Source organism: Momordica charantia, assembly GCF_013281855.1.
Source record: "Momordica charantia cultivar OHB3-1 chromosome 9 unlocalized genomic scaffold, Mcharantia_2.0 BLBB01000009.1, whole genome shotgun sequence".
Classification (NCBI taxonomy): Eukaryota; Viridiplantae; Streptophyta; class Magnoliopsida; order Cucurbitales; family Cucurbitaceae; genus Momordica; species Momordica charantia.
In genome coordinates, this window is record NW_028275167.1 from 25542252 (window position 1) to 25603109 (window position 60858).

Here is a 60858-nt window from a genome sequence, read left to right on the forward strand (position 1 = left end):
TATGTTTTGGAGATGATCGGATGATCTTCTATCCTGGGGATCTTGGTTATTTATCTTTTGTTAATGATGTTTTGACATCTTTTGGAGAGTTGGCAGGGCTTGTGGTGAATACTCACAAGAGCTCATTTTTTGGGGCTGGTTTTCCTGATGTTGAGGTGGAGCAGTTGGCGGCTTTCTTAGGTTTTTCGATGGGTTCTATTCCTGTGCGTTATCTCGGGGTCTCGCCCCTTTCGCGCCAGTTCTCTGATCGTGATTGTCAACCTCTGCTTGAGCGAAGTGTCTCTCGTGTTCGGAGTTAGTCGGCTCTAGTGCTTTCTTTTGCTGGCCGGTTGCAGCTTATTCGGTCGGTTTTACAGAATTTTCAGGTTTATTAGGTTAGTGTGTTTCTTCTTCCAGCTCGGGTTGTTCATGATGTTGAGCAGATTCTGCGTTCTTTCTTGTAGAAGGATCGTGAGAGCGGGCGATCAGGGGCTAAGGTGGCATGGTCTGAGGTGTGTATTCCTTTGTGGGGAGGTGGTTTGGGCGTGCGTCACTTGGCTTCTTAGAATTCGGCTGCTTTAATGAAGCTGCTCTGGCTGCTCTTTACGCTGGTTGGCTCTCTATGGATGGCTTGGGTGGAGGCCTAGATTCTTCGAGGGGAATGTATTTGGACTATTCATGTTTCACCTCGCTTCTCTTGGTGTTGGCGGGATATTCTTTCTGTCTGGGATGCTTTTCGGCCTTTGGTTCAGTTTGCGATTGGAGTTGGTCACCGTTGTTTTGTTTGGCATGATGCTTGGCTTCCGGGGGTCCGATTTATCTGAGGTTTGGTGATCGGATTATCAACGATGCTGCAAGCTTGTCCCGAACAAAGGTTTCTTATTTTCTTTTTCCCGATCGTTCGTGGCGCTGGCCTCATGGGTCGCCCGATCTTCGTCAGTTGGTCTCTGAGGTTTCATCTGTGCCGGTTTTGGTTGGGAAGGAAGATATACCCATTTGGATTCCAGCGTCGTCGGGTCTTCTTTTAGTGTTGAGTGCGTGGGACGATGTGTTGTGGTCAGCTCAGCCTCCTGTTCCTTGGTTCTCTTTGCTTTGATTCGATGGGAACATTCCGAAGCATTCTTTCATTGCTTGGTTGGCGGTGCGTTATTGACTTACTATGCGGGATCGCTTATGTCGTTGGGATTCTTCAGTTCCTGTTTCTTATGTGTTTTGTGCTGGCTTTGAGTCCCGTGATCATCTGTTCTTTGAGTGTCCTTTTAGTTGGAAGGTCTGGTCTGTAATGATTGCCTGGGTTGGTTCTTCTTACCGGATTTCATATTGGTATACTGAGCTTGTTGGATTTGTCACATTAGTGCTGAGAAGTCTGCTCGTCGTCGTGTGTGGCATTTGACATGGACTTCAACTATTTCCTTTATTTGGAGGGAGCGTAATGCTAGAGTTCATGGGTGGGGGTGGGGTGGGACGGTCGCCTTCTGCCCTCTTGTGCACTTTGAAAACTGAGGTCTATTTTCGTTATACTACTTTTGGCTTAGGAGTTGCTGCTTGAGCTCTGATCCTATGCTTATCTCGACCTGAAATTTGTTTTCTTGTCTTGTGTCTGCCCGATGGGTGTTGTGCCTTGATCTCGAGTTGTGAGATCCTCCACTTTGTTTGTTTAACATATTTACCTTTGAAAAAAAAATCAATCATTGAATATCCTTTCAAACTCACAAATTTCAACCTAAAAACCCAATTCTGTTGTTGTTTTTTCCGTTTTCCTTTTTGTGTGTGTGTTTTTTTTAAATACCATTATTCAACATAAATGAGAGTCTTTCCGAAAAAAATCATAAATGAGAGTACCTTTTTTAGCATTATTTTTTTTTCGTGACGTATCATTTGGTAGCGTGTTTTAAGGATCTCCCTGATACTGACATTCCTACTTTTTAAATATTTGTTTTCTTTTTAAAATTTTCCTTATTTATTTAACAAAAATTCAAAGTAATTAAATACAAAATTTATTAAAATTTTGTTTTGAAGTTATTAGGCCGTAAAGATTTGTCTTTTTTTTTAAGACTCATTACGAATGTGGTGAGAAAATTTGAATTTTGAAAGGGGCATTCTGAATATGTTGATTATTTAACAAATATCTTGAATTTAATAGTAGGCTTTAAACATTTCCTCAAATAGATATCTACTCACCGATAAATCAATAAAAGACATAATTACATCAAATCAGGTTTGTATGAAAATTTTGAAGACTAAAACTTTATAAATTTAGAGATGAATGGAGAATAAATATGACAATAGAACCAAAATTTACATTGTATATATATATTTTGTGAATTTAAGAAGAAGCGGTAGTATGAATTTAAATTTTTAACTTTTAAGTGAGGCAACTAATACTTTAATTATTTAACCATACGTAAGTTGACGTCAAAGTTCCCATTGTAAATATTTACACCAATAGACAAGACTTTATAACAGATAACATTAAATTATGTAAAATTTTAGTAAGACATTACATCATTAAAGGAAAAGTTGGAGCGTATAGGAAAGGTAGATTTGAGAAAGAGATGGATATCCAAAATGGGAGAGAGTGGCTAGCATGGGAAGTATTTGAAATTTTTAATTTATTCTTGCTACTTAAGGAATTGCTAGATTTATTATTATGTTTTCGAGGATGATATCGACGAAGGGAGTGGAGATTCGAACTCATGACCTTTTGGTTAGAGATAGATGTCTTAACCATTTGAGCTATGTTCGATTTGACAAAAAAATAATTAAGCTGATGGTTGTAGAGATGTGGGAAATTAAGGATGAGTCTTGTCACATCATGAAAACAAATGCAAGTAATTTTTCTTGATTAAAAAAAAGTTGTTAGATTATTCGGATTGGTTCTTATGAGCAGACATGGCATACGTATAAAATTTATGCATCTACCATTGACGTAAAAGCACTTAGTAAACTCAAGTGCACCATTGTAAAAAAGGAGATATTTGTGACACGTTTCGAGTGTGATTGGCCATCCAGTTAAAAGAAATTAAAGAAATTTGGCTATGTATAAGGGGATGTATTAGCAACTACAACCCGGGTAAAAATTGTTACTATTTTATTTTTTATTATCCAATTTATTAAATTATTGAAAGTCCAAAGTTTTTTTTTTATAATTATTTTTAAATGTTTTAAGTTTATTACATTTTAGAAATAAGATAGGGATTAATGATTATGGGCGGTATAAATGTCATTTTAAATATTGAAATTTATCTTTTGAGAGAAATTTGAGAAATTTCATGTATTTAAGAAATTTAATAATCTCAAAAAAGATACTCAATTTCACTTGTTGTATTTGTTGAAAATTTGTTATTGTTTTTTTAAAATTTATTTTTAATTATTTTATAAAAATTGTTTTGAATTATATTGAAATTTAATTTAAAACGAAAATTTCAACTCTAAATGGAATTTTTCCATAAAAGAAAAACACTATTTTTTTCTCAAAATTGATGAAAATGGACCTTTTTTTTGTTATCTTGCATGAGATTTTCTTTTATTTTTGAATTTGGAAAAATCCAAAAAAAAAAAAAGAATACAACTAATTCTCAGACTGATTTTGTAAACAAAACGATAAAAATAATGGGAATTTTGTACAATTAGTTCACATGGAATTTCGTAACAATTAATTTTAAGGAACACTACTCATTTGTTGGATTTAGAGAGTTCGCAGACGTAGATAAGATAATATCATGATTTGCAATCCTAATTTTCTCCAATTTATTTGAGTACAACATGTGGGGTGGGAGATCGAACTCTTAACCATACATGTCAATAACCGATGAACTACGCACGGTTTGACTCTCCAATTTATTTTTTAAATTTGAAAGTATTGCAGTTGATTTTTAATCTTTCGATGCAAGAGATTTTGTTTGATTTAAAAATTTGCAGAATATGAAAGATAAAAATATACTTAGATAAGATAATGTTATGATTTGAAATCCTAAAATTAACCCGAAGAATATTTCATGCAAATTACAATGGACTAACATTTAAGTCGATAAATATCTGCATATCATATATCATTTGTCAAAAGAAAAAAAATCTACGTTTCTCTCAATGCATTTAATTTAAATGGGTTTCAAGCATTTCAATTTTCAAAGAATGTAACTAGCTTATGAAATTAATCAAGCATGTCCTTTAAAGATTAAGTAAAATAAATGAAATAAAAGAAAAGTGAAAAGAGAATAGGAAAAAATACATGTTCCACACAATCAAATCATATTCATCTCGTGGAATTCCTCCATAATTAATCTCTCCTATTCAAATCACATCATACATTTTGACAATTTGAATAGAGCCTGAAATATATATAAGATTTCAAACCTTTTAATGATGATTTTAATCGGATTTATGGATTAGGAGTGAGGAGAAATATCTGAATCAATTAGAGGAGATGAAGAAATAATATTTCATATACGTGTTTCTTTTCGTGCCCTTTATAAGAAAAATCCATCCCCCATCCATTTATAAAGACAAAAGAAACGTGGAGTAGTCCCTAACTGCGAGGGGGAGAGGGACATTGAGACATTTGTGGGAATGAGGCTGAACAAAATTTTTAAAAGGACATGGAAGAAAATTGAAGAATTGGGAAGAGGGAGAATGTGAGAGAGAAGTAGATAATTGTTAGGGTGAAGGAGAAGTAGGTGAATATGAAATATTGAGAGAAACTTAGAAGAGATATTTTATATATTTTTAAAAACTAATTTTCAATCTTTTCAATTCTCCTTTCTAAATTCACAATTTCAAATAATTTGTTACTGTTTTTTTAATTTTGGTTAATTATATATATTTTGTATTACAAATATCAATTAAAATTTAGAAATGACAAATATGGTATCCACACTCCTCATTTCTAAAATAATTATTAATTTAGTCCTATGATTTAAGCTTAATTTCAATTTTGTCTCTAAAGTTTTAAAAGTTTTAATTTAATCTATATAGTCTAGGTTGGGTCTCGATTTGGTCTCTATAGTTTTTAAAATTTTAATTTAATCCAATATTTATCTTTTCCTATTCTTATCCAATCCTCCGCCCACATCCCACATTAGTTCACGATGACCAAAAAGCTATCATAACGAAGACAAATTAGACCATTGTCTAACAAAACTATATATAGAGCAAATTGAAACTTCTAAAATTAGAATATTAAATTAAAACTAAACCAAAACCAAAATCAAAATCAAAATCAGAATCAGAATGATATTGAAATTGTGTCCAAATTTAGAGACAGAAATTCAAAATTTAACACCTAATTTTAGTAAAAGGAGGATAAAAAAAAGTCAAAAGTAGGTGTTCAATGGATGAGACCTCAAACTTGAGAAAGAAATCTCTCACTCCTACAACATCAGATGGGAGAGAGTCATCTTATAATTTCATTTTCGAAGATCTTATTATGTTTTAAATTTAAATATTATTTTACTGTAATTTCAATTATCTTATTTCCATTTACAAAATTTTAATATAAATTATATTTCAATAAATTTAATGAGTAAAATGACATATTAAAAATATGATAAAATGAAATGACTTGACCAAAACAATCACTTTTTGTAAGTATAATGACAAAAAAAAATTCAAAAATATAAAAACTAAAGGTCGAAATAATAAAATGAAGGTTTTGACAATATGGAAAATAAAATCAACAAAAAAATATACGGTGAAAAATAGAATTTAAATATTTCTTTAATCTATTTTTTAGCTCGGTCCTCTCCTATGAATGAGTGACAGGCGTCTCGGGGGATGTGGGTGTTGTCGGCCGGTTACCTTCCAACCTTCTTCTTTCTTTACACACCAACCAATACTAAAATTATATATTTTATATAATTGTACTATCTTTTTATTTTATGGTCTAATTTTTAATCTAGGCAAAATACACACATGAGTCCCTAATCTTTTGGGCAATTTTCAATTTCATCTTTAAAAAAAAAGTTAAAATGATGGTTAAATTATTTGAATACATAAGTATGTTAATAGAATGATATTTGATGTCTAAATTCAACCGGTGAAACAATCACTTTTATTTTTATTTTTATTTTTCTAGATGACATGTCTCATGTGTCCAAATATGGTAATAATCCATCATTTAATGAGATTTGAGATTTTTGTTACCTGATTTTAAATAAAATTTTTTTAGAAGAAATTAATTGAGAAATTAATACATTAAAGATTGAATTGAGATTTTTTAAAAGATCAGGACCAAATTGAAAATAAACTATTTGATATATTTAGTCTTGAATCTAGTTCTTATTTGTTTTAAAACTTTTATGGAAATTTGAAATAAATTCAAATTTTTACTACTAATGACTAAAAATGATGTAGGATGATATTTAAAATTTTAAGAAACTAAAATAAAACATTTAAAAGTTGTAAAAAAAATTATAATAATTTAAGGATGAAAACAGAAAGGAAATATAAAACTTTTTAAAAATAAGGACACTCTTTAATGAAAAATCAAACATAGTACTCTTTTTAGGATGTTAAACACCTTAGACAATATTTTATTAAGTGATCAATTATAATTTGATATGTAGTATCTACCAAAACAGACCCTTTAACTTGAATTGGTTGGCTATAATTAGAAGAAATATTGTGTAATTTGATAATCTACTTTGTATTTATGGGACATATTATTGATAAGATATTTGAGATGTTTGTTTACTTGTCAAGAAATCAAAATGGAAATGAATCGAAATGATAATCAATCAGAATGGAAATGTTATTCCTTTGATGTTGTTTACCATGAATTTTCTACAATTGAAATAAGAATTTATTTGATGTTGTTTACTAAAATTGTATGAAATCGGAGTCAGGATTAGATATGTAACTGTTCTTACCGAAAAATTGAATATCCGATAATCACAATAAGTCTTCGAGAACACTCAAAGAATTATACCTACAACCAAAGTTAGCACTCCGAAGCTTTTGTTAGCATAAGTCCAGAGTAAGATAAAATTAGAGAAAATATAATTCGCGTACCTCTTGAACACACTCACAGTAGTTATTTATAAGGATCATCCATAACCGTTCCTACGGAAGAAGTTTGAATTTTGAATACACGGTTACCTCCATAATTTCGGCAAACTGCATACTAAAAATTCGGGAAGGGAGTAGTTATGCCCCCAACCACTATGTGTCAAAAAGCGTACTGATCTGCACTCCGAACTCGTCATCACGACACGTGTTTGTTTATTTAATACACCAAGGGTGCTAAGTTTGGGAACATACTCCCTTCTTGCCTTAACGAGTAATAGTTATTAGTATACCAATTTTTTCTTCCTAGCTACATTATTGTGCTAATTTTTTAAAATAAGATAGTAACAAATTTTATTTTATTTTATTGCTATATTATTGATAGTATATTTTTTTTATTATAACCATTTATTTAATGATATAGTAAAATCTATAACCTTATAAAAGATAACAAGTGCTTTCTGTCTTTGTCATGTTGGTTAAAGGATTATTTGATTGTGTTGGACAGTGGACTTTGTGTTATTAGTTTTTAATAAAATTTTTAATCAGTAATTAATTATTGGAAGGAAAAATGAAAAAAAAAAAAACCCAATTTAGGGAAAATGATGGAATAACGAGGAGGGAGATTTTGAGTGGAATTCCCGCGTGCATAAATTCGAAATTGGCGCCGAAAGGATATGGTTACGTCCCCATCACAATGACCTGGACACACAATAAATCTTTAATATATAATTATAATTATAATTATTTTTCAAGATTTCTTAAAAAAAAAAATTACTTTTTAAGAATCATGTTGAAATAGGATGATAGGTTGCCTTTTTTCGAATTTTGAACCAAACGATAGATTAGATCTCCACCCTACAATTTCAAAAAGCAAGTTACGAAAAATTCAATAAATACTTTTTAAAATTCGAGTTTTATTTTTCAAAAAAGTAAGAAAGTAGTTTTTCAAATTTTTTTTTCTACACTATAATTTAGTTATAAAATTTACTCGCATTCATTCAATTTTAATCTTTTAAATTTTGAAATTTATTCCATTTTAGTCCATATATAGAAAAGACGTTTTTGTCTTAATTTATATAAAAACATTTATTTTAGCTCTTTACGATTAATTTTTTTTATTAAAATAGAAAAAAGAGTTAATGTTAAATAATTTATTAAAATAAAGGATAATAATTAAAATGAATCTTTATCTAAAATTTTAGGCATCCAATCAAAACCTAAACTTTAATTAATATTTCAAATAGAAAATTAAAAAAAAAAGTTACTGGAGGGAGTCTTAAACTTTAAACTCTTTTTCTTTGATTTTAAAATCCAAATTCTCGCACCCCGTGCATTCACCAAGTGTCATGCATTGGATAAAGTTTTTAAAAATAACTGAATCACTAAATATAAAAATATACAGCATTTCTTATTATTTTATTCATGATTTTTAAAAGTTTAAATTTTGCACTCAATATTAACAAAAAAAAAAAAATAAAAAAAAGAGACAGTCGAATCTCTATTCAATAATGTTGTTGAAATTGAAGTAGAAAATGGTGATTTTGTATTTCAAAATATTATTTTCAATATGCTAGCAGCTTTTAATGTTTAATATCTCCATAATCCTACTCAAACCTTATCCAAATAAAAAAAAAAAAAGCCTAATCCAATTATGAATACTACGCATGTATAAGAATTGCATATCGCCTCAGTTTAGTAACAAGGATATAAGGTTCGGTTGGTATCACTAAAATAAAAATAAAAATAAAAAATAAGAAACAAAAATAATTATCAAATAGTTACGTATCTAAAAATGAAAAGGTTATAAAAAACTATTAATATTTTAATCACTTTTAATTATTTCATTTAAGGAAGAAAATGAGAAGTGATACAGACTCTCGGCCCTCGGATCAACTAAATAAAGATAAAAATAATTAAATGGAAAATGAAGTGATAATGTTCTTGTTTTTGTTTTTTTTTTCCAAATAGTTTTAATGAAGCACATCGGGTTAAAAAAAAAAAACAGAGAAAGCAAGCCGTTTATGTTGAAAATAAATAAATAAAAATTGTTTGGCCACATAAGCCTAATCTTTAAATCTACTCTTCTTCGTCAACTAAAAAAAAAAAAGAAACAGAAATTTGAACATGTCACAGAAAAAAAAGAGAGAGAGATTTGAAAATGTCAAGAATGGTAGGTGGCCAAATTGCAAATTATCGCCTGAAATTACTAATGAAATTGATGGATATTATTATTTTGATGGAATCCATATCCAAGTGGGTTTATTTTCAATAATATTTATTATTCAATCCCACCTTGGATTTACCATGAACTCAATCAGGATTGATTTTGCTTAAGCTTAATTACCTTCATTTCAACTTATTCTATTTGACATTTTTTTTTGTGATTTATATTGATTTTAATTTCAACTTGTTTATTTTAACTACTGCATATTTAAACATTAAGTTTTTTTTTGTATTAATTAATTACACAAACAATTATTTTGATGCTTCATTCTTAAATTTACTCAAAATCGATTTGTTCCATTTAACAACTCATACAAGTAAAATAAAGGTTAATATATTATTTGGTCATTGAAATATACACAATTTTTTTAATTTTGGTTAACTTTTAAAAAGATTCACTTTGGCTATTTAGTTTTTCATACTTTTTAAACCAAATTCCTATTTAGAGATACTCTGCCATTCAATTTTATGATTTTGTTAATTGTTTTTCTTAATATCGAATATGAGATTTTAAAATAATTCGTTATCAGTGTCAGTTAAATCTCTAAACCTTAGAAAATTAATGTTTTTATCAATTCTTAAACATTTAGTACGACGTGGCAACATGTATCAAAGGGAGTAGGTGATCAATTAGATAAAATAAGGACAATAGACAAGAAAATATAGTTTAAAAGATATTATGCGCCCGCCTATCAAGTCTTTTAAGCTTTCTAGCTAAATTGTCACTCAAATTTTAGAGACAAAATGAAAATTTTTGTAGTTTAACAAATACAATTTAGGTTAAAAAACGCATCTGGTCTCTGTACTTTCACTAAAAGTATCGGTTTATTCTCTAAACTTTAATTTGTAACGATTTAGTCCCTATACTTTTAAATTGGTAACAATTTAGTTCCAAAACTTTATTATGTAACGATTTAGTCCCTACCGTGAAAAATTCATCAAAATTAAGTGTTGATTTTTTATCATACGACCATTTAGTTTCTATAAAGTATAAATACATTTGGTACCTCATTGGTTTATTGATCTATATATATAAAAAACGTAACAAAAGTTTTCATGATAGGAATTAAATCGTTACAATCTTTAAACTAAATGGACTAAATTGTTACATACGAAAGTACTTTAGAAACTAAATTGTTATCGATTCGAAAGTATATAGACTAAATCGTTACAAACCAAATTCAAAGATTAAATGGTTACTTTAACAAAAATACATGCATCAAATGTGTTTTTTGATCGAAGACGGAGACGAAAGGAAAAAAGGAGTGGTAAGTTAGAATGTCAGATGTGGTGAGGGTATTGAGGTGGAAAGCAGAAGAAATGAGTAATCAACCACAACCACAAAGGTTGAAGAAGTTGAATTATCCTACAAGTTCAGAAACAGAAGAAAAGCACTCTGATTTTGTAAGACCCACATACCTAATTCTTCCTCCCCACAACAAAACCACACACCTTTAACTTTTCAAACATATCTATCTACTGCCAACAACAAAATCACTTCATATGTAATAATAAACCAAAAATAAAAAATATGATATTGTCTACTTCATATCTCAATTTCTTGATATTTTTATTTATGTTAATCCGTGACTTCGATTTTGAATTGATCGAAGAATTGAACCAATGTTTAGTAAAAAATAATCATTGACAACATCTGAACTGATCACTAGGTTTGGTTTGTATTGGACTTGCAGTACCCGACATCTCTTATAATATGTGCTTGATTTAAACTGTTTGTGAGAGTAAAGGTTGTTCCAACAAACAATACATGTATCTTTTTAGTATATTTTATGCTCACAAAAAAAGTGTGTAATGGAAAACAGTACATTTACCACTAAGGGCTACGTCCAGTATTCCATTCAGACGTGGGTAATTCACTAATATTGTTTAGGATTGGATACAAAAACACTCCCCAAAATATTTCCTAGAGGTCTCAACAAAAGCCCCCTAACTTATAAGTATTTTACATAATTAATACTTAGTAACATGAATGAAAAACTCACAGAATCAAGATACAATTACCCGATAATATCGATCTTGATCAACCCCAAAGCTTCTACCAATGCCCGAGCCGCTGCCACTGATTTGCTGCCAAAACCCGCTCAAAATCGATTGCAAATAATCCCTTTTTCGACTAGTAAAACCCTAAAACCCGAGGCTGCGTATTTTTAAACATCGAAACTGCGCCATGGCGCTACAGACGGAAATCGCTCGCTTCCCCCATCTGGCCAGCACCGCGGCGCTGCCTCCGCGGCCTAACTGGCCATCAGCGTCCCACTTCTCTGTTTTTCATCCTATTTTGATCCCAACTCTTCTCTAGCTCAATCAACTTTCGTTTTGACTCCACCAATCCCAACAAGATTTACTGTAAGGTCCAAAGAGGACTAAGTCCCCTGAAAATTGCCACATATACATTATTAGTTACAATTTTACTGAAAGTTTCCTTCATCATAATAGCAATTGCACTTCTAGCCCCCACGGCGTCTTGTGTTCGAGTCTCCCAATTTGTCATTCCCTTGTAACTTTTATATAACTCTAGTGATTGTCAATTCTTTTGTTATTTTTAAATAATTCGTGATTTCTCATTCTTTTGTGTTATTTTTATTATAATTCGTGAATTTTATATGAGGTAGATCCAATACCTCCTAAATTTGTGAAAAAAAAAACTCATGAAAAAGTCATGTACTTCGGGAAATTTTATGTTTTTTCTTCATAGCCAAAATTGAAGATATTCTTTATATAAATTTTCAATTTAAAAAAATTCCTTTTAAATTATACATATATATTATCATCTCTTTGATGTAATTACTACAGATACTTTAAACGCTTATTTTTCTTTTCAATTTATATATTTTTATTATATATTGATAGCGTTTTTTTCATAAATTATTGTACCACTATATACTTTTTTATTCTCTATAAATCATCAAAATTTTTTAATTCAATTATTGTTATATTATATAATTTTTAATTTGATTTTCCTGATATGAAAATTTGTAAAGAACCATTATGGTATATTAAATTAATAATTTAATTCATTCGTGAATTTCAAGATTATATGGTTGAATCTCTCTTGCTTTTTTGTGTTTTACCCCTCATATTGTTCATAAAGAAAATGCTAGAAGTACCTTCATATATTTGAAAATGTTTTTGTTTTCTGCAAACTAGACAAGAGCCAACGTGTCCATTTTTTTAATATATAAAATTGAACCGGATTCTTTTTTTTCTTCCCCTTCTTATCACTCATACTTGTGACTAATGTTGGATTTGAATTTAGATCTTGTTTCTAAAATCATATGATCTGAAGCAAAAGAAATTGTAGGGACTCGCCAATAGCTTTTTATTATTAGATCAATGTCGAGATCCAGTAATAATATTAAAATATTTTGAAATATTAAATATAATTTTTCTTTTTATTAAAAGCTATATATGCTTTTCATAAATCAAAAAACATATTATTCGCATGCATAACCTGTTTCCATTTGTATTTTTCTTTTAAACAAGATAATTTCAAATCTAGGAACATTTTGAAACAGTGATAATTTAATTTTAGAAAAAAATATTATGTCTGACACATGAAAATAATTGGAAGCGAATATATTAAATGGAATCTTTAAGAAAAAAAAAATAATAAACGAAATGAGCTCAATATCAAGACATTCGGATCCCATATCGTCCAAAATATTGAGTTTCTGACTTTCTGTTGCCTTTACAAATCCCAATAATTCAGCTGTATTATATATGGTTCTATGGATATGGATGCAAGAGGTTCATTTTCCTTTTTTCTTATTAATTTTTTAAATCTAATTTGATTGTTTTTTTTTAATTTTTAAATAAGATATTGTTTTCTGCCCTGGCCAGGGATCCGGTGCCACTCACTCACTACCAGCTTTTGTCTAGTAGATAGAGTTTAAATAATTAAGTTTTTATTCTTATTATTATTATTGTTTAATAATACGTGTGGTTGGATTCAAACCTTCAAGCTCAATCTCCACCCAATCCCATAAGGATTGGTGAACTAAAAAATAATTTAAAAAGAAAGGTGAAATGATCATGGTTTTATTAGAATATTTAAATTTATGTGTGGTCGAAATTGAGAATTTTAAATTTGTTTTATGTTCAAATCTATAGGGAATTAAGTTTGAAGAACTGAAATTTTATATATAACTTGATGAGTGTGTATAGTCCCTAATGAGTTATAAAATATCATTCTTATATGTAGTTAAATCGGTAAGCCAAATCAGTGAGACTAACATACCCTACACAAGGAACGTCATCCCGACACCACAATTGTCTAAACTATTTAAACCCTAACGAGGAGCCAAACCATAGGTTAAATTAAGGGCCTAGAGGGCACATTGTGGGGTAATCTGTCCTTGAGTTTGATGGAATTGTACATTGTACACCCACTAGAAAAGTCCACATGCCCATTTTAAGTTATGGATATGGGTTACACAAGTTGAGCCAAAATGCAATACAAATTCTTCCCTTTGCATTTACATGGGAAATGGCACCAAAAAGCCATAGCCACTCAAAATGGCTTCCAACCCCAAAAATATATTCCACATATATATGTAAATGTATATCTTATTGTGAAATAATGCTTTATTTGTTGTTGATGCAATTTGGCTGAAAATTGGAGGCATCATAAAAAAAGAGCCCTCAAAACCAACCACCCACTTGCCTCCTCTCTAAGCCCATATTGGGTGTTGATAATTTCAACAATTTTGCCAAATAATTCATAGACAAAACAATCCTCGCCCACGTGCTTGGATGACGAGTTCCCTTATTTTTAAAGTATATGCCAATTCCAATAGGAGACACCAAGTGGGGTCAAAGTACATTGCATGGTTTAAACTACATATTCTCAATCCCTATTCTTTAGTTCTTGCTATTGGTAAAGTTTTAGCAATCTAATAATAACCACCTAACCAATTTTCCTTTGGTAGGACGAAGCAGATCCTCTCAGTTAAACAATAATAGAAGTAGAAGGAAAGACAAAATAAAACAAAAAAAAAAAAAGACAAAATTAGCACCAGAGTTTATACTAGTCTATCTTAAGCTTGGAACTACGTCCAACCTTGTTCAACAACAAATTCTACTATCATATTAAAATTATAATTGGATCTTTCAACGCACCACAAAGCTCTCTCAAGATACCACAAAAATGACTATACCTGACTCTCCAAGGAACCATAAAAATAGTTATACGGCGAACTCTCTACTGTGTATCTCCCTGATATGCCTCAGAGAATAATTGTTGTCTTACTTTTCTCTCTCTCACTTCTAAGTGGTTATCGGTAGCTGATCATAGTGGCTCATGTCTAAAGAAAGGAAAAACATCATTTAAATAAGAAGCTCCCAGGAGTATTTTTCTAGCGGCAGGAACCATACTGTTGTGACCCTATAAATGGCCCCATTGGTGCTTTGGAATTAGTAGATGCTTCAAGTTGTAGTGCTACAGTGCTGTAAGATAATGTTGTGGCATTGTGGGCAGCACCTAAGCACCCAAATATAACACCGAGGCATTGTCTCTCAACTTCTTGGCCCGGTCACGTGCTGCTGCTTTCCAGCAAGTCTTCTGGATGATTTGAGCTCCGTAAAATCTAATCATCCTTTCAATTTCATCTTCATATCGTGGAAAGTTTGCATTATTTAATCCCCATCTTCTGATCAAAGTTTAATCATTGTCTTTAACCAGCTATTACCGAAGAATAATCAAAATCAAATATAACAAGTTATTTGAATACAATAGTTCGTCTGATGAACTTTCTGAATGTGAGATATTTTTATAATATTTTAATGATGGAGCAGTTTGACAAGTCACTTTAGTTGAGAAACATGGGTTTTGGTCTGAGTTTTAAGGTATTATTACGATTGAAAATCAAATTTAATTATGATAAGTGTTATGTTACTCTTAATTTGCAACCATATTATTCAACCTATTGCATTTTATAGGTCAAAACAGATATTTTTAGTCCATATAATTTACCTCTTATAATGTTTTAATTAATTTCATAATTTTATTTGTAACGTTAAGCTATTTTCACTACAGAAAAAGAAAGGGATAAAATAAACAACCTACGTTTAGAAATCTAAACAACTTAAGAAGCAAATGAATTTCTAAGGTTTGTTTTAACGATTTGGTTTTTAATTTTTTGTTTTTATAAATTATGTAGGTTTTCTAATTACTTTTTCATTATGTTTTTTATTTTATACCAAACATATTTTAATTCTTAGCCAAATTTTAAAAATAAAAACTACTTTTTTTAAAAAATTAATTAACTTAAAGTTTAGAAACATTTTAACACCCAGACTCAGTTACACTTCTCACAGTACATAAACAAAATTAAATATTAAATGTTGATGGTAAGTTATAATCGATTTGTGAACTATAAAAATACCAAATATGTTACTAAACTTTCAATTCTATGTTTGAATAGATAACATTGAGCTTTTTTTAAAAAGGAAATAGATGATTAACCTATTCAACATTTATTCAACATTTTTTAAAAATTTACAAAAAGATTAAACATAAAATTGAAGTTTGTGTCTAATAATACCATAACCTTTCCCTTTCGATTTTATATCTAATAAGTTCGTCAATTCTTTTTGTCAAAAAAAAGTTTCGTAAATTTCAATAAATGTATGATAGATAAGAGATATATCAAACACAAAATTGAAAATTTAAATACTTAGTTAATACTTTTAAGAAAAATATTAAAATAAAAATTCAAAGTCTAAAGTCTCATCGATATATTAGACACAATTCAAAGATTAAATTTGGGATTTAACCTTCTTTTTCTTTCTCGGAGGCAGTGGCGGTTGTTTTTTTCGAAATTTTTTTTTTTTGGTTTGAAAAAGTTGATAAGACATTTATTAGTGTTTAGTCAAATGTGGCATTGCGTGTTTGCATTGAAGCTCAAGTTTCTCCCTACTTAGGAATATCGCTTTTCTTCACTTTGCATTTTCTTTTAATAGATTGAGAGATATGGTAACCCAATTGATATAACAAGCAACTCAAATAATTGCTCAAATTCATCCTTATTTCTTTTCAATATTTTCAAATACTATACAATCTAGACTTTTTAAAATCTTATTTTTAGTTTTTAAGGGTCTAATATTCTCTTTTTCTTGACAGTAATACTTTCATTTTTTTTATTTATTCTTTTAATAAAAAGAAATAAGATATGAAAAACGTCACCAAACGAGGCCTAAACATTTTACCAAAAGTAATGATTAGGGCAAAATTTTATTTTTGTTTTTGTTTTCCTTTTCATTATTAAGTTTGAGATTAAAGTAGAATGTTGGTATGTTTTAGAACAAAATAAAATAAATAAGATATATTGATATACTTGTAACTGTTACCGTGTTACAAAATGAAAAGAATGTAATATCGATATTGTTTCCTTTTAAACTTAAATGTTAAAATCTGAAATTTTAGTCTCTAAATTTTTAAGGCAATTCTATCTTAGTCTCTAAATTTTCAAAATATTTGTTTTGGTCCTTAAACTTTCATGTTTATTATACTTTAATTTTTTTTTTAAAGATTCTATTGATTCTTACTTTTAAAAAATAATTTTGTTGATTTAACTTTGAACATGTGTATTAATTAATGTGTTGACATGAACATGTATTTATTTAGAGCATACAAATTGACTTAGGAGGATACTGGTTGGACAAATATTATGTGACAGAATAATATTTTTGACCAAAATTATAATTTTATTAAATTTCACAGGTCAAATAGTACCATTTGAAAGTTCATAGATAAAAAATAAAATAAAATAAATTTAAAAATTTGGAGAATAAAATGATATTTAAAATCTAGATATAGAAGTAGTTATTTAAACCTTTCAATTCTAGCTTACAATTAGTACTATTATTATAATCTTTTAAATGATTGAGAAATAAAGATTTAATAAAAAAAATTCGTAATATCTATAATTGAGAAATCACTTTTAATAAATAAAAGAAGCCGGAAATTGGGAATGGTACGTGTTTTCAATTTCACGTAGCGTGTACTTTAAGCAACATTTGTAAGAAATTGGAAACTATAATTGAGAATCACTTTTAATTTCTTCCTTTTCTAAAGTAGATATAATAATAATAATAATAATTAAAAGACAACTTTTATGCCATTTATCTCAAGATTTTAAATTTTTCTTTGAGGAAAAATCTTCATGCACTATTAGTGGAATTTTTTTTTTGAAGTTGCTTCAAAATTAAGATATGTTAACCATGATTTAAAGTTAATAAATGACTTATTGAAAAAAAAATTAATAAATGATTCATTATTTTATTGAAAAATATTTTAGTCCAAATTTGATTTTTAGTTTTTCTGTTTTTTAAAAATTAAACTTAGAATTAAAATATTTTAAAAATCTTAGCTAAATTTTGAAAACTGAAAAATATATCCAAAAAATTTGTAAAAATCAAACATAAATCTTTAAACAAAAAATCAAGAAATGAAATAGTTATTAAATGGGCCCTCAGTACTCCTTTATTTATTTCAAAGAAAAAATGCAGAATTTGAGCATACCTCGAGTAATTAAACATTAATGCGTGCTTCTATGATTCGTAGGTTAAAATTATCTCATCCTCGTTTGTAATGCAATGTCATAACATTTGAAGTTGCCCAAAAAGTTAAGTCCCTAATGTTTGAGTATTTTTTTTCCTTAATTTGGTCCATATTTAGTTCCTAATCGTTAGTAAATATTAAAATTAGCTAATGATAAACTTATATGGGATAACACTCAGTGAATTGACGAAAATTTAGAAAACAAAAAGGGTCATCGGAAAAGTTTCTAATTCATCATCTAATTTTCTAATAAAATGGTAAAATTTTTTAGTTTTATTCCCTGATCTTTTATCTCTTCTAAATTTCTGCCACTTCACATTTCACATAATATTACGTCATGTAAGTTTATTATTAACTAATTTTAACATTTACAAATGGTGAGAGACTTAATTAAAAAAATATTAAAAAATTAATAACTTAATTAAGCAATAGAGACTAAATAAAGAAAGACTCAAACATTATAGACTAAAACATATGCTTAGCCGAACTGAAATCCGACCTAAGCGGCACGGCATTGCAATTGAGGAACTTGATATTGTCAAAAAAAAAAAAAACTTTGAGGAACTTGATTTCCATGCATGATCTGGGTTGGGCTCTAATGGCCTTTTTTGGGAGGATCAAATGTGGATTGGATATCTAGTTAACTTCATTTTTAGTGTACATTCACTTCAATTTTCAAATGAGCAATTCAATTATTTATTTATTTTTTTTTTAAAAAAGTACTCGACAGATTATATGTTGACTAAAAAGTTCAAATGGGCAGTTCCCTTGTTTCACTATAAAACCCATCTGAAAGAAAGATGTTTCATCATCCCATTGAAGATATATTATGGAAGATTCTCACAAGATCATCAGTTTTCTGGCAATCTTTTTAATTGTGGCGAATGCTTTATGTTCATAGAGTGTATGGGGAAGGCTAGTGTGGGAACCATACGGCATACGACCTCCCAAAATTGACTAAATGGAACAAAATGAACCATACAGCTTCATTCTTTGACCATAACCTTGCAGACCTCTTCAAACTCTACTTTTTATTACTATGGTAGCTTAACTTGTTCCTGATAATGTAATGTAGATTATACTGTCACCAGATCCTGAAACACAATCAAATAACTGAATGTCAGTCAACTGGATGATGGGCCAAGGACAGCAAAAGCACTTCTTCAGATTTCATCCATAAAATGATCTGAAATATATCTAAACGGAGGAAAACATTCGTGGAAAACACGAGATGGACGGGTTCCACCGAGGAGTTACCAAGAGGATATTTCGGAATTACCTATGCAAAATGGGAGGGGAACCCCATTATAATTGGAGTGTTAGTAATAAAGAGAACCTGAAAAAACAGAGATTGCAAGTTAAATATTCGTCTTAAACACCATCATCTCTTTGTCTTTCAACAGTAAATCCATGGAAGTTGTCATACCCTCCCACCAGTTTCCTCTTGAAGCAGAGTTAGGATTGCCTCCGTTTACTTCGTCGTCTTTCCCTTCTTTTTTAAACTGATCAAGTATCGAGATCATAACATCAGTATGTAGCAATCAAGTAATCAATAAATCAGTTACAGTTTCCAAAGCAATGTCACTCGTTATCAAATCTATTTGTCTGTGAAGATCCAAACAGAGCCTTCTAGTTTTACCCAAACACTCCCGAAAACATAAAATACCAAAAAGATGACATAATGATCATCTAGTAATGCTTACATTATGGTGGGATTCTGAGGCCTTGGTTCTTGGGGAGTAATTTTCTTGGCCACCATAAAGGATGGAGGAACTAAAGTAACTTGGTCCCATAGTTTCATTCTGATACATGGAGCTTGCATCTTTCCCAGTTGCACCACCGGTTCCATTTTTGCCATTTAAAGAAGCATTATCTGAGAGGAACAAAAGCCAGTAGAACATGGAGTTAATTACATTTGCAAAGCTAGTCAACAGAGAGAACTGTGGGAGATTGCTCAGGTAAACATAGACATAGGCTTCTTAATCCATTGATGAGGGAATTTTGTTAATATTCTAGTTTTTGAAGGGAAAAAAACCTGGATTCCCAACATTGCAAGTGCCAACTCGATTTCCAACATCCTGTTTTCTCTCCCTCTCCACCACCTAAAACCAGAGAAGAAAAGTTCAAAGCTTGCTTTATAAATACCAAGAAAATTATATTTGAACACAACGGATCAGAATAGGACCACTTTGGCTTCCATTTTAACAAGTATTTTTTTCTGCATTAGAAGGAAACTAAGCTTACATTACTTCGCTTCCTTACTAGAACGCTTTCTTATTTCTGTTCAACCTAGTTTTAAGCTGTCATATCATCAACTTGAAACATGCAAAATCAACAAGCAAATGCTGAAAGTGACCCAGTTCAGGAAATCCACATCTTAATAGAGAGAGGAGTATGAAAGATAGATTAAAAAATAAAATAGAATAAAACTAGTAGTTGAAATTGAAGTACCGGTGGTGGGAAAATAGAGCCAAAATATCCAGCTGTGGATGTTGAAGAAGCAGAATTTGAGTCCATGGGACCAAAAAGATGATCCAAACTTGAAGATGAAGAGGCAGCCACTTGCTTCTTTTTCTCCATAGTACATAAAACTTGGAGCTTTCTCTGTCAGCCAACGAACAAAACTACTGCCTTAACTTGATAGTTATCTCTTAACGGCCAACAGCCATATACAGAAAAGAGAAAAGGGGAGGGAACTCGATAAGATTTTCCAGTTAGACAAACAAACAAACAGATAATATGAAGCAGAAACAGAGAGCGATGGAGCAGAGACCCGCGTGAAGATATCAGACACAAGAATTGAAACAGCTCAAGCCAATTTATAAGCCCCAAAAATGACGGTGCAAATCAATGATTCTCCATCTCCATGTGCCCACATTTAGTTCTCTCCCCCTCTTTTCTCTTTCAATATGGGTGCATCTCCCCTGGTTCTAAGTGGTCCTTCTGCAACTCCCAAATTGATCCGCCACATGTCCCATAACGACCTCTTTGACCTGTGTTTTCACTGTCTGATGGGCAAGCTTCATTGTCCCATCCAAATCCATCTGTGTTTTCACAAATCCCATTTCTTTCCCCGCTCTCTTCTGCCTTTCAAATGTCCTCACAAAATCTGCCTTTGTGACTCCCGAACCATAGGTAAATAAACTCACGCCGCATCTAAATAAGAGGGATCTTGAGATTATATAAAACATGGCTAAGAAATAATTAAAAGAATTGACAGTTAATACCATATAATGCACTTCTTTTTGGTGTTTAATTTATAGAAACTCCAAAGTTTATGCTCTATTTATAGAAACTCCAAAAACTTCAAAATTATGCATGTTTGACTTAGAGTTGGTTCGTAGGAACAAGCAACACAAGTCAATGAGGCATTATAGCCTTATTGATCCTTGAGAGAGAGAAAGGGCGTTGGCTCCAGAAGGATTGGATAAGGGGTTGAGGTCAATTTGAAGGATTCCCCATTTCTGATATGCTAAATTCTTCAATAAATCGAATATACTCCCCCCAAGAGGAAGAGGCTGGGATTGCATCTCCTTCTAATATCTCTAGAGGCAAATATTCTAAGAATCTGGAAATGTAATACATGGTCTAGATACCGATGAGAAAGAGATGGTTCCCTGAAGGAATCTGCCATCCTCAATGAATTATTGTTTTCAGTATCTGTAAGTTCTGTGAATGGAAAACGTTGTGACGAATTGGGTAGCACCGTGGCAGGCAATTGTAATCGGATGAAGATGAAGCGATTCAGATTCACGGATAAGATTCTAAGTTTTAAAGTCAATAATGAGAACTGAACAAAGATGTGGAACAAATCCAGGAGAATAATATAGGAAAGGATACTTTATCCTATTCAAGAAGGAAGATTTCTCATTTTTGTTATCCAGAGGGCATTTGATATATGGTGATGAAAATGTGAAATTTAGAACTTGAAGATGATTTTGTGTGATACATGAAAAATGAAGTTTGTTCAAATCACAAGTAGTAATAACTGAAACTGAAGGACACAATAATATATAGTCATACAATAGATAGTAATAGACTAAATTAAAATTTATAATTTAAACTCATGCCACTGGGGCTAGTTCTCATTCCACCTTAGAGGAAATTCTCATATCAAATCATTAATTTTCAGTTCTCACCCTTATTTTTTTTGTTTCTCTATGATTAGTATCCCGTTTTCAATATCTTTAACAATCATAACAAATATCAAATATCCTTCAAATTTTCAAATGATTCATAAAGAAGAATTTATTCATATAATCATCAAATTCCTTATGCATGTTCTAAACAAAAGGAAAAGGGTACTTCCCAACAATAATAAACAAGCACGTGAACCTCTCATAATGGATTAACAAATGTAACAATGGGGCTCCTCACCAGATGCACTCCATCATCCCAGGTTAAGCTACCAGAAATCAGCTTCCCAGCAGTTTTTGCTTTAATCCTTACAGTGAAAGATATCTTTTGTCCAAGAGAACTGAAAGAAAGAGTAGCGGGTCGTACTGTAACTTTGAGCCCGGGGGCAGCTTGAATAATCGCTTTATAGGTCGACACTGGCAACCCGACGTTCGTGACGGTCCTGTGGAAGACACGACTAACCAATCTTCGAGTTTTGATTGATAGAGCAAAAGATGGATAGTTTAGATCTGACGCAGCTGTTTTTCTAACATCTGAACAGTTGCTTTGGTCACCGGTGACAAGACTAAGATTATTGGTACTAAATCCTTGCCCACATAAGAACTTTATGTAATCAATCTCTGTGGCATCATATACCAAACCAGGATTAATGGCATTTACTGGATTTAGGTGACCTGCTCCATATGCAAACTCAGCATCTGCGTTTAACTTTGGAGTCATGGGAAAGGCTGTAAAAGATTGAAGATTAAGGTTAGGCAAGTGCATGTTGGGAACAATATTTACAGCACTACTATTCACACAGTGGCATATATAAGTTCCCTAAATGAGTGCCTAGACATGTCGTACACTTAATGTTATATTAACATTAAAATTCCAAGACAATCTTATTTGACTCAAATCTTGTTCCAATTTCTAATGGTCCGAACAAGGGATTTAATAAAAAAATATAGTAGCAAATTTGAAAATTAAATCTCAATTTAAAAATGGTTGGTGTGTTCAATAATATATTTGTAAACTAGTGTAGTTACCAACTAAATATTTAGTTCAATATAAAATATTATTAATTTATTTCTTAACATAAATGTTATAAATTTTGTATAATTATTATTTTACAATATTATATAATTTATGATATATTATCTTTTACATATTTTAATTTTAACAAAAATACAATGAGTTTATATCATAAAATAGCATATTTTTCAAAGTTTTTATAATTTTAAATGTAATTTTGCATATATTAAAGTTTGAAATTTAAATTCTGAAACATATCTCCCAAACATAAAATTGTTGTTTTTAGAATTTCCATTGTTTGGATCACAAAATCTAAAAGAAGTTTAAAAAACATATTTCCCAAACAAATATTCACTCAATCTATTTGAAAACAAAAAATAGAATTTGTATTGCATACGGCATACCAAACAGGCCCTGGAACTTTCAAGCTTATTATATTTGGTCTATAAACTTTCAAATATTTTGTTTTAGTCTCCTTGCCTAAAAAAACCACTATATTCTTATCATTAATCTTTTAATCAATCATTTAACAAAAACCTGATATTAGGGATTTTTTTTCCCGGACATGAAACAATTTTGTTGGTAGTATGAAATGTTACAAAAGGAAGAAAACCCATTCAATGAAGTTGCTTCCCCCACCCCCACCAAAAAAAAAAAAAAAAAAAAAAACTCCACACTTTTTTTTTCCCAATTACTGGTATTAAAAAATTAAGCTCAAACTATTACCTGTCGTCATAAGGGCAGACTTAATAGCAGCTGGAGACCAAGTTGGGTGGAAAGATTTGACATATGCAGCTGTTCCTGTTGCATGTGGGCAAGACATGGAAGTTCCAGAGATTATGTTGAATGGAACTACTCTGTTATCCCCTGCTAAACTTGTAACTGTTGCATCTTCAGACCAAGATGCTAATATATCCACTCCTGGTGCTGTCAAATCAGGCTACAGAATAGTTCTAAAAGTCAAAACCAGATGAGGAATTAACAAGTCATGAAGAACTTAGTCAGATGAGTTACCTTAAGAATGTCTAGTGTAATTTGGTTAGGCCCCCTTGATGAGAAGGAAACAACAAATGGAGCTGACAGATCGTCAATGGTGGTACTCTTTTCTATATTAGCTTCTGGATTGCTGTCAAAGTAAAGACACTAAATGAAAAGGGATGGGTTTCAAACCATTTTAAGCTAATAAACTCAAGACTGGCCATAGAATTTGCAAGATTTAAATTCTATTTTAGTCCATCAACTTGCTATATTTATTTTGATTCGGCCTCTCAACTTTTAAGTTAACAAAGATTTGCCTCAGAGTTTTTGTTGGATAATTTATTACAAAAATTAATGGGAAAGACTAAAATATCTTTTTATACAAAGCTTACAAAGTTCAAAAGCTAAATGAGGTTCTTTATTCTTAGAAAGTTTAGAGACTAATTAATATAAACAAAAAAGTTTAGAAACTGAAACAGAATTTAGACCAGTTGATATTTAAATCTGGAAAAGTATACCTCGTTGATCTCAGGTACTGGAAAACTTTACTTCCGGCGTTCAAGTCTAACTTGGAAGCAGGTAATGGGAAAACAAAGGCAACATCTAGGAAGTTTGCATCTTGCATTATGGTACCAATTGCACCACTACTCAGAGCTGTTGTTCCATCACCAATCTCATCGCAGAAAACAATCTTGCCTTGAACCAGGTTCATATCCAAAGAACCTGGGAAGCAGAACCTGTATTTAACACCAAAGTTTAACTTGGAAAAACAGAAAACATGTTGACATGTCATAAAATATTTGCAGATTAACTACAGTCAGTCACCCACCATTTTTTTAACAATTTCATAGTAAGCAAAATCTTTTTAGCTTCAATTACCTTGAAAGTGATCCGTTGAAACCCGCAGTACTGTTTGGAGCATCACCAGCGTATATAAGCGGGAACATCTTATCTTCAAGTTGGAAGGTGTTCACTGAGATCCCCTATCAAACAGGTTGTGTGCATATTTGATAACTCATTAATTAACATTCAAGAATATCGCAGAACTCATTCACGAAGAAAGCAAATTAAGGCTCACCTCAAAGGCTTTTCCATTACCCAACTTCACTTTGGTCACAAATTTCCTGTCTATGGTGCTAGCAGCCACCGATAGCGACCATGGGGAAACATTCGAGATGGTGGCAGAACCAGGGCCGGTGTTCCCAGCGGAATTTGAGGTCAGAATACCATTCTTCATGGCGTGGAAAGCCCCAATTGCAATTGAATCCTTGAAGTACTCCCTGGGAATAGAACCTCCGACGGAAATGGAGATGACGTCGACTCCATCGGCAATTGCATCGTCGAAAGCTGCGAGGATGTCGGCGTCGGAGCAGCCGTCGGACCAGCAAATCTTGTAGACGGCGACGCGGGCAGAGGGGACGCCGCCGCGGGAGGTCCCAAGGCCGAGCCCAAAAAGGCTGGCCTGAGCGACCAAATTGCCGGCGGCTGTGGATGAGGTATGGGTTCCATGGCCTTCTGTATCTCTCGGAGAAAGAATGTCGCCTCCGCCCTCCACAGGATTACTCCGGTAGAATCGAGCTCCGATTAATTTACTTCGTAAATTTCAAGAGTCACAGTTCGTTTGTTAGGAAGAAGAAACAAGAACAAGAAAATAGATGAGGGAAGAATTCCAAATGCTTCAAATTAAAATTACAATTTCAGTCTTAATTTGGACAAATCTTAAAATCTTCTTTTCGTCTTTCTCCTCATTCTATTTTCATTTCTAAATATTCAAATGTTTATTTCATTTTTAAAGTTTTTAAAAATAATTACTTATAAAGTTTCAACTTATGTCTGTTTTAATCTGATTATTTACATTTTAAAAAAAATATATTAGCCTGCCTACCTAATATCTTTAGGACTAACATTTATATATCCGATACATGGTGGACGTTAAAATGTTAATACATATTTAAAGTTATTTCGGAGATCAAAACTCGACGAGGGCTTGAGTATGATATAAAGTCGTTTAAATAATCCATCTCTATTTGGCAACCATATCGTTTTTAGTTTTCTATTTTTTAAGATTATATTTTTTAATTTGCTTCAAGTTTCTTTAGTATGATTTTATACCCTTAAAAACACATTTAAATTCTTAGTCAAATTTTAAAAGTAAAACCAAATTTTTTGACAACCATCTTTTTTAGTTTTCAAGTTTCAGCTTAGATTTTAAAAACGCTTTTAAAGAAACAGATTGCAAAAATAAAGAAAAATGCATGGAGATAGTATTATTGTACATTAACCAAAAAAAATTATTATTAAACAAGCCTAAAACTTTAATTATAGTTTTCATAGTTATGTAAATATCTCCATATCTCTTATATGTGACAGATTTGTGTAGATTAAATTAGCTAATTGTACCAAAATAGTCATGTGAGTTTTTTTAGGTAGAAGAGACCACTTGTGAGCTAAATTTTCAAAAACTCTAAAACTCTATAACGCATTCTCGTATTGATATTAATAGTATACGTTAATTATCGCTGAACTATGGTTGCGTTGGTAATATAGTTCACTTAGTTAAGATATTTTCAACCAAAAAAAAAATCATGAATTTGATTGTAACAAAAAGGCCACGATACTTAAAAAGACATTTATCAAAGTCTCTTCCCCGGCTTAATCCTTTTATGTTAATTTTTAAAGTTGTGTGGTTCCATTTTAGTTATTCCTTTTATGTTAATTTTTAAAGTTGTGTGGTTCCATTTTAGTTAAAAAGGAATAATATTGTTATGAATAATACCAAATTAATAAACCCTAATTAAGTTGATAAGGTGATGAAAGATGGGGGTTACTTGTTGCAGGTGAAATTGGAAGAAGATTGGCATTTGCCTTTCCATTTGGGCGGCGGCGGACCAAAGCCTTCATCGGTGAAGCTTTTAGATTCCGGCCAAATTCCGGTGTCCAACATTCCCACGATTACATCGCTCTCCAACCTTGTTCTTGAAGCTTCATCCAATAAACCCATGAAATCCCATGACCTTGTCGTGTGAAGCTCCTTCTTTTCACTCACAAACACAGACACAACTCCCTCCATCTCTGAAAATTCCAAAACCATCCAAATTCAAATCAATTACCTTTCTTCCATTTATAAGTTTCAAATTTGGTATTCATGATTTGAGTTTGATTATTTAACTAATTTGGTCCGTATGTACTTGCAAGAATTTCAATTTGGTTCCACTAATTTAATCAAATCTCATGAATTATCTATATGCGACCAAATTGAATACGTTACATGTTTTCTATTTAGTTTATGTCTTTTTTGATTAGCTATTTTGTATTTGGGTTTAGATCTAAAAGAGGGGGAGAAAAATGAATGAATTTTCAAATTCTCAAGTTGGTAAAATATGTTTTAGAGACGGTTTATAAGGTTTGATATAAAAACGAGAAAATTTAAATTCTTGGAATCAAATATGTTACCAAGTCTAAATCATCGGAATTAAATTGACAATTTTAAAATATCGATATTAATTGACAATTCTTTCATCAACTTTTGGGAAGATATCGAAGTCTCCGCGTCTTCTTGGTGTTTGGCATCTTTCCCCTTTTGTAATGATGATATATCTATTTTCTTACTAAATTAGAAAGCTTTCTTTTAGTCTCCATCTTTTTAGAAAAATATTTAGTTTTACTCAAGAGTAAGGAACAACCTTGTTCTCACCATCAATAAATATTTGACAATTAAAGGCGAATGGAAAAAACATGAATTTTTTGTAAAAAGTAATGAATTGTCAAATTTTCAATGGCGTGATTCTCGCAATGAGCTAAATATTTTCCATTTTTTTTATATATATTTCTCAGGTACATTTTTTATGAGGTGGGTATCATTTTTCAAAAAACAAAAAACAAAATTTGGACATTAAAATATAGGGCTTTTTTTTTCTTTTAATTTTCAGAACCCACCGGCGAGTTTTCGGGCCTCGTCGTCGTTGAGCCTGGCCGCAAAGCCGCTGAAGCTCCGGTGGTAGCTATACACCAGAGAATTGGATGCATCACTGAGATCAAAGTTCATCATAATCAGTGGAAATTTGAATCTTTTAGACCACAAATTAAAGTACATTTTTTTGGTAATGTAATAATTAATTAAATTAACTAAGCTATATATATAAAATATGTTCCTCATGATTAATTATTAAAAGAATTAGTAAACTATATAATTATAATTAACCTGGTGGTAAGAACTTGTTGAAGCATGTTGGCATGTCGTGCGGACGCAGCTGAGAAACCTCCTTCAACTTCAGATGGTTTGCCCATATACACAACATACACCTGCAAATTATAATAATCTTACAAATAATCATAATCTTCCATTCCAAAAAATACAATATAATTTGTAAAACCAATCCATATATCATGTATTAATATTTATTACAACACATGTGTTATCCTATAGTAAGCTCTGTTAAAAATAATGGGAACAATAATACTTTGCACATTTAAAAAATTACATGAATTTTCAAAACCATTTAAAAAAAAATGGTTTTGTTGTTTTTTATTTTTAGTTTTCTACTCTAGAAGACAAGTTTATTAAAAACTAGCCGCAATTTGATCTAAAGTAATAACAAACTAAGCACAAGACAAAAGGAAGGATTTATAAATATGGTACAATTTTAAGTTCAACCCAAAATAAAAACGTTTAAAAAATGTCCATTTTAACATATCTCAAAGTCGCAAAAGAATAGGATAACTAAAAAAGGTGTATCATAAAAATAGTACGCATCAAACGCATACTACAAAAATGACATATCGGTGATATACGGAGTAAAAAGGAAATTGAAAATTTGAAAATGATATATGCCTTTCTATCGTCGGATGCTTGGGAAGTGACAAGCAAAGTGTAGGCAAAAGCCATTAGCAAAAAAAGCCTGCAGGTGAAAGAGAATCCATGGCAATAATCTTCCATTGTTTTTCAAAGTAGGTAGCTAATTAAGCTCAGAGAAACCCTAATCTGATAGTATTATGACAGGTTGCTACTGTTGCTTTTATATACATAAAGGAAGAAAACTGAATCTTTTAATTTGCTTCTTAATTACTTTGGGCTTTTCAAATTACTCATCCAATTAAATCAATTTTAGCCGGCAAACAAACAATGTTATCCCTTTAATTTGGGGCAGTCAAAAGAGCAAAAAAGAAGCATGCATGGGAGTTGCCAACGTAAGACCTTGAAATTATCAGAAACAATAATGTACATGTGTACGTTTGTTGGCCATATGTGGAAGAGAGGCCATTTGCCTCATAAACTACAACATTGTTTTCTCCCATCTCTGATTCCATCAATGTTTCAATTTTATTATAATTAATACCCCTAAATTAATTACTATAGGAGATCTAAATTTCCTAATACAATCACACGATTGAATTTTTAATTGGAATAATTGTCTCTCTCTAAAGTTACAAACTTGTTGCAATTAAACCTACTTTTACAGGCTGTTTAATTGCAATAATTTCATAAGTTTGGATTTTTAAGAGAAAAAAAAAAGGAAAAAAATTCATAAGTTTGAAGGTAATTATGAATAACTGCATCAACACATTATTCTTACGTCGAGAGAGAATTCAATAGTTTCATAAGTTTGTTGGGTAGTTGCTCAAATTGAAAAATATTCAAGGATGATGACAATCTATATTATTAATATTCATGAGATTCCATCTCAAAACTAATTGACAATGAGATGAGTAGTGCATGTTTATTATAAACCATTATTAGGTCCTTTTTCTTTTCAACGTGTAATCCTTAATACATATTAGTAGTTTTTTTTTTCGTATTTTCCGAAGGAAAAATTATGAAATTTACTAAATAAAATAAATTAGTAACATTAGAGTGAACATTTCTTCCGAGTCTCACCCCACCTGTTGACGGTGAACTAAAAAAAAACAAAAGAAAATTTATAATATTTTTCAATATTCCGACATGTTATCAAGGGCGTTTAAAAAAGACATTTTAACATTTTCAATAGCAAAATTTATAGAATCTGTGATGGAAAGGTGACATTAACCATATTTAATTACTACAAGCCGTTTGATATAAACATTTCTATTTTTTGTTTTTGGTTTTTTTATTTTTCTGTTTTCCTGATTTTCTGATTTTAATTTTCAGTTTTTAAAAAACAAAATCAATACATTTGATAATTGTTTTTTTGTTTTTTATTTTCCAAAGACAAAAAGCCAACCACATTTGATATCTGCTTGGTGTATTTTTAAAAATTTAGAGAATTAAAAGGGATTAGGTTAGAAGACAAAGAATTCATGTAGAGTAGAGAATTAAAAGGGATAGGTTAGAAGACAAAGAATTCATGTAGAGTAGAGATGACAACAAGATAGGGTGGGAGTTGGACATGTCCTCCCATATCCTCGTTCTCTCGAAAATTTTAGTGCTTATCCTCGCCTCATTCCCTGATTTCAGGAATCAAGGTTTAGGGTGAGAGAATCCTCATTTGGGGGAGTGGGAAAATTACTGGTTTAGTAATTATTTTAATTATTTATAGAATTTAAAAAATAAAAAGAGTAATAAATATATTAAAAAATATCACTACAAGAATTCGGAGTTTCGGCGACGACAATATTCGTCGCTAAAAGGTCAAATTTCGTCCCCGAAGGTCTTTGGCGACGAAACAAAGTCGTCGCCTAAATCGTCGCCAGAGGGTTTCGACGACGATTTATATTTTTCGTCGCCGAAGGTGGTCGCCGAAGATATCTTTGGCGACCAAATTCAAAGTCGTCGCCGAAGGTCATAAACCTTCGGAGACGAAAATGAATTTGGTCGTCGAAGTTGTCTTCGGCGACCAAATCTGTTTTCGTCTCCGAAGGTTTCTGACCTTCGGCGACCAAATCATTTTCCGTCTCCGAAAGGTTATTTATTTATTTATTTATTTTTTCAACAATAAACCTTGTCATACATTGAATTTAATATAAAACTTATAATATTAAATAAAATTTAGTTTTACAAAAAATACAAGAATTTCATACAAACAAAAATTAAACAAATTCTAAGAAGTCTCAAATAAAAAACCTAAACATATGAAAATGTCCCATATCATCAAATTCTTCACGAGAGATAATCAACTTTTCAGAAGCTTTCGATACAGAATCGAACTAACCTGAAAAAATAAATAACAAATAAATTTATGTTAACAAATACTTCCACAAGTTAACTCACCACTTCTATTCAAACAAACTTCTAATTCTAACTCATTACATGTAACAAACTAATTGCACATGCCATGAACTAAAAATGTTATTCTCACTTCATATGCATGAACTCAAGTAAGCATTAAAACTTACTCTCACTAAGTCTAAAAAACATGCACACAAACTCTATCACAATACACTTAAAATTCAACAACGTTATCCAAAAACACTTAATAACTTAACACTTCAAACAAACTCACCACTTCTATTCAAACAAACTCACTACTTCCATTCAAACAAACTTCCAATTTTAACTCATTCCACATCAAACAAAACATTCAAACTTTGCACATGCCATGAACTAAAAATGTTATTCAAGCTTTGCATATGCATGAACTCAAAGCAATTATTAAAAGTTAACAAAAACTCACGAAAACAATTTTCAAATTCACAAAACTTACTCTCACCGAGTCTAAAAAACATTCACATAAACTCTATCACAATTCACTTAAAATTCAACAACGTTATCCAAAAACACTTAATAACGCCCCCCCTCCAACACTTTCATATATTTAAAGCCAATAAAAACTCTCTCAAACAAACTTAAAATGCACAAAACTTAGTCTCACTATCAAAACACACACACAACTCTCTCATGTCCATATAACTCTCATTAACTTCAATCCAAATTATACAAACTAAAGGAAAGGTACATATAAAACCCCACAAAATTAAGAAAAACTAATGTTCAAACTTCAAATTCTAAAAACTTACTTTTATTATGTAAAACATCCACAATCACCAATTCATTTCACAGACTCAACAAAATCATTCAAAACCACATTATACATAAGCGTAGCTAAACTATACATGACATATGTTCTAAATGGCTACCATAACTGCAGGATAGCCACATTTACAGTTATTGAATTCCAACAACACTATGTTGTCGATTATGAGTGTTGTAGTTAAAATCACATAGCATTCACAATAATCCAAATATATAATTCAAAAATTTCTCAAATAACTCAAGCTTGTGTTCAAGATTAAAAAAGCAAAATAATATACATAAATATAATATTTTAAAAATAAAATAACCTAAATAAATATAATCTAATATAAAAAAAATAACATAAATAAAGTGAAAAAAAACCTTAGAAGGTCGAGGCGGCGCCGACGGGCGTTCAACGATGGGCGGGCAGCAGTTGGGAGCGGCGGACGGCGGTGCAGTGGTGGGCGAGCAGCAGCTGGGAGTGGCGGACGACGGTGCAGCGGTAGCGGGCGGCGAAACCGAATACGAAGGAGGTATCGGAGGCGGCAGGCGGGGGTGGTGCGACAGAATCTGAGGTAGACTGCCCGGGGTCGAGGCGGCGGCAACGGCGGCGGACGGCTGGAGGTCGAGCGGCGGCGGCGAACGAAGATCTGAAAATCGGGGGAGGGGGGGCGACGCGAAAGAGATGAGAGAAAGAGAAGAGAAATGAAGAAATGGGGAAGAAGAGAGATTTTTTAGGGCACCTTTCGGCAACGATTTTAAAGTAGTCGCCGAAGGTCCTAATTTGGTGGTCGAAAGGTAATTCAAATATACCTTTTGGTGACGAAATCCCGGTTTCGTCGTCGAAAAGGCCCGCCAAAAACATGAAATAAATTACTTTCGGCGACGAAATGGAGATTTGATGGCCGAAACCCTGACTGGTTTCGGCGACCAAATGAAGATTTGGTCGCCGAAACCCTGACTTTCGGCTACTAAATAAAGATTTGGTCGCCGAAACCTTGACTTTCGGCGACGAAATGTACGTTTCGTCGCCGAATGTCAATCCAGAATCTTCGTCAAGGTTCTGGAATGTGCTTTCGGTGACGAAAGTATTTGTTCGTCGCTGAAAGTCCCACCGTCGGCGACGATTTCGTCGCCGAAGGTCCTGCCATCGTCGACGAAATTATGCGTAGTCGCCGAAAGCTGTTACTTTCAGCGACCACATAAGATTTCGTCACCGGAAGCCAGACCTTCGACGACGAAAGTTCGTTTGGTCGCCGAAAGATACTTTCGGCGACTAAATTTGATTTGGTCGCCGAAGATTTGGTCGCCGAATCTCAAATTTCTTGTAGTGTATACTATTTACATAAATTTTGGAAATGTTTATTCACTCTATGAAATAATAACAAAAATATTATTTATTCACTCTATAACAATCTAAAGAAAGTCAATACTAAACAAATTCAAGGCAAGATACACTTTAGATAATTCTCATTTCCTTGAATCATACAAAGTACAACCTATTTACATATAAAGCAAAAATTGAAAACTGGTGCACAAAAGAAAACCAAAAATGGCAACTACAAGAATGAGAAAATAATAAACCAATAAATGAAAAATGAAAAAACAAAATGAACCAACGGTCTGTTGGTTCATTCAAAGCAGAAAATAACTCCCGTTGTCAATAATTTCAACTTAATGGAATTAGTGATTATAGGAGGTAGCCGTTGGACACATCAATTGTCCAATAGGTTGGGTATTGATGTCTTCAATTAATGGATTGGATTTCTCAAATAAGCCAAATAGGTAAATTTTACAAAATTGTCTGGATCTCTGAAATTGACAGCATCTTTATCTTGATCTTGAGTGCAAGGCAAGTAGATGATCTTGGCACATCACTATTTTATCAAATAGGATATTCCATAATATTACAGAAATTTTGGAATTGTTTGAAGAATTAAGAGCAACAGAGAATATTATCATTATATAAACATTAGATCATAATGTACTACTTAGTGCACAACAATACAAAACAGAAAAACAATTAATAGTACACATTTTGCAGGGTAGTAAGCGAAGTTACAGTGAAAGAACTGGAATTTTCAAGTTCAAAAAATTAACAAACACAAACCAAGCTCAATCATCAATCAACCTTTATTGACGACATAAACAGTGATAGGACTTCTCACTTGATGCAACCCGTCGTTCCACACCAGAGAAGCGGACACAATGGAGTGGCTCAAAGTACCTCGAATTGTTAGTTTGAAGGATTTCTTCTCTCCAATGGCGTGAAACGACAGAACCGGAGGGCTCACCGAGATTGTGAGGCCCGGTGGGGCGCCGTAAACTGCAGCTTTATATGTGGATGCTTTTGAGCCAACGTTGGTGAGAGTTCTTGTGAAGAATTGGTTGATGGATTCTGAGGGGGTGGAGGAAAGAGCAAAGGAAGGGTAGTTGAGGTCCCAGACGCGGGCGGTGTTGGCGGGCGTGCAGGCGCTGGCGTCGGCGGTGAGGCGCTGGACCATGGCCGTGGTGTAGCCTTGGCCGCACAAGAACTTAACGTAGTCGCTCTCATGTGCGTCGTAGACCAGCCCTGGATTTACTGCCTTGAGAGGGTTCACGTGGCCTGCTCCATATGCGAACTCTGCTTGTGGGTTGAGTTTGGGATTCAGGGAGTGGCTGCAAAAGAAACCAAACAAGTGAGTTTAAAAAGGGGAAAATTGGCTGAAGGAATCCATGAAATGATAATGTAATCTCAAAATATTGGGTTCTCTATGTTTTAATTCAGTAAAATAGAATTATTACTCGTAAAGATAAATAACTATCCTCAACTAAAAAATTTGAATTCTATGCATTTAATTAAAAATATTATAAATGAGGAGGAAACAATAACACATAAATTTGAACACATGACTTAACTTCCACCCTGATATTATCTTACTAAACATTAATAAACTATCACTCAATCCAAAAATTTAAATCTAAATCGGGTAAATTTAATTAGAAATATCTCAACAATCCATATAAAAGGAAGAAAAAAAAAACTTACTAGTTTATTTAAAGGATTTAGCATGTAATTACTTACTTTAATATAAATTTAAAATCAACCTGAGATAATTATTGTAAATATCATAAAATAAATATGTATTTTTAAATAAAACATAATGGTAAAAAATTTACAAAAATAATACAACTCAATGAAAGTCTAATTTAGATGTGACGTAAAGTATACTAAGAAAAAATCAAAATTATGCTATACTTAAAAAAAATTGTGACATTTTCAAAAATACATATAAATTATATGCCAGTGAGTGAGATTTTTTCGTTAAATATGGGAGTACTAATAATTACAACCTTATAAAAATTACTACTTTCAAATTCACTAGGGTGAAAGCTAAAGTATAGAGACTAAATTCTATATTCGACCATAAAATTATTTTGCTGTATGTTTACTGATTAGTATCTATTTCTTTCTTGCTCACAAGTTATAGAATTTTTGACAAATAAGAGAAAGAAAAAACATTTGATTTCTATTTTTTAGAAAAATAAAGAGCTGTGAAATTTTTAAGCAAGGGTGCTGATCATAGATAAACATCTAAACATTGTTGGGATGAAAATGTACCTGTTGTCATGAGAGCTGATTTAATGGCGGCGGGAGACCAGGTGGGGTGGAATGTTTTGACGTAGACAGCGACCGCGGTGGCATGTGGGCAAGACATGGATGTGCCGGAGATTATGTTATAGAGGGACTTCCTCGAGTCTGTGATTCCGCTGATGGGCGCAATGGGAGACCATGCGGCCAGAATTTCAACTCCCGGCGCAGTCAAATCCGGCTGTATGAAATTACATTAAATCAGTATGGAAAATATTTCATGAATAATAGAAGCCGCAGCAAACCAGAAGAGAAATTAAATATGGTAACCTTGAGAATGTCGAAGGTTTCAGGATTTGGTCCTCTGGAGGAGAAGGAAACTACTAAAGGAGCAGATGTGTCGTTCACTGCGTTGCTCTTCAAAATGGTGGCTGTCGCAGCTCTGTACATCCAAAAATATATCCATCAAACATCATTTAGTTTCACCGGTTAAGATCGAGTAAGACATATATTCCAAATCAAGACGTAGATGTGAGGATATAGAGATAGGCCCTTAAACCTAAGTATATGTTCTCATAGCTATTTTAATCTTTAACATTGTGGGATCCTCACAGGTAGAAAAAGATTGCAGTCGATTTGATAATGATCGAGTGGCATTTCTTCTTCTGTCCGAACTCAGGAATCTTTGGATATGATACAAAATGGATTTTGTTCTATCGTTGATTAGAGATTTTTCTGTGAATAATACGAATTGGAGTTTGAAGAAGGGAATGGAGAAGGAGTCCTGGACCCGCAACAGATAGAGGAAGATTTATTCAATAACAATAATTTGGGTTCTATTTGATTGTATCAAAAGACCCAATGAATTGGGATTTTTCTATTGGGCAAAGTCATTGTGGGACAAACAGATCATTTATGATGAAGAGGTGTTTTGATTGTCTTTTTCATGAATTGAATACCCACTACTAAATATTTGACATCTCATTATTTTCTAAAAGGAATCTATATTTTTACATTTATCTATCTGAGTTGTCAAACATTATTTAATGATGAGCATGACAATGTTAGTGACCATTAAAATTGATTGATTATAATTAAGATTACATTATATGATACCTAACCAATTGACAATTAATTTCTCCTTCACATTATTTCTATGAAATTGACAAAAAATTTCACTTCTCTTCGGGTTAACCTAATTTCATTTTTTCAAAAAATTTTAAAGACTCACTAAACATCGTGTATCGTGACATGTAAATTTATAATTCGTCAATTTTAACATTCTCTGATAGAGATTATATAATAATAAAATATATTAAAACATATAAAAGATCAAATTTAACAAAATCCTAAAAACTAAAACATATATTTAGTCGGATGTTTCATATTTCACTAATACTTTTAGAAAATAGATCAGTCATTCGTATCAATATTTCCATTGATATTTAGAACCTGAACCCTAGTTGACATTTAGAGAGTGTTCGAGAAAAAGTACCGGTTTGAAGCCATGTAGTTTTTGATGCTGCCGCCGGCCGCCGTGCCGAGATAAGAAGCCGGCAAGGGATAGGACCTGGCGTTATCCTTGACGCCGGCGTCTTGCATAACGACGCCCACTGCGCCACCAAAGGAAGCAAATGCTGAAGGTGACAATACAGTGTCGCAAACAAGGATTTTCCCCTTCACCAAGTTGCGATCCACTGTATTTTTTGAGCAAAATCTGTTTTCAATATATAATGTTAGTAAATTTAAAAAAAAATAGTAAAATTCTTAAACTTGTTCCCATAATTGGAGTTTTTAATAATGATAAATTTGGTCCTTTTTCTGTTACCTGGAGCTGGAGCTAGTGAAGCCTCCAGTGATATTGGGTGCATCTCCTCCATAAATTAGAGGGTATTGTTTTCCCAGAAGATCAAATGTGTTAATTGTATATCCCTGTGCCCAACATCAATTCAAAAACTAATATTATTATGCAATACAATCATGTTTATGTGATCATTAAAATATATAGAGAGAATTGCAAAGTTATTAGTACATTACAATTATGCTCTTTCAGTATGTTTTTGGTACATCTACTTTCTACTTTGGCCCGATTTTGATTTTTGTTTTTTTAGAACATGCGTTTTGGTCCATATATATACTTTAAATTTTTGTTTATTTAAGTCTTTGTAAACTTTTGAAGGATTCATTTTGGTTGTTAAAAGTTTTAAAAAGTTACTATTTTTGTCCATTCAATTATTTTATTTTTATCTAATATATTTCGATCAAAATTTTAGCATGACGTTGATACATCCCGTATTGAAAATATAAGTGAGACTTAACAAAAGTTTATAATATATTTAGGCTGGTTTTGAGATGAAATTCCATGAATATTAATATAGTTATTAGGATAAAAAACTTGTAATTTAATCGATTAACGAGAACAAAAATCTCCATTAATGTAAATATGAGACCAATATTAAGACTCAAACACAAAGCAGTTTGTTCTAACTTCTAACAATTGTTTTGTTCATCAAATCTAAGGAAAAGTTGAGATCTTGCATGCTTCATGAGGATGTTATTTAGCTATATAGTTTCAAAATGACATAATTAAGGAGATAAATGTCTGACCTGATAGAGATTCTTGTTGCCAAGCTGCACTTTTGTCACAAACTTTCTGTCAATGCTGCTTGCAGCAACAGAAAGAGACCATGGAGAGAAGTTTCTAATGGTGAAGTAGTCGGGACCGTCATTCCCAGCAGAGTTGGAGGTCAATATTCCATGTTTCATGGAGTGGAAAGCTCCAATGGCAATGGAATCATTGAAGTAATACTTGGGTTCGCTCCCGCCAACGGAAAGAGATATGATATCGACACCGTCGGCGATCGCATCGTCGAATGCTGCTAGAATATCGGCGTCGTAGCACCCATCGGACCAACATATCTTGTACACAGCAATGCGCGCAGAGGGAACCCCTCCTCTCGCCGTGCCGAGTGCGAGACCGTAGAGACTCGCCTGGTTCACGAGACCGCCGGCCACCGTTGATGCTGTGTGTGTGCCATGGCCGTCTGAATCTCTTGGACTTCTAATGTCTTCGGGAGGAAAGAAGTTGTTGCTGCGGTATGCTCGAGCTCCGATGATTTTTCTAACAGAAGTTTGGAGCATTGGCAATATTGGATTATTGAGCTTATTATTCTATGCGTTGGTCTTTCAATTTCATTGTTAGTTTCAATTTTATGGCTATACATTGATCAATTTGTTTTCAACTAAGTTTCTATTTCACAAAATGTTAAAACTTATAACTTGACAATGTAATGTCAAATTACACACGTTAGAGTTAAAAAATAGGTGCAGTTGCAAATATGGAAAAAATATTTAGTAAAATTAGCAAAATAGTAACCACATCTCTCTAGTTTTTTCAAATAGAGTACTAAAAAAACTTGGGGTCCAATTTTAAAATGACAACTTTATTCAAATGATATACATCGGAAATATATCTGTAATATATGTGTAATATATCTTACTACTGATATATGTATGTGATCTACATTCGATATACTACCAATATGAGTGTTTGATATACTTGTCATATGTATGTGATATGCATATAATAAACTACTAATATAAGTGTTTGTGCAATATGTATGTGATATACGCTGATATATTATCGATATAAATATTTGATATACTACTGATATGCTAGAATATTACCAATACCAATGCTCCCAAGGTTTCGAGGAAGGGTTACAACATCCCACCGGGTAAGGTGAGAGTTGTCTTTGTCTTTGCATCTACTTGGTTCTCAAAATCAAGTCTATTTTGTAATTACGATATATCTACCATTTCTCTCAATTTGAGTGTTTTCATCTAGGTCTCCTTTTTTGCACGTATGTTTCTCACAAACTTTTAATTGATACACTACTGATAAAATTTGTACTATATTTAAAAATTAAGAAAAAGCAGATGACATATTTTGAAATACATCCATTTTTTCTTTTGCCATACACTGCAATTTTTCTAAAAAAAATATTGTATCTTTTAGTTGGATAAAATAGACATGTCACTCATAAAATAAAAAAAATTTATCCATTCAATATGATCCACTCAATGAAAATTTACTTACTTGAAATGGTTGGTTATGTAATAAAAAGAAATTAACCTACTAAAATCTTTACCTAATAACTATATTACTGTCTAAATTCATATAACATTTATTTTGACATTTAGTGATGGTTAAAAATTAAGGAAAAAAAATCTAATGCTAAATTGAAACTTGAAAAGATTAGGGACAAGTATATTTATTTCGGCTTACTTGTTACAATGGAAGTTGGCGGAGGTTTGGCAAGTGCCCTTCCATTTGACCGGAGGAGGACCGTAACCAAGGTCGCTAAAGCTTGGAGATTCCGGCCAGATCCCGGAGTCCAATACTCCGACGACGATGTTGCTTTCAACTTGCTTTACACGAGCAACGTTTTTTGTAAAACCCATGAAATCCCATGATCTTGTGGTGTGAAGATGCTTCTTTCCATTCAGAAATACAGAGACCACACCCTCCTTGGCTGATCAGATCATACCCAAAATTATCAACTTATTAGTTTGGAAAAGTTTGTAACTTTGAGGCTTTTGTTGGAATTACAAGTGACGTACCAGCAATCTTTTGAGCTTCTTCTTCGGTGAGCTTCACCACGAATCCGTTGAAACTTCGCTTGTAGCTGTGGAGTAAAGCTTCGGGAGCGAACGTGCTAAAACCATTCAAAATTTTTTATTAGTATGCCTGTTGTATTAAGGATTTCAAATTGAAAAGATAAGGAAAAAAATTTATAATATAACCTGCCAACGACTTCTTCCAACATTCTCATGTGATGCGAAGGAGTGGAAGCTGTATCCTCTGGCTTGTTCCCCAAGTACACGATGTAAATCTGCAAGATTTTACACAACAACAAAAATACATGTTAATTTCATTTTCAATGAATCAAATGGCAATTTCCCTATCTAAAAAAAAGAAAAATCAATTGCCTGATCTATTTTCTTCTTTGTCTTCTAAAGACAACAAAATCAAGCAGTCTAAATTCAATAATACTAGTTTTTACCTTTCGACCGTCATCGTTGTTAGAATCCAAGCTAGAAGCTAACAGACCGCACAAGAGGCTGAGGAAGACGAGCTTGAAGATCAGAGAAGAGGACATATTTCTTCTTGTGATATAATTTGAGGATCAAAAGTGGAAGATGAAGGTCGTCCTTTTATACATTAATCTTGAAAAAAGTCATACATTCCTCTCGAATAATCATCTTCCAAAAGTCTTTGCCTATTAGAAAAATATGAATTGTATATCTTAACAATAATAATCAAAATTCCAGGGTCTGGTCCCGACAGCTGACCCTTTCAAGCCAAATTCATTTTGAAGCCTTAAATGATAAGGCACTCTCGTCTAGTCAAGTATCTCTATAATAATATAATATTGTCTGATTTGGACATGATCCTCGCAGTTTTACTTTTGATTTCACTCAAAAAATCTCATATATACCAACATAAATAATTGTTTTCATCTATATATCATAGATCATTTCTCTCCCTAACCAATATCAAACTTTGTTTGCACATCTTGCCACCCCAACCGGAAGAATTTCAACTCGTAGACTTAGAGAGGGAGAGAGAGAGAAAAAAACCCCTGCAGAATACTAAAAAAACAACAAGCACGCTGCTGCACGTAAGAACTTGTGTTTTATATTGATTTGAAATGGTCAAAATATGTCACAAAATTTAATCATTTGGCATGTGGGTTTCTTCGTTTGCAGCCTGTTTCCGCGTTGATAACTTCATAATCAAACTCTCTCTCTCTCTTGACTGCCTAAATGAACAAAATAAGATAAAGAGAAGCCAAAAAACAGTAGCAACTCAACCAAAGTCAGAGAGAGAGAGATAGAGATATGGAGGACACATACAATTGATCAAGCCCAAACAGTTGATTAATTTAACAGTTTCTAATTCGTTTCACATTACAAGTTGAAGATTATAATATGCTGAAATTATTACATAAATCTATTACGGAGGAGCTTAAGTTGACCTATATCTATATGAAAATGTATGTTGTAATTAAATGAAAAGTTTTCCGGGAGTTGACCACCATTTTATTGCAACTTAGTCCTTAATTCTTTTTCATTCACTCTTAAATTCTTTTTTTTCTCCGTCCATTCAAATTTCTTACTCAAATTATTATTTATTTAAGTTTATATAGAATTTGTAAGGGTGGAGAGATAATATTTAGAAAGAGAGAGAAAATTGGAGGGGTAAGGATCGAGAGAGAGAAATTTGTAAATATTGAGAGTTAAAATTAGAGAAATTGGAGGAGAGATTTGTATTTGAATGAAAAAAATTAGTTATAATATATGATAAAATGATAAAGTCCATGCATCGTATGTGTTGCTCTCACTGGTTACTTATAAAAGATTTTAAACAAATTTATAGGGTTAACATACACTAATCTAGCAATTAATTATAAACAGCTATTTATCCCAAACTTGTTCGTTTAATATCTTTGGGCGGCCAGCAATATTATTTGATAATCTCTACCTTAAAATATAATTCTCGTTCCTAAATTTATAAACTTTGTTTTGATTCGGTCGTCATTCCTATGTTTGGAATTTTCAATAATATCTTAAAATTTATTAATTTTTTTGAAAAATAGTTTAATGAAATTTATTTTGAACAATGATGGATAATATAATATAGTGTCGTGTCTTAATACCTAAAAAAGGATACTTAGATAAGTAATGACATGAATTTGTTAATCTGAGCGCTTAGCTGTAGATGATATATATCCTTGACCAAGAGGTCATGTGTTTAAATCTTCAGATCCTATTTGTCGTATTAAAAAAAGGCATGATTATGTAAACATAATCCAAAAAAGTCAAAATTTATTTTATCTTTTGCTATTAGATTATCTACTTCTCTGATTTTTAGTATGTCTATCAAGCGCACTAATGTGTCACGTTCGTATATTATTTGTTTTCAAACTTTTATTTTGATGGAGGTTGAAGGATTAACCAATTTGAGGCTATGGCCATAAAAAAAACAAAAAAAAATTGAAGCTATTGTAAGGAAAAATTCAATCCTAACCTAAACTTAGTTCAATTGGTTAATACACTAATCTCCAGCTAAAAAGTCGTGATCTTGAATCTAAAAAAGAGAAAATGTGAAATTACTTAATTTTTTTAATTAAATAAATAATGAACTATCAATTTTTAATGGTGGTGAGCAACCGGTATATATGTGTGTGTATATATATAACAACCATTTTTAATTAGAAACAGTTGCAAATATGACAAAAATATTTAGTACAATAAGCAAAATAACAACCACATTTAGTTTTTTCAAATACAGCATTTTTTAAAATAAAAAACGGAGGTCCAATTTTAAAATTACAACTTTATCCTGCAATATATTTGATATATATCTATAATATATCTGCAATATATCTGACTATTGATATAGCCTATAATATACCAATATTATATCCAATATTTTTTTTCATCTGAAAACAATAGTGCAAAAGAAAATTTAAATATAAAGTTATTGTATAAAAGGTTCATGTGGATCAGACACGTCAAAAAAAACAAGTTAGAAATCTGATATACTTTATAAATTTAAGCAGTTGATATCTCTTATATTTAGTATCTAATTAATATTAATATATAATAAATAGTAGTGACATAGTAATCATTGATAATATTAGTATATCAATCAACAAATTGCAATAGTAAACTAGAAATTTAAACAGATAATATACCACTAAAAATTAAACATTTGATATACCCTATATTTAGTATATCAGTTGCAAATATATTTAATATATCATAAATTAGAAGTACATTAAATATATATATTAAGAGGTACAATACTTACATCTGAAAATGTATATCATGGGTACATTGGATGTATATCGGAAGTATATCCAAGGTACATCGGATGTATATCAGATACAGATATACATTGAATTTATATCAGATAAAAATATACCTGGAATGTATATTAGATATCATAAAAATAAAATTGGAATAATAAAAATTATAAAAATAAAATTCAAATATTTTACTATATTTGAAATTTTGAGAAGCGGTGACATTTTTTGAAATATATGAACTAATTTTACTACCCATTACCATTACCCTAAGTATCTAAAAGATTCATGTTCTTAAATTATGATTTATTTGGTCATTGTTGACTATTCTCAAAATCAATAAATACCGTACCATAAAAACAAAGATACAAAAGCAAGATACAAAGTGATTCAGGCAGCTAGTTATCTTGTCATCGAGGCTCTACATCTGCTTCAAGTTCTTAGGCGATTCCATCTTCAGGACTGCGGAATCTTGTTTGAGTTCACTTCTATCTCACGTTGGTGAACCATGAAGCCAAGAAACTTCTTTGAGGTGACGTTGAAGACTTGCTGAAGTTCAGCTTCATGTTATACTTTCTTAGAACATTGAAGGTGGGTAGCTTTCTTGCTTTTCACGGTAAAAATTTGAATTTTTCCCAATGCTATAAATTGTTGGGAAAAGATCAATAAAACGTTGGAAGTAGTTTCTCCCCACGATAAATATTCATGGCCAAAAAAATCAACAAAAGTGTGTTGGGAAAGTACATGGCCAACGTTTTTTAAGAAACATTGGCAGAACCATACTTTTTACCGACCTTTAAAAATCGTTGGTAGAGCTAACTTTCTGCCAACGTTTTAAAGAAACATTGGCAGAGTTGGCGAAGCTATGAATGTTCACTTTGATGACGTAAAATGCAAGATGTTGCAACATAGAGAATATTATTAGATACATAGTTGAGAAGATGGAATAGTGATGGAAGCAAATAGTACTTCCTATACAGTTTCATTCTTTTTTATTCAAGATAATAAACCAAATCAAAACTATTTAGGATCATTAATTAGATATATTAGAAAGATAAATTAATATAGGGCTTCTCACTTTGTGCGGAATCGCACCAAAGTCGCTCCACTCCAGAGAGGTAGAGATTGCCTGGCTCTGGTTCTGGCCCTTCCCCAAATTGGCAGTTCCTCTAATTCGGAGCGTGAATTCACCCGTATCTCCAACGCCATGAAACGAGAGCAGAATAGGATTCACCGAGATGGCCAGGCCTGGTATCTCAGGATAAACTCTAGCCGAATATGTGTATGGTTTCATTGCAACACTTGTGAGAGTTCTCTTGAAGTCTTGATTCACATTCAAGTTGGAAGGGTCCACTGAAAGTGCGAATGAAGGATAGTTGAGATCGAAGACTGAGATGGAGCTGCCGGGAGTACAAACACTGTCGTCGTTGGTGATGGCTCGGAGCATTTTGGTGGTGTAGCCTTGCCCACACAAGAAATTCACGTAGTGTTCTACACTTGCATCATACACCAATCTAGGATTGTTTGCCTCGAGCGGGTTTAGGAGCCCCGAACCATATGCAAGCTCTAGTTCTTTGTTTGAACTACCCATGGGTTTAGCTAGACAAAACCGATTCACACATATAAGTGACCTAACAAAGGTTTATAATAAACACATGTAAGATTTTAAAGATGGATCCCATAAAAATTGATATGGTATGAGAGCAGGTTATGTTTTCGAACTCCTACATTGTTTTTTTTTCTCCCTTTATCGTGATTTCCACTTTTTGAGTCTTTGTCCAATATTACAAGTCCACAAGTGAGTGAGAGTGTTAAATATCTAATATATAAATTAAACCCTACCTAATCCATTGGCTTAACCTTTTGGGTTTAGTGGTGATTTATTCATCATTGAGATGATATAGAGTCCACAACACGCTTAGATGATCCAAAAATGGGATATGGTTAAGATCGATGAGCCAAAAGAGCCACAATCTTGAGAAGCAGGTTAAATCTCATATTGAAAAAGATAAAGAACTTAATAAATGTTTATAATAAACATAAATTACTTTTCTTATTCTCAATTGATTTTAAGATGAACCCATGAATATTGATGTATAAGAGTGATCAATAGAAAATTGAAAGCATATTTCTGACTCATGAGGACCTATTTCTATGTGGCCAGCACAAAATAGATATTCACTAGTCAGGACCTAAATATTTTTCTTTACCATATGAATGGTCGCAAATGGTTACCGGTTGTCATGAGAGCGGACTTAATTGCAGCAGGAGACCACGTCGGATGGAATGTTTTGACGTACATAGCAGCTGCAGAGGCATGAGGGCATGCCATGGATGTCCCTGAAATTATATTATACAGCGTCCTCCTGGGATCTCCTTCAACCTGAGAAACTGGCGCAGTTGGAGACCATGCAGCTAGAATTTGAACCCCTGGAGCAGCCAAATCCGGCTGCATGCATGGCAACACAAAGTTTTATATATATATTTTGTTTCAATTAATGGAAACCAGAAAATAAATTAAACCTTGATAATGTTCTTTGTTATTGTGTTGGGTCCCCTCGAGGAGAAGTGAACAACTTTAACAGTACCATCATATACTGTGTTACTCTTTAAAATGGTTGCAGTCGGATTTCTGTGGACCAGAGGATCAAACTTTTATTAAATCAAACCGTCTCTGAATTCAAAAACTTAAATCTATGATAAATTTAATCATATATGAGCTCATTAAGATTCCCTCTCACTTGTGGTTTGGAACATTACACAAAGTCCAACAAGTGAAAATGAATGTGGAATTTGAACACATGGCTTTATACATGTTAAACATGATTAAATCATTAATGAATCTAAAAGCCGAAGAAATAACGTACTTGGTTGAAGACATGTATTCTTCGATTTCAGTTCCGCCACGGTCTCTGCTGAGGTGGGAAGCGGCCATAGGATAGGACCTGCCGTCGTTCTTGGGTCTGTTGTCTTGCATCAGAACGCCGACTGGGCCATTAATGAGGTATTTGAATGTTGAAGCATACTGCAATGAATCGCAAACAAGGATTTTTCCCTTCACCATCTCCACATTCACAGAATTTTCTTTGCAAACACTGTTTGTCAAAATTAAGATATATAGACATAATGAGTGTCTGTACAATATATATGAGATATACTACTTATACGATTATCTAAATATGCTATTGATATAAGTGAATTTTGAAAACATCAGACATATTTTTGAAATACATAAAAGATTTTTACTATCCACTACAATTTAGAGAAAAATAAAAACGACCATTAATTACCTGGAGTCCGATTTAGTAGAAGTGGGGTTGGGTGCATCTCCACCATAAATGAGGGAATATTGCTTCCCCTTAAGATCAAATGTGTTAACTGTATATCCCTGAACACATGCAAAATAATGTTTTATACATCCTAATCTGATCTTGTATTATAATTATTATAATAAGAAGAGCAAGCCTGTTATTAAAAGCTTGTTATTCAAAGTTTAAGAACTATAAAAAAAAAATTTAAAAATATATAGACTGAATCTAATCTTAAAATTTGAGAATCAAAACTTATAAATTTAGGAACAATTTAATTTTAAACTTTCTGTTTTACAATAATATTATCTTTGCTTTCTGTTTTAAAATGCATTCGAATATTTCTTACCAAAATTTCATAAACTAAAATAGATTTAAAAGAAAATTACGGACTCATTTGATAATTATTTGACTTTTTGTTTTTGAATTTAAGCTTACAAATATCACTCCCACATGTAGGTTTCATTATTTTGTTATCTACTTTCTAGCTATTATTACTCCAATAAATTTAATTTTAAAATTCATATATATATATCAAAGAAATAATGATGGAACAGGCATAGAAAAGTAAAATGGAAATGGTTGACCTGATAGGCATGGTTGTTGCCAAGGCGCACATCTGTGACGAAGTTTCTATTAGTGGTGGTTGCAGCCACAGAGAGAACCCATGGAGCGATGCCTGTGACGGTGGAATATTTATGACCGTTATTTCCAGCAGATTTAGAGGTCAGTACTCCCTTCTTCATGGCGTGGAAGGCTCCAATGGTGAAGGGATCTTGAAAATAAGGCTTCTGCACCTTGGCGCCAATTGAGTAAGATATAATGTCCACACCGTCGTCGATTGCGTCGTCGAATGCCCGAAGAACCTGATGAGTGGCGCACCCATCGGACCAACATACTTTGTACACAGCAATGCGCGCAGAGGGAACCCCTCCTCTCGCCATCCCCTCCGCAAGCCCTTCGAGGTTTGCGTGATCCACCAGCCCACCCGCCACTATCGACGCGACGTGCGTCCCATGGCCATCGGTGTCGATTGGGCTCATAACCTCTCCAGGTAGAAGGGGGCCATCCTTCATGTATACTCGAGCCCCAATGATTTTTCTGACGAGTTACAACCTTTCTTAGTTACTTTTTTATCGGACATAACTATTGAGATATGTCCAATGATGACAAATGATTGAGATATGGACATAATGACCCTTTCTATTGAGATATGGACATGATGACAAATATTCTTTTATTGTGTTAAAAGATACAATATGGTCGACTAAGAAATCAAATGTTTAAATCTCATCCTACCTATTATTATTCAGAAAAACTATCCAAAAATAAAACCGATTTGGTTTCTATGATTCCTAAAATTGCTCCTCATTTGTTGAAAATTTCAAGGAAGTGATTTTAAATGCGTTTCAAGAAACACGATGGGTCTTTTCTAGCACCATGTTAATCTCTCCCTCTGTACGTAATAAGAATCAATGAATAGTTTATATATATTAGTCAATAGTTGGAATATTTGGATGTGCTTGGCTAGCTAATATTTATTATATAATTTATTTGCTTCCAAAATATTAATATTATCTACCTGCCTGGCTCGTCAAAGCATATTATCTTTATATACTATATTTTAAGTACAATGAATTTATAATCAATAAAAAATAGAAAGAATAAAAAGTAAAAATGAAATTAAGTCTAGAAAAATATATATTTTTATACTTCTATAAAAGCAATATAATGTTTACTTGTTGCAATGAAAGCCAGCCAAGGTTTGGCAAATGCCTTTCCATTTGTCCGGTGGAGGACCAAAACCTTTATCGTTGAAACTGGCAGAATCCGGCGAGATTCCGGTGTCGAAAACTCCGACAATAATTTCACTTTCCTCTTGGGGCAGCCGAGGAACGTTTCGTGGAAAACCAAGGAAATCCCATGATTTTGTGGTTTCAACTTCATGTTTTTCATCTTCAAACACAGACACCACGCCTTCTTTATCTGAAATTAAATCCCCAAATCATGCACTCGCTAATTTTCCTTTGAACTAAAAGAGATGTTTCTTCTTTTTATTTGAAAAAAAACATACCGAAGTATTTATCTTATGCGAGGAACATACAGAAGAGAGGCTAAATAAAAGATGTTGAGTTGAGTATGCTGTACCAGCAATCTTTTGAGCTTCTTTTTCGGTGAGTTTCACCGCGAATCCATTGAAACTTTTGTGATAAGTGCATATCACATATTCTGGAGCAAAATTTCTGAGGAAAAAAAATCTCAAAAAAGAATCAAAACATTAATGTTTCACCATATATAACCATTACGTATGGTTCATTGGTCTAAAAGAACTAAGCTTAATTAAGAGGGAAATTCAAACTCATGAATTAGTAATTTATATTTATTTCCTGACACCAAATATTATAGAGTCAGCGAAGGTTTCACCGCCATATATGACCATGACAGATACACTGATTATATCAAAATATTTGACTCCAAAATAAACAAAAACCAATCCACGTTTGTATTGTATGTGGTTGGATCTTCTTTTTTCAATGGTGCAAAATGAATATCAAAACTACCTGCCCACTACTTCTTTCAACATTCCTTTGTGATGCAAATGAGCAGAGTCTGTGTCCTCTGGCTTGCTCCCCATGTACACAATATAAATCTGCAAAAATTTTACGAAAGAACAAACAAATATATATATATGTCAGTTTAATTTTATCTACGAAAAACACGACAGCACCCCAATATATTTCACAAGTAGAGACATTAAAATTGAATAACTTGTACCTTTCGATCATCATCGCTAGAATAATAGAAACGGGCAACGAGCACACTGATCAATGCATTGACGAAGATAAGTTTGTAGAATAGAGAAGACATATTTTAGTATTGCTCTTCTTTGTAAATGGCAGAATCATATGATTTCTTAGAATCTGAGGTTTTAATTTAAAGGAGTGAGGAAGCGGGATAACAAATAAAGAAATTGATGAATTGGGCTAATAAGACAAAAGATGATCACCTAATTTGACCATTTTATTTTTTAAACCCTCATGTTGAATCGGTTAGATATTCCAAAACTTTCTCCGAAACCTCTCAATTCTATTAGTCCCTAGTAATGTATGTAGAGTTGCTCTCAAAATCAATAAAAATAAAAAAATAACATAAGTCTATTATAAACCTTTGTAAGGTTCATTTTGTTTTTAACGTGGGATTTTAACACTCCATCCCCATCTCCCACCAAAACTTTCAAATTCGCCGTCGGAATTTCATCGAATATGAATCCAAAAGATGTTGCAAAGTCTTAACGCTATTATGGAGGCAGAACTTGAAGTTCGCTCGTTAGAACATAGCAAGTAAAAATAGTGGAGGAAGAAAAATTTATGTCCACAATATTATGCTGTAACCTAGTGTAACAATTACAGAAACCAATTAAAAAGACCTGTACCATTAAATAAATGACAATTAAGAGAAAAAATGACCTAAAGAGATAGAGAGAATAAAACAAATAATTATCAATTTTTTAAGAGAGGTACTAAGAAAATACTATCTATTTATTAAACATCTAAGTTTTATCCCTACAAAAGATATGCTTTAGAATTTAAATCTTCAAAATGAACGACAAAAATAATCGTTAACAATATTTTTGGGTGAAAAAGTACCATTGTATTGTTCCAACTAATATTATTTTTTTAAACTTTATTCTAAGACTGTTGTAGTTTTGTTATTAAAAAAAAGGGAAAGAAATGTTGTAGTTTTTATTCGTTTCAATGTGAAATCGTGCCTTCTTGCATTTTTTTTAAATTAGGAATTAATATTTTATAAATTTAAATATTAATTTTTTGCATATCTTAATTAATGTATTTTACAAATATGTTTGAAAACAATAATATTATTTTTAAAAAATGACCTATTGTTCTGGCGCGTTGATTTTGATAATCTGTCATAATTAATTTTCTACAACCATCCACTATTTGTCGTTTCCTATTGATCGAATAGTCTCCCTCAGATTTTAATTATTATCCAAAACTTAAGTCGTGAATTAACCAAAAAAAAAATAAAAAAAATAATAATAATACATCATCGTCTACTTTTCTTATGTTATTTTTAATATTAATTTGAGGTGATGTAAAGGCAATTGAGTTGGTTAAGAGGTAGTTGTAACAGTGGTTTAATTTGTAAATAAAGACAATTAATAAAATGTGTCAACTGTTAATTTTATCCTGCTACCCTATCTCCTCCTTGCTCCCTCTCTCCTTCCGTCACTTGAACCGCAACACAAGATTGGGCAATACTGTGGGATCTCTCATTTGGAGCATATGGCTGGAATGCAACTTATTTTTCTAGATCTTATATTCGGTTATGAGAGAGAATAACTCTGTATATTTCCCATTAGCTTGTGAAAGAAGCTTTACAACATTAAATACAGGGAAGATAAAACTAACCAGCGTTAACTAACTAAAACAATTTAACTCTAGTAAAAACTAATTACAACAGACTTAGTTAATAACACTAATATCTTATCTTAATTTTTGGGAAGATATCAAGACCTTAGTACATTCATGATTTACAAAGTCTCCTCTTTTTTTTTTTAATTATGATCTGTTAACCATTTCGCTTGATTGGAATGTATTTGTTTAGTCTCCCTTTTGTATGTATGTTATTCTCAAATACTTTATGAATGAAATGGTCTCGTTTCAAACAAAAAAAAAGTCTTTTAAGCCTCGTTCAGTAACGATTCTGTTTCTTGTTTCTATCATTTTTAATAAAGAAAAATGAATTGTGTGGTCTCAATATCGATGAACCCTTGATAATATAATCTTCTTACTTATGTTTTAGAGCAAGTGGGAAATAGGAACAAGAAAAAAGAAATTTATTTTAGTTGTTTCTAAAATTTGCTATACAATTTTGTGTTCCCAAAAAATAACAAACGAGAAACATAGTTAGTTCCAAGATGCTTAGATTTCTTAAGAAAATTGGGATTTTTTGAAAGTTTGTGGGTTAATTTAAAATAAATGAGAAAAAACGGGTGTATGCTACAAATTTTGGACTTTTAGGATGTTGCGTCTATAAAAAAAAATGTGAATTGGTGAGTTTGAAAGAATGCGTCTCTTGGAATCTGTCGCATCAACACGGAAAGAAAACACGGTCGTAGAAAGTCGTTGAAGAATTTTTTTAAATCATTATTTTATTAATTTACATTAATATACATATTTTTTTAATATTTTAAATTGAGATTTAATTATTTTATATTAATAAATAGGTCAATCAAATATTTTAATTGTTACCTTTTAAGATTTTTTTTTACCATAAAGATTTTATTATTTTATATTAATAGAGCTATTTTGTATTTTAATTAGGTTAATAATTAACATCTTTTCTAGTAAAATCTAAATTAAAATTTCTATCATTTATCTAAGTTTTTAAATTTTCTATTAAATATACTTCATAAATTCAACTCTGGAAATTCATAAAAATAAATACATAGATTTAAAATAAGTCAGACATGTTTGGTAGTTTTAGATTTTGATAGTTTAATAGTGTGAATTTTTTGTTGTACTATTTTTTTTTTTAATAAATTTACTCTAGGCATGATTTGGTTGATTTCCTAATATTTTAAATGTTTTGGAAGATTTATATTATATCCTTTAATGTCATAGATTTTATATTCTTTTTTTATCGAAAATAAATTCCCACTATTAAAGATAAATATTTTATTATACATATTTCAAATATAATGTTTGAATTTAGAGATTTTAGAAAATTTTAGAGGATTTTAGAGGACTATAATTATTGTCTCTTGAAAAGTTTGTGGTAGTTTATGAATTTTAATTAATATGGTTAATGAGTTTAATCAAATGTCGTATTGTTGGAGCTTTTCATTTGTAGGTCGATTAGGTTCCACACTTATGTATATAATGATATATTATATATAGTTTATCTTAAATAAAGATTAAAAAATTAGACTATATTTGTTATGGGAGAATTATTAAAGATAAATCTTAATTTTTGTCTATGAAATTTTAGGTTCGCGTTATTGTGATCAATGAAATTTCAAGTATTTTCATTTTAACTATGTATTTATTTTTATGAATCTCCAGATTTGTATTTATCAAGTATATTTAATAGAAAATTTAAAAATTTAGTTAAGTTATGAAATTTTAATTTAGATTTTACAATTATTAAACTAATTAAAATACAAAATGGCTATATTAATATAAAATAATAAAATTTTTATTGTAAAAAAAATCTTAAAAAGTAACCATTAAATTATTTGATTGACCTATTTTATTAATATAAAATAATTAAATCTCAATTAGGCATATTAATATAAATTAATAAAATAATTATTGAAAAGACTTGTTGCCCCTATCCGAATCTTGCGAGTGACTGAGCCCGAGACGAACCAAAAAATTCTTGAACCACGTTCTACAAAAAGAAAAACGAACTCTGTTCTTTCACCTGTGTTTTCTCATTTATTTTAAATTTACCCATAAATTTTCAAAAAATCCAGAAAATCCAGAAATTGGAAACGAGAAAACGAAAAACACAAGAAGGTTAATTTTATTCAACTATTTGAATAAAGTTCACAAACCAAACTATACTTAGGTTTATTTAAGAAAGTAGATTGTTATAGGGCTTCTCACTTGATGCACACCATCACTCCACTCCAGAGAAGCAGAGACTATGGCCTGGCTCACCGTTCCTTGAACTGTTAAATTGAAAGATTTCGTATCTCCAACGCCATTGAATGAAAGAACAGAAGGATTCACTGTGATGTGGAGGCCATCCGGTGGGCCAAAAACCACAGCACTGTACGTGGACGCTCCAGATTCCACGTTTGTGAGAGTTCTTCTGAAGAATTGGTTGATGGGTCGTGAAGGGGCTGTTGAAAGTGCAAAAGAAGGATAGTTCAGATCCCACACCCTTCCAATGTTGCCGGGAGTACAAGCACTGCTGTCGCCCGTGATGCGCCGGACCATGGCGGTGCTGTACCCTTGGCCACACAAGAATTTGACATAGTCGCCTTCATTCGCGTCATAGACCAGCCCTGGATTTACTGCCTTCAGTGGGTTCACATGGCCTGAACCATATGCAAACTCTGCTTGTGGGTTGAGTTTCGCATTCATCGTAAAAGCTGCACAAAATTTAACCATGCAAGAAATCACTTTAAAGCTGCCACTTATGTGTTGGTTTTGTTCTCCTTTCTTGGTTTTGTTTTCTTTCCTTTTAATAAAGAAAAATAGAATGATATGGTGTTCGAGATTCATAGGTTTGTGAATGATAAAATAATATTTTTATTTATGTTATGGAACAAGTCAGAAAATACAACAAGAAATTTCGAAACTTTATATTTTTCATGTTCTCAAAATTTCTATACAATCTTGAAAATGTTTCTTAAAAAATGAGAAACAAAAACATAAATAGTTATTAAATACTTAGATTTCTTAATAAAATTGAAAACCAGAAATAAGAAACGAAAATGGGGCCTTAATCTAGCTATCAACTTAAGCTTTTTGACTTGTTAGTGATATATTTAATAGATATGGTACTAGAATATATATGATATCTTATCATTTGCTTTTCATTTAATATTGATAGAAAGCTTTGTGCTAATTTTCAAACCCACGTATGAGATGAGAGTGTTTACTGTAACTCCTATGTTTTAGGCTCTATTTGATAATTTCATGTTTTCTAAAATTACTTGTTTTTAGTTTTCAAATTTTGGTTTAGATTTTCAGATGAAAAGATCATATGCAAAACAGATAAATACAATTACAATGTTTACGAGTTTAATTTTAAGAAAGAGAAGATATAAAACCAAAAACATTATCAAATGGGCTGTTGCAGTTGGATTGATAATTTACCAGTTGTCATGAGAGCTGACTTTAGCGCGGCAGGAGACCAGGTGGGATGGAATGTTTTGACATATGCAGCAATTGCAGTCGCATGTGGGCAAGACATGGACGTCCCTGAGATTATATTATAAAGCTCACTCCTTGAATCTCCCTTAACTCCCAACACCGGCGCCAACGGAGACCATGCAGCTAGAATTTCAACTCCCGGTGCACTCAAATCCGACTACAAATGTACAAGACAAATTCCTACTTAAAAAAAAGAAGAGACCTAACAAAGATTTATAATAGACATGAGTTGCTTCTCAATTGATTTTACCAGCTAATGGATCAAAACCAACCGATTAAAATCTAACCTTGAGAATATCACGTGTTATAAATTTGGGACCCCTAGAGGAGAAGGAAACCACGACAGGAGCCGAAGCATCCTGCACTGCAATACTCTTCAAAATGGTTGCAGTCGGATCTCTGCAGATCAAAATATTAACAAAATCCTTTCAAGTCAGAGAAATTATTCATGTTTAAAACTATCAGTTACATTGTAGCAAGCACCGCTAATGATTTCTCGAGTTGAAAAGACTTGCGTGGTTGAAGAGATGTAGAGTTGAATGTCATCGGTGGCTGCTGTGCGGAGATAGGAAGCAGGGAAGGGATAAGAGGATGCGTAATCCTTGAGTCTGAGGTCTTGCATTACGATGCCAACTGTGGCATTGAAGGAAGCCAATTTTGAAGCACCCAAAAGGGAGTCGCAAACAAGGATTTTTCCTCTCACCAAGTTTTTATCCACTGAGTTTTCAACACAAAGCCTATAGTTCCAAAAGGTTTATGGTGTTAGTTTCTAGAGCTCTTTCCTCATAAATTTTCTTCTTTTGTACAATTTATTTATTCATTTTTCATTTTCTAAAATCGATGCCTACCAAAATAATAATGTTCAAAATTGAGACCGAGATCTCAAAATAAAGTAAGGTGGTACCTCAAGACTCCGAACATTTATCATCTTATATTTGTCTTTAAGAATCATTAATTTATAATCAGTGCAATTTGTTTATAGTCAATTCAATATAGTGGATAAAGAATTCATTTTTCCTCTAAAATCTAAGATTTAAGATTCAATCTTCACTCATTTATTTATTGAATTAAAAAATATATACATTATTGGTTTACTTTATTGTAGGAGCTCCCTCTTTTTTTTTTCTCAGGCTTACCATTAAAATTTTGATAAGTAAGATCTAAAAATATACAAAATGATGATTTTTTTATGCTTTCTAAAAACTAAAAAGTTGACAAATTTTTTATTGGTGGCAAGAGAGTAGTCACTTTTAACTATGTTTTTTTCTTTATTAAATGTATTTTTAAATCTATTAGTTCAATACATGTAATTCAAGCTCATAATGTCGATACATGTAGTTTTCAGATTTAAAGTTTTTTAATTATGTTCTTAAATTTTAAGCAACATTTTTATACTACGATGGAGATTTAAACTTCTGAGAGTTTATGTTTTAACGGTTGAACTATAATCATATTGGTGAATTTTTAATAATGTTTCTATTCAGTTCATGATGTTAAGACATTGACGGAATCCTTATTTGACACATGTTCATTTAGTTTGTCCAATCATCTCCCAAACATTATACTAACTTAGTAAAAAATTTATCTAATAATATGTGTTATATATGAACAATAATCTATCAATTGTTGGTACTAACAACAAACTGTTAATTGTATTATCAAAAAAATATATTAATTATTATTAACGAAAGATATTAAATAGAAGCATAAATTCAAAGTTCTAAGACATAATAACTTAATTTTTAAAAAAATTTAGCAACTAAATAGACACACTATCCAAAATTTGCATGGAGAACAAATTAATACTTTATCCTTAAAACTAATATAAGCAAATAACCAATCACATATAAGAAAGTAAGATTAATTCCTTCTTGAAATGCCATAAAGTTGCGTTCTGTATGAAAAATTGATAGATTTGCTTGATATATCTATGTTTTGTTCTAGAAAAAAAAATGATGAAATTATTTTAAACCAATATTTTTTCAGTAATTATTGAATTATTGAATTATATAATGTCAAAACATTAAACACTATTAATGCTAAGTAAAAAGGGATTAAAATGAAACTAATTACCTGGAGATGGAGCCATTGAAACCTCCGGCGATGTTGGGTGCATCTCCAGCATAAATTAAGGGATATTGTTTTCCCAGAAGATCAAATGTATTAATTGCAACCCCCTGCTACAAATTAATATCAACAAAATAGAATAGGATCTTAAAATTTTAGGAACAGATTCAAACCACAAAAAATAATAATAATAATAATAAACATGGAATATATAACATGCATTATAATTATTTTAATCAAATATATCTAAGATGATAATCAATGGTGTGAAAATATCTAAGATGACAATCAATAACAATGAAATTCTAAGTAAATAAATCAAGAACTTTAATTTCTGGTTAGAATACTATTTTGATTCTTGTACTTTCATCGTTCGTTCATTTTAGTCTCCGTACTTTGAAAATATTCATTTTGGTCCATGTACTTTAAGTTTTGGTTCATTTTAGTCTCTATAATTTGAAAATGTTCATTTTGGTCCCGTACTTTCAAAAAGTGATCATTTTAGTTCCCATTTGAAAAATTTTAACACAAATTTTACACCAATGGAAACTTTTAATATAAAGTAATGTTTATATTTTTTAAAAATATATGTGTCGTGTTGAAATTGTGATAGAAAAAAATGAGATTAAGAATAAAATTAAGGAATCAAAATAATCTCATTTTAAAAGTACCAGGACTAAAATGAAAATTTTGAAATTAAAGAGACTAAAATAAATCAAAATGAAAAGTACGAGAGACCAAAAAGAATATTTTAAAAATAAAAAGATTGCAATGAACCAAAAGAAAATACAGAGGCCAAACTAGATTTTAACCTTAATTTTCTTTATGTTTCATCAATTTGAATGTTAATTAGGTATGGAGTGAAAGAGAAAAGTAAATATGACCTGATAGATATTTCCATTGCCAAGCTGCACTTGTGTCAATATCTTTCTATCAGTGGTGCTTGCAGCCACAGAGAGAGACCATGGAGAGATGTTTGAGGCAGTGAAGTAATTGGGACCTTCATTTCCGGCGGAGTTGGAGGTCAATATTCCATGTTTCATGGCGTGGAAAGCTCCAATGGCAATGGGATCGCTGAAGTAAGAATTGGGTTCGCTCCCCCCAACTGAAAGAGATATGATATCGACACCGTCCGCGATCGCGTCGTCGAACGCCGCAAGAATATCGGCATCGGAGCACCCATCGGACCAACATATCTTGTACACAGCGATGCGCGCCGAGGGAACCCCTCCTCTCGCCGTGCCAATGCCAAGACCGTACAGACTTGCCTGTTCCACGAGACCACCAGCCACGGTCGATGCGGTGTGCGTGCCATGCCCGTTTGAGTCTCTTGGGCTTCGAATGTCACTTGGGGGCAAGCTTTCGCTACGGTACACTCGAGCTCCGATGATTTTTCTAATTAGGTCAAAACATTGTTTTTCGTGTTTTAAAACAATTAAACTTCTTTCTTTTAATTTTTTTTTCTTAATATCCGTAAGTGTTTGGGTTCCACCTCAACTAATCTCAATCCTATTTGTTTTTGTTTATTATTAAAATGAATCGAATCTTATGGAATCTTTATATATATCCTTTGAATTATTGGTCATGATATCAAGGGATTGAACATATTCCCTCTTAATTAATCCCAGTCCTTTTGGACTAATGAATCCCGCATGATGGTTCTCCTAATTTTTTTATTTCAAAAACAAAAAAGAATAGTATTTATAACAAAAAAATAAAGTAGTATTTGAAAAATTTTGCAGATCCCTCTTACATCACATAGAAACATGTTGTAGAGCAACGCAATCGATTCCTTTCTTTAATTAATCTGACTGGAACATAACAATAGAACATAACAATGTTACTGCATCACAATGGCATCACAATGGTGTAAAAGAATTTTCTCTTTTTTATAATTATGACGTATCTTCCATTTATTTAAATTAGAGTACTTTTATCTGAAACTCTTTTTTCAGCCGTTCTGTTATCCAAAGATAGAGAATATGAAAGACAAGGTGTAAGAATTCTGATTCATACTTGTTGCAACGAAAGTCGTCGGCGGCTTGGCATGCTCCCATCCATTTGGCCGGAGGTGGACCGAAAGCTTCGTCGATGAAACTTGGAGACTCCGGCCAAATCCCGGTGTCCAAAACTCCGACAACGACGTCGCTTTCTACTTGATGTGCCCGAGGAACGCTCTGTGAAAACCCCATGAAATCCCATGATCTTGTGGTATGAAGATGCTTCTTTCCATTTGGGAACACAGAGACCACACCCTCCTTTGCTGAAATATCACAAGTTATGGACTCAGTTTTTGGAAAATGAGTTCGAGTTTGAAAGCTAAAGATATAAAAGCCAAAAGGGGTTGAAATTATACGTACCAGCAACCTTTAGAGCTTCTTCTTCGGTGAGTCTCACTGCAAATCCATTGAAACTTCTCTTGTAGCTGTAGAGCAACGACTCCGGAGCGAGCTAAAAAAAAAGTACTAATTTCAGTAAATCTAATTTTTGTTAAGAATTTGGAGAGTTAAACCAACACTTAATGATCTATTTGTTACCTAGGATTTTGAATTTCATTGTTTGATGTCACATGATGAATGCCTTGAAATCTTACCATATTTCAAATCATGTTTTTACATAAAAACAAATTCCGAATAAAAAAGATCAGATTTCATAGAATTTTAAAATAAATTACATATTTAATCTTATCATATTTTAATTTTTAATTAATAAATTTAGATTAAAAACTCAAATCAGTAAAAAAAAATTTCGAATATTCAAACAAATAAATTTAATTTAATTAATTTCAAATCACATAATTTAAAATCATTTCTTTTAACATTTTTCGTGACAAATAAAGAGCTAGTCAACCTAAAGGTGAGTTTAAGTTGACTTTCCAAAAAGGGTAAAAGGTGTTTTTTTAGTTCATTAAAAGTAATTATTAAATTTTTTTTCTTATTATTTGGTTAGATAATCTCAAGTGATTAGTGTTTTTCTTCAAAAATATACTTAAAAAATAAGTGTTTTTTTTTAAATGATGGATCTATTTGATGATGGTTTCATTTCTAATTTTCTGTTTTTAAATTAGGATTGTTTCCTCCTAATTTATTTAGTACGTTTTTTTCCGTTTCTTCCTAACATATTTGAATCATTAACTCAATTCTAAAAATAAAAACAAATTTTTTTAAACTACTCATTTTCTTTTATTTCAAATTTTAACTTAACCAAATTTGAAAATATTTTTAAGAATTGGTAACACGATAAACAAATACATATGAAGTAGTGAATTGTAGGCTTAATTTTTAAAAAGAAAGTAGTTATCAAACGGGCCAATATTCTTGATTTTGTTGTTTAAAAGAGAGTACTGAATTCTTAAACCACTTTACATTTATGATTTTTTTCCAAATTTAAAGAAGATTCGAACTTCCAACCTCTGAACGATGACATATATTTTAACCAGTTGCATTTTTGTTTTCTTTTCCTTTCTTTGTTTTTCTCTCAAATCAGGACCAAAAAAAAAAAGAAAAAAAAAAGTTTGAGTATTATATCCAGAAATGAATAGGAACCTGCCGATGACTTCTTCCAACATTGCCCTATGATGCAAAGGAGTGGAAGTTGTGTCCTCTGGCTTGCTCCCCATGTATACAATATAAGTCTGCAAAAAAAAAAACACAAATTTTGTCCAAAAAAACAAAACAAATATAATTCAAAAGTAGACATCAAAATTGGATATGTTTTACCTTCCGACCATCATTGTCAATATGAGAGCCAGAAACGAGCAGCCTATAGAAAAGACTGAAGAAGATGAACTTGAAGATCAGAGAAGACATAGTTCTACTTCTTGCCATTGCCATTAGAACAAACACCATATATATATATATAACAAACTTGGAAAATTTTCTCCCTCATATTCCAAAGTCTTCTTTATTATAAATTTGATATAATATATATCTTAATAATATAGTATATGGAGCGGCCTGAAGAACTTCAACCTCTCGACTAAGAGAGAGATTAAAAAATATCAAGCATGCAACGCATGAAGGGCAAAAAAAAGCAACAAAATAAAGGAAAAGAAAAATAAATGTAACACTCAACGCCACTTTTTGGGTTCACCAATGTTGGCCCGAACTCATTTTTGCACCAGATGCTCATATTTGAGATATTTAATTATGATACTATATCAATAATAAAATTCTGTCAAAAGTAATAAGAAAAGTAGTCCACTTAGATATTATAAATTCTTATTAGATTATTTATCTTTTTAATGTAGGATCCTTAACATATAGAAGATATTATATACCA

General features: G+C 31.8%; 6 protein-coding genes across 6 annotated transcripts; all 6 read right to left on the minus strand.

Moving 5' to 3' along the window:
• Positions 1–18578: 18578 nt before the first annotated feature.
• Positions 18579–20869, minus strand: LOC111010132 (uncharacterized). Its single transcript, XM_088117710.1, has 6 exons — positions 20240–20869; positions 19824–19890; positions 19492–19661; positions 19215–19290; positions 19068–19124; positions 18579–18882 (listed from the first exon to the last, which is right to left on the minus strand). The coding sequence occupies exons 1-5, from the start codon at positions 20366–20368 to the stop codon at positions 19108–19110; spliced, it is 459 nt and encodes a 152-aa protein (XP_087973836.1). The 5' UTR covers positions 20369–20869; the 3' UTR covers positions 18579–18882; positions 19068–19107.
• Positions 20870–22010: 1141 nt separating this feature from the next.
• LOC111010157 (cucumisin) lies at positions 22011–25520 on the minus strand (the record flags this gene model as incomplete). The annotated part of the gene is made up of 6 exons (XM_022283497.2): positions 22011–22653; positions 23666–23879; positions 23954–24065; positions 24436–24654; positions 24797–24900; positions 24996–25520. Coding segments are annotated over 6 exons (1701 nt in total), but the record flags the coding sequence as incomplete, so codon positions are not given.
• A 1221-nt stretch (positions 25521–26741) lies between these two features.
• LOC148209258 (cucumisin-like) lies at positions 26742–28802 on the minus strand. Its single transcript, XM_088117472.1, has 4 exons — positions 28749–28802; positions 28119–28219; positions 27854–27945; positions 26742–26989 (listed from the first exon to the last, which is right to left on the minus strand). The coding sequence occupies exons 1-4, from the start codon at positions 28800–28802 to the stop codon at positions 26742–26744; spliced, it is 495 nt and encodes a 164-aa protein (XP_087973598.1).
• Positions 28803–33783: 4981 nt separating this feature from the next.
• Positions 33784–40596, minus strand: LOC111010021 (cucumisin-like). Its single transcript, XM_088118067.1, has 10 exons — positions 40485–40596; positions 40225–40313; positions 40042–40136; positions 39707–39953; positions 38026–38539; positions 37247–37350; positions 36914–37135; positions 35749–35860; positions 35445–35659; positions 33784–34502 (listed from the first exon to the last, which is right to left on the minus strand). The coding sequence occupies exons 1-10, from the start codon at positions 40578–40580 to the stop codon at positions 33974–33976; spliced, it is 2223 nt and encodes a 740-aa protein (XP_087974193.1). The 5' UTR covers positions 40581–40596; the 3' UTR covers positions 33784–33973.
• Positions 40597–44220: 3624 nt separating this feature from the next.
• On the minus strand, positions 44221–49483 carry LOC111010136 (cucumisin-like). The gene is made up of 10 exons (XM_022283471.1): positions 49376–49483; positions 49162–49250; positions 48749–48843; positions 48340–48586; positions 47188–47701; positions 46583–46680; positions 46160–46387; positions 45816–45924; positions 45528–45741; positions 44221–44891 (listed from the first exon to the last, which is right to left on the minus strand). Exons 1-10 carry the CDS (start codon positions 49466–49468, stop codon positions 44326–44328), a joined length of 2253 nt encoding a protein of 750 aa, XP_022139163.1. The 5' UTR covers positions 49469–49483; the 3' UTR covers positions 44221–44325.
• Positions 49484–51190: 1707 nt separating this feature from the next.
• On the minus strand, positions 51191–60404 carry LOC111010158 (cucumisin-like). The gene is given in 12 exon segments (XM_022283498.2): positions 51191–51258; positions 53214–53723; positions 54454–54667; positions 54798–54909; positions 55026–55247; positions 56584–56687; positions 57462–57972; positions 58594–58840; positions 58938–59025; positions 59027–59042; positions 60123–60211; positions 60297–60404. Coding segments are annotated over 12 exon segments (2289 nt in total).
• Between the last annotated feature and the right edge of the window lie 454 nt (positions 60405–60858).

Coding starts and splice junctions, on each gene's coding strand:
- LOC111010132 (XM_088117710.1), bottom strand. CDS start 20,368: ATGGAGAAAAAGAAGCAAGTGGCTGCCTCTTCATCTTCAAGTTTGGAT. Junction 19,891..20,239: donor GCTCTATTTTCCCACCACCG/GTACTTCAATTT, acceptor CTCTGGTTTTAG/GTGGTGGAGAGGGAGAGAAA. Junction 19,291..19,491: donor CCTCAGAATCCCACCATAAT/GTAAGCATTACT, acceptor ATACTTGATCAG/TTTAAAAAAGAAGGGAAAGA.
- LOC148209258 (XM_088117472.1), bottom strand. CDS start 28,802: ATGGCTTTTGCCTACACTTTGCTTGTCACTTCCCAAGCATCCGACGAT. Junction 28,220..28,748: donor AAGCATCCGACGATAGAAAG/GCATATATCATT, acceptor TATAATTTGCAG/GTGTATGTTGTGTATATGGG. Junction 27,946..28,118: donor CAACAAGTTCTTACCACCAG/GTTAATTATAAT, acceptor CTTTGATCTCAG/TGATGCATCCAATTCTCTGG.
- LOC111010021 (XM_088118067.1), bottom strand. CDS start 40,580: ATGTCCTCTTCTCTGATCTTCAAGCTCGTCTTCCTCAGCCTCTTGTGC. Junction 40,137..40,224: donor TTGGAAGAAGTCGTTGGCAG/GTTATATTATAA, acceptor GAATGGTTTTAG/CACGTTCGCTCCCGAAGCTT. Junction 39,954..40,041: donor AGAAGCTCAAAAGATTGCTG/GTACGTCACTTG, acceptor TGATCTGATCAG/CCAAGGAGGGTGTGGTCTCT.
- LOC111010136 (XM_022283471.1), bottom strand. CDS start 49,468: ATGTCTTCTCTATTCTACAAACTTATCTTCGTCAATGCATTGATCAGT. Junction 48,587..48,748: donor AGAAGCTCAAAAGATTGCTG/GTACAGCATACT, acceptor ATTTAATTTCAG/ATAAAGAAGGCGTGGTGTCT. Junction 45,742..45,815: donor TAACAAAGAACATTATCAAG/GTTTAATTTATT, acceptor CCATGCATGCAG/CCGGATTTGGCTGCTCCAGG.